The sequence below is a fragment of the Arachis hypogaea genome, chromosome 19 (assembly GCF_003086295.3).
Source record: "Arachis hypogaea cultivar Tifrunner chromosome 19, arahy.Tifrunner.gnm2.J5K5, whole genome shotgun sequence".
Taxonomy (NCBI): Eukaryota; Viridiplantae; Streptophyta; class Magnoliopsida; order Fabales; family Fabaceae; genus Arachis; species Arachis hypogaea.
The window spans coordinates 115,092,031-115,164,119 of record NC_092054.1 but is presented as its reverse complement, the minus strand read 5'-3'; the positions used below and the strand labels follow the sequence as shown (position 1 = coordinate 115,164,119).

At 33.5% G+C, this 72,089-nt stretch overlaps 2 protein-coding genes and 1 non-coding gene across 28 annotated transcripts; 1 reads left to right on the top strand and 2 right to left on the bottom strand.

Annotated features, from left to right (window-relative positions):
• Positions 1-18,885: 18,885 nt before the first annotated feature.
• On the bottom strand, positions 18,886-18,993 carry LOC112781915 (small nucleolar RNA R71). Its single transcript, XR_003192662.1, has one exon. It is a non-coding gene; the product is annotated as a small nucleolar RNA R71 (small nucleolar RNA).
• Positions 18,994-33,666: 14,673 nt separating this feature from the next.
• Positions 33,667-39,453, bottom strand: LOC112775412 (pyruvate kinase isozyme A, chloroplastic). Its single transcript, XM_025819005.3, has 6 exons — positions 38,736-39,453; positions 37,637-37,727; positions 37,323-37,516; positions 36,043-36,164; positions 34,971-35,449; positions 33,667-34,321 (listed from the first exon to the last, which is right to left on the bottom strand). Exons 1-6 carry the CDS (start codon positions 39,264-39,266, stop codon positions 34,020-34,022), a joined length of 1,719 nt encoding a protein of 572 aa, XP_025674790.1. The 5' UTR covers positions 39,267-39,453; the 3' UTR covers positions 33,667-34,019.
• Positions 39,454-41,236: 1,783 nt separating this feature from the next.
• On the top strand, positions 41,237-50,454 carry LOC112778638 (uncharacterized). Of its 26 annotated transcripts, none has more exons than XM_072228783.1 (13): positions 41,237-41,755; positions 42,015-42,063; positions 42,160-42,229; positions 42,530-42,578; positions 43,224-43,312; positions 43,394-43,441; positions 43,662-43,721; positions 43,975-44,318; positions 44,398-44,527; positions 47,576-48,172; positions 48,268-48,365; positions 49,710-49,865; positions 50,214-50,454. In XM_072228783.1, exons 4-8 carry the CDS (start codon positions 42,536-42,538, stop codon positions 44,074-44,076), a joined length of 342 nt encoding a protein of 113 aa, XP_072084884.1. In that variant the 5' UTR covers positions 41,237-41,755; positions 42,015-42,063; positions 42,160-42,229; positions 42,530-42,535; the 3' UTR covers positions 44,077-44,318; positions 44,398-44,527; positions 47,576-48,172; positions 48,268-48,365; positions 49,710-49,865; positions 50,214-50,454. The 26 variants fall into 26 exon arrangements, with proteins under 26 accessions (XP_072084884.1, XP_029151595.2, XP_072084882.1 ...); XM_029295762.2 differs by having other exon boundaries at positions 42,150-42,229; XM_072228785.1 differs by having other exon boundaries at positions 41,248-41,755; positions 44,405-44,527.
• The last annotated feature ends 21,635 nt before the right edge of the window (positions 50,455-72,089 follow it).

The window sequence follows — 72,089 nt, the reverse complement described above, 5'->3', positions numbered from 1 at the left end:
ATAAATCATAATGTTATTTTATTGTTGAGTTGGAGATTGTTGAGAATTCTGGATTAAACATTCTATCCTCTTTAACTAATCCTTTATGATTTTCTGGTATGAAGTGCTCTTAATTAAGATATTTATTGAGGCTATTGTTAATAAAATTTTTAAAAATTTTCTCTTAATAGATGCATTACAAGTACATTAAAAAATTCAATTATTTAGTTACAAACTAATATTGATTTTGATATTTTCGTATATAATAATTATATAATATTAATAGATCAAAACTTAAAAAGTAATTAATATTAATATTATTGTCTCAAATAATTCATCAATCATTTAATTTTATTATAATTAAAACCACTCATCCTAAAAAATTAATTTGAGAGTAAATTTTATAGATAAATGAATTGAAAAAAAAAATACACAAATATCCTAAAATAAAATTGGTTATATAACTATCTCGTCTGTATATATATATGTAAATCGAATCAATTGAATTCGATTTATACTTTTTCAATGTAAAATGAATCAATGGAATTCAAATTAACAGAAGCAGTACTAAATTAAAATAAATAGATTCTATCTAGTAAGAAAACGCGTCTGAACTTACGCAGACCAGAATAGATCGAAGTAAAAGAATTTGAATTACTATAGTAGTTCACATATATTATCTTTTATCTCTTAGTAGTTTACATACATTGAGGAATACTAGAAGGTAAGTAAATTTTTTTTTATCATTAATTAGCTAACAATATTTAAAAGTGTGAATTTAAAATATATTATTAAATTATTAGACTAAAAGAATTGGACTGATAGATAAAAGTATCGATTAAAAAAATAAAAAATAAATTATAAAATTACTTTTTAATCGTCTAATTTTGGAGATTGAGTTTAGAGTTTAAATTATAAAATTACCTCGAGAAACTGACGATGACAGTGAAATAAAACTTATAAATCATTGTCACTATCTGTTACAAACGAGTCTTACTTCACCCTATCGCAAACAACAAAAATCAAAATTGTATAAAATATTTTTTTTTACCCGGCCTGTTTCATTCTATGCAGTCTCGATTTCTAAAGTATAATATTCTGAAAATCAACAAAAATTATAGAAGGTCTAATAAAGACATTCAATGGATCCTTATCATTAAATTTTACTCCCTCTCACATTTTTTTTTAATTGTTCCTCTGTAGTGCACTAGACCTAAAAGACTATTTTTACTAACCATTCTGAATACCACTCTATTGAACACTCCATATTTTGATCCTATTTATATAGCACATACTCCTTAATAAATTGAATTAAATGAATTCGATTTAATCAAAATACATGTCTATACTAGTAAATCGAATCAATTAGATTCGATTCACCTTATTTTATGAAAGGCTATAAAAATTCGATTTACCATAGTTTATGCATTTATTTAAATCAAAACAGTTTAATTCAATTTAATATACGTAACGCTTATCTTTTGTAAATCGAATCTATTACTGATTTGCTATTACACTTACTAATTCGAATTATATAGATTCGATTTATATGGAATCAATATAAACCGAATTAAGTTATTTCGATTTACATAATTTTATAGCCAAAACAAGACATTCATGTAAACTTATTATATTTCATATAAAATTATAACCTATTCAATTTGTTTATGTGCTTTGTCCAACAACTAAGTTATGCATAATATAAAAATTAACACATATTTATAAATAAATATTTAATAACTAATTTTTGGTGTGTATTTTTTTATTAATAAATTTCATTATTACTTATCTAGATTTTAAAAATTAAATTAAAAAAATGTAACCTGTTTAATTACTAATCATCCTGACAAATTCTATACTAAAGAGGTTGAAGAAAACAAATGCATTAAATGAAAAATGAATGGATTTAAAAAGAGTTAATATTTAAAGAACTTTTTAAACTTGCAGTCGAGTTTTAAAGTGATCTATAAAATTAATAATTACTTAAATTTATCTTTAAAGTTACATTCCGAGACTCGTAATAATTCCTAAAACACTTTCTATTATCGAAAAGTTGAATTGGACTAATTTTTATCACACTGGCAAATATATATATATATATATAACATGGTAGAGGCAGAGTTTAAAGTCTCAACCTTTTCTATCGTTGTCTCTTGTTGGCCTCCATCTCGTTGCCACACTGCTTGCCGGTCCCTTTGTGTTACCACGTCATCTCGTTTTTTGTCTTCACTACTCGTTGGCATCATTGTTCGCCGTCCACGTTTTTCTCTTGTCTCCTCTCTGTCTTCTTTTGCCTATTTTTTTCTTCTCTGGCCTACTTCTCTTCCCTACATGCGGTGGCCAAGGTGAGTTTTTTTTTTTTAATTTTTATAGGTATTCAATCATTATTGTTTATTATTTTGGGTGATTGTTGCTGTTGATCCTATTTTAATGTAGTTGTGTTGGTATATAAAAATGGTAAGATGACAAAATTTATATTGTGTTATAATTTTAAGGCACGATTAAATCGCTTTTTTAGAGAGATATTTGTCTCCACACTTAGTTGTTATAGGGTTGATGACAATACTCTCTCAAAATACAATTAAACCAATGAATTTCTTAATTATCAATAATAAAAAATTCTCAACTCTCTTAAACTTTAAAAGAATGAGAAAATAAGGCTTGACAAACAATTTTCTTACTCTGTCTGTTTTGAGTAGTAGGGATATTTATATATATATATATATATATATATATATATATATATATATATATATATATATATATATATATATATATATATATATATATATGTTGCATGAAGTACCAGAAGTCACGTACTATGTTGAATGGTTATGACCTTTTGTTGTTGTGTGAATAGTCACAACCCTTTCTTTGTTGTTATGTGAATAGACACAAGGTATCATTTCACACACTAACCATCACATACATACATATATCACCGGTTAATAATTAACTAATTTAAAACCGGTTAAGATTTTTAACTACGCACTTAAATATTAATATTAATTATTAATAAAATTAATATTAATATATAAAATTTGTAAATATTCTTTAGCAATGGTTAATTTTTAGTTATTTTTTATTCCGTAATTGATGCTGTTTTTTTTAATTATTATTAAATTTTATGATTGTTACTGTTTAGGTTAATGATACTTGCTGATTAGATTGATTGATCTTTTCTGATTATTGCAGGTCTAATTTTTTGTGTGATCTTTTATGATTGTCATAACCCTAAAATAATAATCTTTGATCTTTTTTTTTATGATATTGTTGTTGTTGCTGATGATTGAATTTGGAAGAGTGAAAATAGAGAATGAAAAAGAAAAAAAAAAGAGTGAGGTAGAGAATCTACTAAAAATAATTTGGAATTTAGAGTTTTAAAAGGGGAAAGAAAAACGAAAACGGCTTCTAATGGTGCAAAAAAGTTTTTGAAGCTCAAATTGAGATTAAAGTTTTAACCTAACAATAGAGATCAAATTGAGTTAAAAATTTGTATGTGCCATGTAATATAGTCGCTGTTGTCCACTATGGTATCTCCTAACACATACTATCACTTATTTTACGAATATTTGCCGAAATATATCTCAGAAACCACCGTTATTAAGTTTAGAAATAAATTTAAGACAATTTTAAATTTAATAATAAATTAAAAACTCAATTACAAATTCAAAATCCCCTTTAAGATTTAACTTATTCTAAAATAAATTGAATGCGTAAAGTTGTGTAATTTTAAATACATGATGCTGCTTTTATATATAGGCTAAGCATCCATTTTTTTATAACAGAATAACTAACTTATGCTCTAAGTAACTGTACTACTTCTTCTAAATGTATTTTCTTGATTAGATACTTTATCACAGATGCTATAACAAGTTTCCTTAAAAATATAATTAAATCGAGCTAACTTATAAACTAGAATAACTGCTAGTTCTTAATTATTGTGTACAAAAGTAATATAGAAAAGGTTGGTTTATTAAAAATATGCGAATTTATTAAAAGACAGGCCTATGGACCTTGACCATTCAATTTGGAGAAGATCAATACAGTTTACTAATTCAAAGTCTAGATATGATTAATTATATAGCGAATTTATAAGTTCTTAACGCCTTCCACATGCCAAGATCGTTATTGGGTACAATAATTAAAATAGTAAATACAAAAATCGTGTACCCTTGAAAGCAACAATACTATTTTTGTTTTGGAAACCAAATTTTTTTTTTTAAACAATTTAAAGTATGATATTTTGGAGACCAAATTAACGCCCACATAATTTTTCATATACTAATAATTAATTAACCTGACTTTTTTTATTATTATTAGGGTTAAGTATGATTTTGGTTTCTAAAGTATAGATCGAAAATTTTTTTCGTTTTTAACTTTTTTGCCTACAAAATCATCTCTAAAGTTTAAAATCAAGTTTTAAAATTGTCTTTTTAACTTAAATATTAAAATTTTGGACTAAATTACCCTAACAAAAAAAATTATAAAATAAAAAAAAAAAGAGAAAGAGAGTGTTTTTACTCCTGCGAAAGAGAAAGGAAAGAAGAAGAAGGAGAAATGGAAGAAGAAAAAACTGTCTTCAGTCCACCTCTGCCTCCACTTCCACTGCCATCTCCGTACAATTTTGGTCCCTAAGGTAAGGATGATTTTAAAACCAAGTTAAATCTTAGGAACGATTTTGTATGTAAGAAAAGGTTAAAGACAAAAAAAATTTTTGGTCTATACCTTAAAAACCATAATCATACTTAATCCTTATTATTATTATTATAACGTGTGAAAAGAATAATATAATAGAAAAATTATATTAAAAAAATTATTCTAAAAGACTATTAAAGAGATTTAATAATTAGGAAAGATATTTAGTAATAAAATTATTAAAAAGAATTAAATTATATAATATTCAAAAGAAAAAATCAATTTTTTATAAAAAAAAGACATATTCTTAAATGATTTTTTATTGTTTTAAAATATTTTTATTTTTAATTCTCTATCATATTTAAATTTAGTCCTTACTTAGGTTCTATTAGTTATATTCTATTACATATTTTAAACTGCTATTAGAGTAATGTCAGGGCGCTTAGTTCTAGTTTTCAAATAGTTGTAAAAGGAGGAATGAAAATTGTGATTTTTAATATTTTTATTATTTATTTATTTATTTATCTTTTTGGTGATCTGCATTTAAATGTTTTTGGTAGCTTCTAATTAAATTTTTAATATTTTAAAACTACTTGATTTTTCTTAGTCATTAAATTTATATGAGTAAAAAAAATTTTTATATTGAGATCAAGAAGTAATATTGTGAACGTAATGTTAGATATCAGAATTAATAGGAATAAAACAGTGTAATTAAATTTGTAAAGGAGAAATGAATGAAATTGAATAAGAATTTAGATAATAATAGAAATAATACGATAAAATAATGAAATTATAATTTTTTAAAATGCATAGAGAAATTTATGATACTCTCTTATATATTATAAAAATTTATACAAAGAAACTACACATATAAGAGACTTTATTAATTTTTTCTCTAATTTTCATTCACTAATTTTATGCAAAATGTAACATACATTAACAAATACTTTAACTACCTATATACATTACAAATTTTTTAATAATTAGTGGAGGTTTTCTAGTGAGAGTTTTTAAAAATCTACGCAAAATATTTTATTTATGACAAATTATAAAATTCTCCTGCATAATTATTAAAAATTCTCCCACTATTGCACATAATAAAAATTCTCAAACACCCTCCAAACAAACCCTCAGAGCTAGTATCAGAAAACGTGCAACAGGTTAGCTTCGTGTGAGAGAGAAGATATCTCGTCGAAACCCTAAAGTTCGTAGTCGTCGTCGCCTCCATCGCCACTGCTATCACCACCACCATCACATCCATTCATCTCCTTGCCGCCACCGCCACCACATGCTTTGATAATCTCTTTTTCCGTTGTCTCCTCTGTCGACGCATCGTCTCCTTTGGTCGCGACATGATAACTTTTGGGATCTCTCTCTCTCTCTCTCTCTCTCTCTCTCTCTCTCTTCGTTTTTTGTGGAATCTTTTCGATTACTTCTCTGATTTTGGATTTGACTTTTGTTACTTTTGTGATTATTCAGTGAACTTGATGGTGACACAATTAATCTGGATATTTTTGCTTACTGATTTTGCGAAAATTTTTTTGTTTTTATCTAGCTATTCAAGGAATTAGTGATTTTCGACAATATTTAAATTTTTATTTCTATACATGTGCGTGACACTTTTTTTTTGATATGATATCTTTTATTTTATGCTAACGTATAATTTTTTGGATGTTGTCCTTGTTAACTCAGAAAAAATGTTCAATGATATCCTCCGAAAAGTTCAAGGTTCTTTTTTAGTTTTCCTTTCATTTTCTATGGATAGATTTTGTTTTCTCTGATTTATGCTATTGGAGATTTATTACTCTCTCCGTTTGATTTTGTAAATAACTAAATATGTTTTCATCTTTGTTAATTTAATTGTGTTGATGCAATTTCATTATGAAATGATAATATAGAGCTGATTGATTGCTTTTTTTTTTTTTGCTAAAAATCTATTAAAAACTTAATTCTCTTTTTTATTTAACTCTATATTCTTATTGTCGCTTGGTTCAAATTGTTGCAGAAGAAGGATAATTCCAAGAATTCATTGTATATAGAGAATTCGATGGAGGAATATGTCACCAACTTTGATGAAGTGACACAAAATTTTGATTGAGGTAGGGACTAAGAAAGTTTTGAAGCAAATGTTGCATAATGATATTTTTTTTACTTTATTAATGACCTATTGATTAATAGAAAAAAAGAATGAGATATTTTGTTACTCCCTTTAGATATTTTCTTTTGTCGCTCTATCCTTTATAAGAGAACTTGAATCGCTACCTCTATTAGCAAGGGAAGCAAGTAAAGTAAGTAAAGTGAGTAAGAACTAATTTATTGATTTTTTTTAGCTACTTGCAAATCATATTTGTATGTGTGTGTGGACATTCATTATTGATTCTCTAAAAAATGGTACTAATTATTAACTTATACGGTTGCATTGCATCTTTAATTTCTTGTAATCACTTCTTTTTAATTACTTCTCAGCCCATGGTCAAGTGATAGAGAAGAAATTAATCTCCATAGCTCGTGAGATGGAAAAGCTTTGTCCAGAGATTGCAAGTGTAGAGAAAAGACAATGTGCACCTGCCAATCCAGGTATATGCAAGAAGATGAGAATAGTTAAATAATAGTTAAATAATAATACAGAAGATGAGAATTTTCTATCCAATCTCTTGTTTTTAATTTTTGGTTCATTTCAGTCTCTCGCATGTAAGTGGTCTAATCCCTTATTTTTCACCTTCTTTTCATGTTGAGTAGTTAAATAATAGTACAAAAGATGAGAATTTTTTACTCTCTTTCATTTGTTTATTATTCTCTATAGACTAGTTGGTGTTGGAGAGACTTCATTTATAAATCTTGCAGCACCTTTCATCGACGATAATGCTCTAGTTTCTTAGGTTTTCATTTAACTTTTTTGTTAAATGCATTTTTGAATTTCGAATTTGAATTTTATTTTTTTTCTCAATGCTGTATGTAATAGAAAATATAAGTTTAATACTGATATGTATTAGAAAATAGCATGGCTTGCAATCTTTTACATGTGTATACCAACTGGATACACAATTGGTTATGTTTATGGAGGTTTGGTGAGTTTTATCTGGTGTTGTTCATAACACCATTAAATACTGGAACTAACACCTCTCTTCGTTGATTTTATCTTTGTTTGGTTGTGGTTGTAACAGGTTGGAAGTTATATTGGTTGGCGTTATGCTTTTTGAATAGAATCTGTATTGATGCTTGTATTTGCTATTGCTGGGTTTGTTATGAAGACTTTACAGTTGAAAGGTGAACACTCGACACTTATATCAGTTTCATGCAAAAATTGTTTTTGTTTTTTTTTTAATGTTGTTTATACAGGTTTTGTTCCTGCTTATTCAGAAAAGGTACTTGTTTTCCAAAGATAGATCAATTGGGTGATAAGATTTATGTTGTCAATATTCTAGGTATTTCTTCCTCCATTGATATCCTAATATCCTCTATGCTTCAACTGCTTACATAAGATTTGACTTATTTTACTGGTAAATTTGTCAGAAGCTCCCATGTCATATTCATGTTTTTAAAGTCTTATTCTTTTACTATGTCTCACTTTCATTACTTATTTTTTTTGTTAGGTTACATAGCATACAACTTTGTCCTTGATGCACAGTTTGAGATCCTTGTTGACAAAGTGAAATGGTGGCGGTGAACATGGAGCAATGAGAGGTAGTGGAGCTCAAGCTCAACATCATAATGTGGAGAAATTTAAGAGCAGAGAAGAACTTAAAGGAAGAACAAGAGAAGTCAAAGGTAGTGTGCCACAGAGGAGTGGTCAAAACAAGGAGAGTGCGGGACAAGTTACTATTGAGAAAGCAAGGGGGAGACAGAAGAAGAGAAGAGGGTGTTAGTGAAGGATAGAGGTTGCAGGAGGCTAGAGTTGGTGGTGGTGTTGCTGAAACTGAAGTTGCAAAAGCAAACAAGAACCAGGAACAAAGTTGTAATTTGTTCAATCAATAATAGTGATTTATAGCTTCCAGATCCATTTAGTTTCAATTTTAAATAGTTTGCAACCGTTCACTTTGCTGTAATTTTTTCTTATTTGAAATTTAATTTTTGTGAGAATTTTAAACTGCCACAAAAATGTTAAAAAATCGCCAAAATATCAATTCAAAGCTCCCACAAAACAGACAAAGAACTGCCACTAAATTTTATCGTGAGGGTTCTGTAAAACTGCCACAAATAAGTTCGTGGCTCCTCAAATTTTAGAGGTTTAAAAAACTCTCACAAACCTTTTTGTAGGAGTTTCAAACCGCTACAAACTAAAAAAAATGCCACAAATCCACTTAAATCTTGTAGTGATATTAGTTTTCTAGAAGTAGTAATATGTGAACAAACAAATCACTACTTGTTCAAGTTGTCATGATATCAAGTTGATCAACTTGATCTTGTCACATTGTCTTCTTGTACAACTTTATCAAAAAGTTGTATGACAAATTGATAAATATTAAGTTTAATATTATCATTATGTACAACTTGTTTCCAACACATAATTAGGTAATAACTTATTTTTTGATTAAGTCAAAGATTATGACTAAGTTAGTTTATCCAATTTTAATTTTGGTAAAAAATTACCACTAATTAAACTTTCATATGTTATGTATGAATATCATCTTTAAATTGATCAAGTCGTAATATTATATTTAAACTTTAGTTAAAGTTTTATAATATTTTTTAATTTTTTTTTCAAACTTCAACTTACTCCCCTTGTACTATTTGGTACTTCTAACTATTTTTATTAACTTCAAAATTTTGTTTTTCGTTTTCAGTGACACTCAATATGTACTTAATTTGATACATTATTAAGACTCAAGAATTTCTGAAAATGAGTCATGGTATTGGCATAGGGATTTACTTGTGAGAAGTATAATATAACCCTATAAAAATATTGAACAATCTCTCATTTAATTTGATTTGAAGGATCATGAGTTTTAGAGATTAGAGTTTTTTTTTAAAATTAAATGAAAAATAATCTAAAAATATATTTATTTTTTATTAAAAAAATTGGTCTTTATCTTTAAATATTACAGAAATTAATTATTTTAGTAATTTTAATACTAAATATTATTTTTATTAATTAAATCTCTCTAACATTTCTTTAAAGTATTTTTTCAATTATATAACTATTACGACTTATTCTTTCATTTGCATCAATTTACCAGCAGAAAAAAGAATAACAAAAATATAGTAAAATATTTTGAAGGAGTATATAGGGTAGATAATTTTCATGCATCAACTTTTTTTGGGACTTCTTGTTTTCAATTTTCTTTATCATTTAGGTCAAAGTTAGGCCAATTTACTAAAATAAATAAAATGACTTTTAATATTATCAGAATAATTATTTTACAAAACGGATATTAAAATGCATTTTTTCTATAAACTATGTAAACTGTGAAAGGGGACTCACGATTTACAAATGAACGTAAACCGTTACAGGGGTCTTGCGGATTACGTTGGAAGCCAAAATGCACATAATCTACGGTAGGGATGTTGCGGTTTGTGTGTGAGTTGAGAATGTGCATAAACCGCGATCCTTTTGGCTTCTACATCTCAATCTTCATCTTCTTGCTCTGCATCACCAATTCACCATGCATCACTAATTCTCAGGATATTATGCTTTTTCTTTTTTTTATATATATATTTTTTTGTTGATTTTTTCAGCGATCATTTTGATTATTTTGTTTTAATTTTATCAAAATATCAACTTTTTTGGGCTTGGATGTTGTGTTTATTTATTTATTTATTTTTTGTCAGGTTATGCCTTCACTATCTACTGGCTAATTTCATTGGCTAAATTTTCTGGTACTTGATCAAGGGAATCTCAATGATGTCCCTGATTCTTTCTTTAAGTTTAAAAACAATTTATTTTTATATAATATTAAATATGAAATAAATTATAATCTTAGAATAATTAATTGCATTTATATAGATTAACCATTCAAAAATAAGACTAGTAAGTTAATCTATTATTCACCATAACTCTTTTAATTCAGGTAGTACGTACTACTAAATAAAAAATCTAACAAATATACTTGTTCAATCCTAAATTTTAGAACTATAAATTTTAGAACTAAATTGACTATAAATTCAACAAATGTATTTCATGTTTGATATTATATAAAAATAGATTGTTAACTTAATAAAAAATTAAATATTCTAATGTTCAATATGATCATTCCTTATCCATCCTAATATTCTAATGGGAGTCATTTCGTCTGCGAATGGCACTGTTCTATTTTGTAGGCGTCTCATTTCGCAGGTGTCAGTGGGCAGATATAAAAACTGATTTTAATCTTCAATTAGCAGGCACCATGACTAAAATGATGTGCAATTCCATTTCATATTTAAAGAAAGAATCATTTTATCTTATTTATTTATATAAAAAAACAAAAACCACACTTTGGTCGTCGAGCGTCAGGGCTTTTCCCTGATGAGATGTCAGACATGGGTGAAGCACTGATGCTGGTGAAAACTATGCTAAAGTTGAAGGTCCAAGTTGAAAAAATGTTCAATTGGGAGAAAAAACACATATACACAGAAATCGCGAAACCCCTGTTGCGGTTTTTAGCCATTTTGCATATCAACATAAACCGCTGTATGGGTGTAGCGGTTTACGTTTATTTGTAGACTGTGGGTCCCTTATCGCGGTTTACATAGTTTAGGAAAAAAATGCATTTTGGTATCCGTTTTGTAAAACGTGTATTTTTTTTTTGAAAGTAGACAGCTCAACAACATAGTAGTAGAGCAACCAGAGTCACCCAAACTAAAAAACAAACAAACTTAACAAGAAATACAACAACACAAAATACAACAACACAAAATCCGTCCCCATGTCTTCTCCGGCATAGCCATCAACAACTAAAGGGATCCTCCCCGCTCTACTCGTTAGCACTATTCAAAGACATGTTGATAATTTCTTTAACTCCTTTGCTTGTGTGCTGAAAAATCCACCTATTCCTTTCCAGCCATAGGTTCCAGACAATCGCGCAAAAGCATCTCAACCAGTGATTACGCTCTTCCATCCTCCTCGGTTCTTCTGTCCGACTAAGAAAATGCTCTTTCATCGATTCCGGATAAGACCATCATCGGCCAAAGGCTGAAATCCAAGCACTCCACACCTGCCAAGAAAATACACATCCGAGAAACAAGTGATGTACATCTTCCACCTCGTTATTACAAAGAACACAAGTAACATTTTCCTGTCTGATGATTCCAAACCGGCTCAACCTGTCCTTTGTATTCACTCTTCCTATCAGAACAAACTAGACAAACAGCTCCACTCTAGGCGGAACCAGCCCCTTCCAAACAGTCCTGGTGAAGCTGTAGCTAGTTACCTCCTCTGGGATCAGTTCCTCATGCATCACCTGCACAAATGAGTTAGTTGTAAAAACACGTCGCCTATCATATTTCCACACCACTCTATCCTCTCTGCTATGAACTAATTTCACATGTCTCAAAACCTCATGCAATGCACTCAGGAGTTCCAACTCCCATTAGAAGAGCTCTCGCCTCCATTGAAAGTTCCAAATCTACTCAAACCCATCCCAAAACCCGCACTTCCCTATAACAGATCCACATTGGTTTGAAACAGAGAAAAGCCTCAGGAAAAATCCTTCAGAGATCTACCAAGCAACCATACATCTTTCCAAAATCGAGTCAGACGCCCATCACCAACCTCCATGGACAGGCCTGCAACCATCTTATCCCTTAAATGTTGATTCATGATTTGTAACTGGCAAATATCCTTCTATGGTCCTTCTCTAGTAGGCAGTTCTTGAGTCGACAGTAGCTCATAGGGATTTAGATTATGGCAAGAACATACGACCTTTTTCCACAGTGGGCACTCTTCCTTTGCAAATCGCCACCACCACTTAAACAACAGTGCTGTGTTACGAACCATAGCATCCCCAACTCCCAGCTCACCTAATTTCTTCGGCGCCTGCACCACTTCCCACCTTACTAATGCCATACCAGTCCTACCCTCTTCTGAACTCCACATGAATCTTCTCTGTAGCGAAATCAATTTTTCAGCAATAGCTTTCGGCATCTTGAACAAGCTCAAATAGTATACTGGCAGACTGTTCAACACTGATTTGATAAGCACCAACTTCCCAGCTTTGTTTAGCACCTTAGCTTTCCACAAGCTGAGTTTCTCCTCTACCTTTTCTATTATAGGCTTCCATGTCTTCACCAACATCAGATTAGCTCCTAGAGAGATTCCAAGGTATTTAACTAGAAGGGCATCCCCTTTACAATCCAGCAAGTTACACATACGCTCGACCCATTGCTCCTCACAATTAATTGGAATCAGGCTGGACTTATCAAAATTGATACTCAGGCCTGACATCAACTCGAAGCATCGCAGAAGCCTCTTGTAATTCTTAATAGTCTCCTCTTCTGGTGGGCAAAAGAGAATAGTGTCATCAGCAAACTGAAGGTGTGACAACGCTACACTATCTCTACCAACCAGCAAAGGAGATATATGACCATTCCTCACTGCCTCTCCAATCATTCGATGCAGCACATCCACAACCAGTACAAACAAGAACAGAGATAGTGGGTCACCTTGTCTCAAACCTCTTTCCATCTTGAAAGGCTTAGACGGCGAGCCGTTTATCAGCATCGACATAGACGCAGTAGCTACACACTCCATAACCCATGCTCTCTATTTATGCCCAGATCCCATCCTCTGCAGCACACTGTTCACAAAGCTCCACTTGACCCTGTCATATGCTTTTTGGAAGTCAAGCTTGATTAGGGCAGCCCCCTTTTTTCCTCAGTTTAAGCCAGTTAACTGTTTCACATGCAATAAGCGTCCCGTCATGGATTTTCCTTTCCTGTACAAACACACTCTGGGTCTCTCCTACTAATGCTGGCATCACTGATCTCATCCTCCTAACTAGCACCTTCGAAATAACCTTATACACACACCACACCATACTAATAGGTCGCAAGTCTTTAATCTCCTTCGCACCTATGAATTTAGGTGCCAACGTCACCCAAGTGATATTGGCATCCGCCGGTAGCTTGGCTGTCTGGAAAAACCCCATCACTGCAGTCGTGAATTCAGAACCAATCTCATCCCAACATTTCTTGATGAAGTTCATGTTGTATCCGTCACATCCTGGTGCCTTGGATGACTCACAGTCCCACACAGTCTCTCTGATCTCCTCGGCCGACAGCATTACTTCTAGAGCCATAGCATCCTCCTCACCTATTTGAACCACCAGACCATCTCTGAAACCCATAATAGGAGAGTCTTCCTGATGATATAAATCCTTATAAAACTCTCTGATAGCAACCTTTATTCTAGCCTGATTCTGAACCAGCCTGCCGTTGATAACCAGAGTATCAATCCTATTGTTCCGCCTTCTTACTGAAGCTATATTGTGGAAGTATCTTGTATTTTTGTCCATATCATTCACGTGCCGAGACCGCGACATCTGCTTCCAATGTACTTCTTTTCTCACATACCATCGCCCACAACACTTAACCGACGCCTTTCTTCTAGCCTCCAGTGTTCCATCATATACTCCATTGCTAACCATATCATCAGTCCTCTTGATCTCTTCCTCAAACTTTATAATCTTCTTATCTATCTCACCAAAATTTGCCTTATGCCATCTTCCTAGTGGACCTGTCAGCGCCTTCAATTTATCTGTAAACTGTAGCTCCCTCAAACCTCTCCATTCCTCCTTCACCATCCGTTTCTCTGGCACATCCAACTACTTCACCTCCATTGGGCTCCTATCATTCTAAAAGTGTTAACTGACCAAGCGTGCAATGGGACCCCAAAGCATTCCAGCCACACCCTTCGAGTTTCACTATGTTCCGACTTCTCCCATCGCCACACTCTATGGAACAACTGTAAGAGGCTATTCATGTTAAACGTGTAAGCGTCGTCAGCACGCCGAACACTGTCAAAAGTCAGAAGTGCTTTGTATGCGCCTGATGAGCGGATAATTTATACGCTTTTTGGCATTGTTTTTAGTATATTTTTAGTAGGATCTAGTTACTTTTAGGGATGTTTTCATTAGTTTTTATGTTAAATTCACATTTCTGGACTTTACTATGAGTTTGTGTGTTTTTTTTGTGATTTCAGGTATTTTCTGGCTGAAATTGAGGGACTTGAGCAGAAATCAGATTTAGAGGTTGAAGAAGGACTGCTGATGCTGTTGGATTCTTACCTCCTTGCACTCAAAGTGGATTTTCTGGAGCTACAGAACTCGAAATGGTGCGCTTCCAATTGCGTTGGAAAGTAGACATCCAGGGCTTTCCAGAAATATATAATAGTCTATACTTTGGTCAAGAATAGATGATGTAAACTGGCGTTCAACGCCAGCTTTCTGCCCAAATCTGGCGTCCAGCGCCAGAAAAGGAGCCAAAACCAGAGTTGAACGCCCAAATTGGCACAAAAGCTGGCGTTCAACTCCAAGAAGGACCTCTACACGTGAAATACTCAAGCTCAGCCCAAGCACACACCAAGTGGACCCCAGAAGTGGATTTATGCATCAATTACTTACTCATGTAAACCCTAGTAGCTAGTTTATTATAAATAGGACCTTTTACTATTGTATGGGACGTCTTTTTGACCATCTTTGGACGCCTGGTTCTTAGATCAAGAGGGGCTGGCCATTCGGCCAGGCCTGGACTTTCACTTATGTATTTTTAACGGTAGAGTTTCTACACTCCATAGATTAAGGTGTGGAGCTCTGCTGTTCCTCAAAGATTAATGCAAAGTACTACTGTTTTCTATTCAATTCATCTTGTTTCGCTTCTAAGATATTCATTCGTACTTCAATCTAAATGTGATGAACGTGACAATCATCATCATTCCCTATGAACGCGTGCCTGACAACCACTTTCGTTCTACCTTAGACTGAATGAGTATCTCTTAGATCTCCTAACCAGAATCTTCGTGGTGTAAGCTAGAATGATGGCGGCATTCAAGAGAATCTGGAAGGTCTAAACCTTGTCTGTGGTATTCTGAGTAGGATTCAATGAATGAATGACTGTGATGAGCTCCAAACTCGCGATTGCGGGGCGTTAGTGACAGACGCAAAAGGATAGTAAATCCTATTCCAGCATGATCGAGAACCAACAGATGAATAGCCGTGCCGTGACAGGGTGCGTTGACCATTTTCACTGAGAGGATAAGATGAAGCCATTGACAAGGGTGATGCCTCCAGACGATTAGCCGTGCCGTGACAAGGCATTGGATCATTTTCCCGAGAGGTGACCGAAAGTAGCCATTGACAGTGGTGATGTATCACATAAAGCCAGCCATGGAAAGGAGTAAGACTGACTGGATGAAGATAGCAGGAAAGCAGAGGTTCAGAGGAACGAAAGCATCTCCATTCACTTATCTGAAATTCTCACCGATGAATTACATAAGTATTTCTATCCCTATTTTATTATATTATTTTCGAAAATTCCATAACCATTTGATATCCGCCTGACTGAGATTTACAAGGTGACCATAGCTTGCTTCATACCAACAATCTCCGTGGGATTCGACCCTTACTCACGTAAGGTATTACTTGGACGACCCAGTGCACTTGCTGGTTAGTTATGCGAAGTTGTGAAGATATGTTTAGACCATGGTCCTGTGCATCCGTTTTTGGTGCCATTGCCAGGGAATCAATTTCGAACAAAAATTCACAACCTGAGTAGCAATTTCGCATACCAAGTTTTTGGCGCCGTTGCCAGGGATTGTTCGAGTTTTCGCAAACTTTTGGTCCGGTAACATCAGTGCCAAGTTTGATCCGGCAACAGCACCAAGTTTTTGGCACCGTTGCCGGGGATTGTTCGAGTTTGGACAACTGACGGTTCATCTTGTTGCTCAGATTGGGTAACTTTCTTTTCGTTTCCTTTTCAAAAATTTTTCAAAAATATTTCAAAAATTTCTCACCTGTTTTCGAAAAAAAAATATTTTCAAAAATATATTTTTATTCAAAATTTTTAAGAATGAATTCTAGTGTTTCATGAAGCATGTGAAGCCTGGCTGGCTGTAAAGCCATGTCTAAATTCGTTTGGACTGAGGCTTCCAACCATCAGCTGTTATATGACTGTAGGGTATGTCAGGCATGTCATGTCTGGTTTACATGCTGAAGCTTGGCTGGCCATTGGCCATGTCTAGTATTTTGGACCGGAGCTTTCATTGAAAGCTTGGCTGGCTAGTGAGCCATGTCTAATTCCTGGACTGAAGCTTTAGACTAAGAATGCAAGATTCCTGGAATTCATATTAAAAATTTTGGAATCCTTATTTTTCTTTTTTCAAAATAATTTTCGAAAAAAAAAATAATAATTCCAAAAAAATTTAGAAAATCATAAAAATCAAAAATATTTTTTGTGTTTCTTGTTTGAGTCTTGAGTCATGTCATAAGTTTGGTGTTAATTGCATGTGCATCTTGCATTTTTCGAAAACTCATGCATTCATAGTGTTCTTCATGATCTTCAAGTTGTTCTTGGTAAGTCTTCTTGTTTGATCTTGATGATTTTTTGTTTTGTGTCTTTTCATGTTTATCATATGCATCCTTGAATTCTTAGTATCTAAGCATTAAAGAATTCTAAGTTTGGTGTCTTGCATGTTTTCTTTGCATTAAAAATTTTTCAAAAATATGTTCTTGATGTTCATCATGATCTTCATAGTGTTCTTGGTGTTCATCTTGACATTCATATCATTCATGCATGCATTCATTGTTTTGATTCAAAATTTTCATGCATTGAGTCTTTTTGTTGTTTTTCTCTCTCATCATAAAAAAAATTCAAAAATAAAAAAATATCTTTCCCTTTTTCTCTCATCAAATTCGAAAATTTGGATTGACATTTTCAAAAATTTTTAAAATCAAGTTGTTTCTTATGAGTCAAATCAAATTTTCAATTTGAAAATCTTATCTTTTTCAAAATCTTTTTCAAAAATCAAATCTTTTTCAAATTTCTTAGTTATTTTCGAAAATTCTAAAAATATTTTTCAAAAATCTTTTTCTTATTTTTATATCAAATTTTCGAAAATAATAATAACAATTAATGTTTTTATTCAAAAATTTTAAGTTTGTTACTTGCTTGTTAAGAAAGATTCAAACTTTAAGTTCTAGAATCATATCTCATGATTTCTTGTGAATCAAGTCATTAATTGTGATTTAAAAAAAAAAATCAAACCTTTTTCAAAACCAATTTCAATCATATCTTTTCAAAAATATCTTCTTATCTTAGCTTTTTCAAAAATATGACTTCAAAATATCTTTTCTAACTTCCTAACTTCTTATCTTTTCAAAATTTGTTTCAACTAACTAACTAACTTTTTGTTTGTTTCTTAACTTTTTCAAAACTACCTAACTAACTCTCTCTCTCTCTAATTTTCGAAAATATCTCCCCCCTTTTTCAAAATTTCTTTTTTTATTTAATTATTTTAATCTTTGATTTTTAAAAAAAAAATTTCGAAAATTACTAACCTTTTTCAAAAAAACTATTTTCAAAAATCACTAACTCTTTTTCAAAAATTGTTTTCGAAAATCCTTTCCCTCTCCCATCTTATTCTATTTATTTATTCATCTACTAACATCTCATCTCACATCTCTACCCTCCTCACAGTTGTGTTTCTTCCATTACATTACATTCTTTGTCTTCTCTTTTCTTCTACTAACACAAGGACCTCTATACTGTGGTATAAAGGATCCATATTATTATTATTTTTTTCTGTGCCCTCTTCTTTGTCATATGAGCAGGAGTAAGGACAAGAATATTCTTGTTGAAGCAGATCCAGAACCTGAAAGGACTCTGAAGAGAAAACTAAGAGAAGCTAAATTACAACAATCCAGAGATAACCTTTCAGAAATTTTCGAACAGGAAGAGGAGATGGCAGTCGAAAATAATAATAATGCAAGGAGGATGCTTGGTGACTTTACTGCACCTAATTCCAATTTACATGGAAGAAGCATCTCCATTCCTGCCATTGGAGCAAACAACTTTGAGCTGAAACCTCAATTAGTTTCTCTGATGCAGCAGAACTGCAAGTTTCATGGACTTCCATCTGAAGATCCTTTTCAGTTCTTAACTGAATTCTTGCAGATATGTGATACTGTTAAGACTAATGGAGTAGATCCTGAAGTCTACAGGCTCATGCTTTTCCCTTTTGCTGTAAGAGACAGAGCTAAAGTATGGTTGGACTCTCAACCTAAGGATAGCCTGAACTCTTGGGATAAGCTGGTCAAGGCTTTCCTAGCCAAGTTCTTTCCTCCTCAAAAGCTGAGCAAGCTTAGAGTAGATGTTCAAACCTTCAGACAGAAAGAAGGTGAATCCCTCTATGAAGCTTGGGAGAGATACAAAGGACTGACCAAAAAGTGTCCTTCTGACATGCTTTCAGAATGGACCATCCTGGATATATTCTATGATGGTCTATCTGAGTTATCTAAGATGTCACTGGATACCTCTGCAGGTGGATCCATTCACCTGAAGAAAACGCCTGCAGAAGCTCAAGAACTCATTGACATGGTTGCAAATAACCAGTTCATGTACACCTCTAAAAGGAATCCTGTGAATAATGGGACGCATATGAAGAAGGGAGTTCTTGAGATTGATACTCTGAATGCCATATTGGCTCAGAATAAAATATTGACTCAGCAAGTCAATATGATTTCTCAGAGTCTGAATGGAATACAAGCTGCATCCAACAGTACTCAAGAGGCATCTTCTGAAGAAGAAGCTTATGATCCTGAGAACCCTGCAATAGCAGAGGTGAATTACTTAGGTGAACCTTATGGAAACACCTATAACTCATCATGGAGAAATCATCCAAATTTCTCATGGAAGGATCAAAAGCCTCAACAAGGCTTTAATAATGGTGGAAGAAACAGGTTTAACAATAATAAACCTTTTCCATCATCCACTCAGCAACAGACAGAGAACTCTGAACAAAATACTTCTAATTTAGCAAACTTAGTCTCTGATCTATCTAAGGCCACTGTAAGTTTCATGAATGAAACAAGGTCTTCCATTAGAAATCTGGAAGCACAAGTGGGCCAGCTGAGTAAGAGGATCACTGAAATCCCTCCTAGTACTCTCCCATGCAATACAGAAGAGAATCCAAAAGGAGAGTGCAAGGCCATTGACATAAGCACCATGGCCGAACCCAAAGAAGGAGAGGAGGACGTAAATCCCAAGGAGGAAGACCTCCTGGGACGTCCAGTGACCAATAAGGAGCTTCCCTCTGAGGAACCAAAGGACTCTGAGGCTCATCTAGAGACCATAGAGATTCCATTGAACCTCCTTATGCCCTTCATGAGCTCTGATGAGTATTCCTCTTCTGAAGAGAATGAGGATGTTACTGAAGAGCAAGCTGCCAAGTTCCTTGGTGCAATCATGAAGCTGAATGCCAAATTATTTGGTATTGATACTTGGGAAGTTGAACCTCCCTTGTTCATCAATGAACTAAGTGATCTGGATCAACTGACATTGCCTCAGAAGAGACAGGATCCTGGAAAGTTCATAATACCTTGTACCATAGGCACCATGATCTTTAAGGCTCTGTGTGATCTTGGTTCAGGAATAAACCTCATGCCCCTCTCTGTAATAGAGAAACTGGAAATCTATGGGGTGCAAGCTGCTAAAATCTCATTAGAGATGGCAGACAATTCAAGAAAACAGGCATATGGACAAGTAGAGGACGTGTTAGTAAAGGTTGAAGGCCTTTACATCCCTGATGATTTCATAGTCCTGGATACTGGAAAGGAAGAGGATGAATCCATAATCCTAGGAAGACCTTTCCTGACCACAGCAAGAGCTGTGATTGATGTTGACAGAGGTGAACTAGTCCTTCAATGGAATGAGGACTTCCTTGTGTTTAAAACTCAAGGATCTCCCTCTGCAACCATAAAGAGGAAGCATGAAAAGCTTCTCTCAAAGCAGAGTCAAACAAAGCTCCCACAGTCAAACTCTAAGTTTGGTGTTGGGAGGCCACAACCAAACTCTAAGTTTGGTGTTGAACTCCCATATCCAAACTCTAAGTTTGGTGTTAGGGAGTCTCAACAAAGCTCTACACATCTGTGAGGCTCCATGAGAGCCCACTGTCAAGCTATTGACATTAAAGAAGTGCTTGTTGGGAGGCAACCCAATTTTTATCTATCTAACTATATTTTTCTTAGTTATATGTCTTTATAGGTTCATGATCATGAGGAGTCACAAAATAAATATAAAAATTAAAAACGGAATAAAAAACAGCAGAAGAAAAATCACACCCTGGAGGAGCATCTGCCTGGCGTTCAACGCCAGAACAGAGCATGGTTCTGGCGCTGAACGCCCAAAATGGGCAGCATTCTGGCGCTGAACGCCCAGAACAAGCATGGTTCTGGCGTTCAACGCCAGAAATGGCAACAAATGGGCGTTGAACGCCCAAAATGGGCACCAACCTGGCGCTGAACGCCCAGAGTTGTGTGTAAAGGCATTTTACATGCCTAATTGGTGCAGGGATGCAAATCCTTGACACCCCAGGATCTGTAGACCCCACAGGATCCCCACCTACCTCCACTCACTTATTCTCACCACTCTCTTTCACACAACCCCATAAACACTCTTCCCCAAAACCCTTCACCAATCACCTCAATCTCTCTTCCCCATCACCTCTTCACCACTCATATCCATCCACTCTTCCCCATAAACCTACCTCATAAACTCCACTTACCTTCAAAATTCAAAACCAATTTCCCACCCAAACCCACCAATATGGCCGAAACCTTTCCCCCCCTCCCTTCCCTATATAAAGCCCTCCATTCTTCCTCAAATTCACACAACACACCCCTCTACACCCTTCTTGGCCGAAACACTTCCCACTCTCCCTCTCCTACATTTCTTCTTCTTCTTCATCTATTCTTTCTTCTCTTGCTCGAGGGCGAGCAAAATTCTAAGTTTGGTGTGGTAAAAGCATAAGCTTTTTGTTTTTCCATTACCATTGATGGCACCTAAGACCGGAAAATCCTCTAGAAAGGGGAAAGGGAAGACAAAAGCTTCCACATCCGAGTCATGGGAGATGGAAAGGTTCATCTCCAAAGCCCATCAAGACCACTTCTATGATGTTGTGGCCAAGAAGAAGGTGATCCCTGAGGTCCCTTTCAAACTCAAAAGAAATGAGTATTCGGAGATCCGACATGAAATTCAAAGAAGAGGTTGGGAAGTTCTAACAAATCCCATCCAACAAGTCGGCATCCTAATGGTTCAAGAGTTCTATGCCAATGCATGGATCACCAAGAACCATGATCAAAGTAAGAACCCGGATCCAAAGAACTATGTTACAATGGTTCGGGGGAAATACTTAGATTTTAGTCCGGAGAATGTGAGGTTGGCATTTAACTTGCCCATGATGCAAGAAGATGAACGCCCCTACACTAGAAGGGTCAACTTTAATCAAAGGTTGGACCAAGTCCTTATGGACATATGTGTAGAAGGAGCTCAATGGAAGATTGACTCCAAAGGCAAGCCAGTTCAACTAAGAAGATTGGACCTCAAGCCTGTAGCTAGAGGATGATTGGAGTTCATTCAATGCTCAATCATTCCCACTAGCAACCGGTCTGAAGTTACTATAGACCGGGCCATCATGATCCATAGCATCATGATTGGAGAAGAGGTGGAAGTTCATGAGATTATACCTCAAGAACTCTACAAGGTGGCTGACAAGTCCTCCACTATGGCAAGGTTAGCCTTTCCTCACCTCATTTGCCACCTATGCAATTCGGCTGGGATTGACATAGAGGGAGATATTCTCATTAAAGAGGACAAGCCCATCACTAAGAAAAAGATGGAGCAAGCAAGAGAGCCCACTCATGGAGCTCAAGAGGCGTATGAAGCTCATCACCATGAGATCCCGGAGATGCCTCAAATGCACTTTCCTCCACAAAACTATTGGGAGCAAATCAACACCTCCCTAGGAGAATTGAGTTCCAATATGGGACAACTAAGGGTGGAACATCAAGAGCACTCCATCATGCTCCATGAAATAAGAGAAGATCAACAAGCAATGATGGAGGAGCAACAAAGACAAGGAAGAGACATAGAAGAGCTTAAGGACATCATTGGTTCCTAAAGAAGGAAACGCCACCATCACTAAGGTGGATTCATTCCTTGTTCTTATTTCTTCTGTTTTTCGTTTTCTATGTTATGTGTTCATCTATGTTTGTGTCTTCATTACATGATCATTAGTAGTTAGTAACTTTGTCTTAAAGTTATGAATGTCCTATGAATCCATCACCTCTCTTAAATGAAAAATGTTTTAATTCAAAAGAACAAGAAGTACATGAGTTTCGAATTTATCCTTGAACTTAGTTTAATTATATTGATGTGGTGACAATGCTTCTTGTTTTCTGAATGTATGCTTGAACAGTGCATATGTCTTTTGAAGTTGTTGTTTAAGAATGTTAAATATGTTGGCTCTTGAAAGAATGATGACTAGGAAACATGTTATTTGATAATCTGAAAAATCATAAAAATGATTCTTGAAGCAAGAAAAAGCAGCAAAGAACAAAGCTTGCAGAAAAAAAAATAGGCGAAAAAAATAGAAAGAAAAAGAAAAAGCAAGCAGAAAAAGCCAAAAGCTCTTAAAACCAAAAGGCAAGGGCAAATAAAAAGGATCCCAAGGCTTTGAGCATCAGTGGATAGGAGGGCCTAAAGGAATAAAATCCTGGTCTAAGCGGCTAAACCAAGCTGTCCCTAACCATGTGCTTGTGGCGTGTAGGTGTCAAGTGAAAACTTGAGACTGAGCGGTTAAAGTCAAGGTCCAAAGCAAAAAAAGAGTGTGCTTAAGAACCCTGGACACCTCTAATTGGGGACTTTAGCAAAGCTGAGTCACAATCTGAAAAGGTTCACCCAATTATGTGTCTGTGGCATTTATATATCCGGTGGCAATACTGGAAAACAAAGTGCTTAGGGCCACGGCCAAGACTCATAAAGAAGCTATGTTCAAGAATCATCATACTGAACTAGGAAAGTCAATAACACTATCTGAACTCTGAGTTCCTATAGAAGCCAATCATTCTGAACCTCAATGGATAGAGTGAGATGCCAAAACTATTCAAGAGGCAAAAAGCTATAAGTCCCGCTCATTTGATTGGAGCTATGTTTCATTGATAGTTTGGAATTTATAGTATATTCTCTTCTTTTTATCCTATTTGATTTTCAGTTGCTTGGGGATAAGCAACAATTTAAGTTTGGTGTTGTGATGAGCGGATAATTTATACGCTTTTTGGCATTGTTTTTAGTATGTTTTTAGTAGGATCTAGTTACTTTTAGGGATGTTTTTATTAGTTTTTATGTTAAATTCACATTTCTGGAATTTACTATGAGTTTGTGTGTTTTTCTGTGATTTCAGGTATTTTCTGGCTGAAATTGAGGGACTTGAGCAGAAATCAGATTCAGAGGTTGAAGAAGGACTGCTGATGTTGTTGGATTCTGACCTCCTTGCACTCAAAGTGGATTTTCTGGAGCTACAGAACTTGAAATGGCGCGATTCCAATTGCTTTGGAAAGTAGACATTCAGAGCTTTCCAGCAATATATAATAGTCCATACTTTGGTCAAGAATAGATGACATAAACTGGCGTTCAACGCCAGCTTTCTGCCCAAATCTGGCGTCCAGCGCCAGAAAAGGAGCCAAAACCAGAGTTGAACGCCCAAACTGGCACAAAAGCTGGCGTTCAACTCCAAGAAGGACTTCTACACGTGCAACACTCAAGCTCAGCCCAAGCACACACCAAGTGGGCCCCGGAAGTGGATTTATGCATCAATTACTTACTCATGTAAACCCTAGTAGCTAGTTTATTATAAATATGACCTTTTACTATTGTATGGGACGTCTTTTTGACTATCTTTGGACGCCTGGTTCTTAGATCAAGAGGGGCTGGCCATTCGGCCAGGCCTGGACTTTCACTTATGTATTTTTAACGGTAGAGTTTCTACACTCCATAGATTAAGGTGTGGAGCTCTGCTGTTCCTCAAAGATTAATGCAAAGTACTACTGTTTTCTATTCAATTCATCTTGTTTCGCTTCTAAGATATTCATTCGTACTTCAATCTAAATGTGATGAACGTGACAATCATCATCATTCCCTATGAACGCGTGCCTGACAACCACTTCTGTTCTACCTTAGACTGAATGAGTATCTCTTAGATCTCCTAACCAGAATCTTCGTGGTGTAAGCTAGAATGATGGCGGCATTCAAGAGAATCCGGAAGGTCTAAACCTTGTCTGTGGCATTCCGAGTAGGATTCAATGAATGAATGACTGTGACGAGCTCCAAACTCGCGATTGCGGGGCGTTAGTGACAGACGCAAAAGGATAGTAAATCCTATTCCAGCATGATCGAGAACCGACAGATGAATAGCCGTGCCGTGACAGGGTGCGTTGACCATTTTCACTGAGAGGATAAGATGAAGCCATTGACAAGGGTGATGCCTCCAGACGATTAGCCGTGCCGTGACAGGGCATTGGATCATTTTCCTGAGAGATGACCGAAAGTAGCCATTGACAGTGGTGATGTATCACATAAAGCCAGCCATGGAAAGGAGTAAGACTGACTGGATGAAGATAGCAGGAAAGCAGAGGTTCAGAGGAACGAAAGCATCTCCATTCACTTATCTGAAATTCTCACCGATGAATTACATAAGTATTTCTATCCCTATTTTATTATATTATTTTCGAAAACTCCATAACCATTTGATATCCGCCTGACTGAGATTTACAAGGTGACCATAACTTGCTTCATACCAACAATCTCCGTGGGATTCGACCCTTACTCACGTAAGGTATTACTTGGACGACCCAGTGCACTTGCTGGTTAGTTATGCGAAGTTGTGAAGATATGTTTAGACCATGGTCCCGTGCATCCGTTTTTGGTGCCATTGCCAGGGAATCAATTTCGAACAACAATTCACAACCTGAGTAGCAATTTCGCATACCAGCGCCCATTTCCCGCACTTGAACAACATTAGGCACATTCTTCGTGATCATTTCCTTTAAAGAAGCAAATTTAATGGCTTTGGTCGTGCTCCCGACGAGGCTCCTCTGCAGCCATTTCAAATTCTCTGTTGCCACTACTACTTTCGCTTTCTTTGTCCATCCATTTCCATGCGAGTCTTTGTTGATTTCCTTCTTCTGTATCTCATTTCCAGGTGCCTCTGGATCATTCTGATCAACTTTCCTACGTGGCTTCCATGTTATAACTTGTCGCTTTTCTCCTTCCGCACGTCTATTACTTATTGTTGCTACTCCTGGCATTCTTCTGTATTTAGCATCTTCCACAAGCACTATCTTCCCTCTCAGTCTCTGGTGATTCATTTCCGTAATTGTCTTCAATGCCCCTCCTTTCGTTGTGTATTGCACGAAAGCAATCATGTATATATTTCCACTTTTTTGTTTCCGTGATAAATATATATCATTGATGCGTCCCGTCCAGCTGAACAAATGGAATAACTCTCTCTTGGATATGTCATGCGGCAGATTACTCACAAAAACAGAGAATGATTCATTCTCCAGCCGCCGATACTCTTCTCGATTCCAAACCCTTGGATCTTGTCATGTTTCCTACGCCTACCCCTCCCTGTGTTTCCCACCCCTTCTCTCTCTTTCTCATTCTCTCATTCATTTACTCACTTTTTCATTGTTGTTATATCTCTAATATTTAATTTCATTCTATTTCCGATAATATTAGAAGCTATTTTATTTATTTTGGTAAATTACCCCAAAGTTAGCTTTCACTATATTATTATTATTTTCATTTCTTTCAATTCTCTTCTTTATTAATAACAACGAACGTACCTCTTTTAACTATTGCGTACGAAGATCATATGTCATATTTTCCATGGAATAGGTCAAAGATCAATCAAAGTAAAACTAACATGAATGCTCAGTGAACTTCTATGGCGCTTTCATGACTTCATTAATTTTCACAAAAAGAAAAACTTTCATATTTTAATTATTTCATTTTTCTCATCACTAAAATAAAATCACACCCTTAATAACACCAAAATAAGCACTGATGTCACAATAGATTGAAATCTTTTGCTTCCCCTTGCAATCTATTGGTAGGTTGACCTTCTCCAATATATAGATAAATCACAAATTATTTTCTTTTGCACATCTTTTTAAACTTAAAAAAGGGCCTAATTTCCCATATAACGAGAAAAAATAATTCAAATAGAAAACATAAATATGTCTGACCTTAATTTTAAAATGAATAGAAAGAGAATCTGCATCGTTAAATAATTTATTAGATAATCAAAATTCTTAAAGACTATTTAAAATTTTGTAGAATTACTTGCAGCGTCTTATTTTTTAGCAAGACACTGTAAAAACAATTCTTATGAAAATTATTGAAGACAATTAAATCTGGTCGCTTTAAATTATATAAGCTTTATGAATTCTTTAATTACTATATATATATAGACTATTTGAAGTTTTTTTGATGCTATATATATAAATATATTGAATAAATTATATTAGAGTTGAAATTGAGTGGTCTATGTGAAACTTATAATACATATACCTCTTTCACACTCATAAATAATGGTTTGAAGTGTGAATAAATATAGATAGGTGACCCAATAATATTGGATCAGATAGACTCTAATACCATATTAAAATTGAAATTAAATGAACCTAATTCAACTACAAAAATTGGCTCAAAAATTTTATTCATGAAAAATGTAAAATTTATAATAAATTATAATGTTTCCTAATTTTATTTGAGAATGCACGTGAGAGCAAAAAATAAGCATTATGTAATAAAATAAAATACTGTTTTAGCTTCTTCTATTTGAGCAAAATTTTAATTTTGTTTTTAACATTTAAAGCATACTTTATTTTCCCAAACATTTTTATTTCTTCCTATTATATTACTGATTTTTTCCTTATTTATACTATTTTAATGTGATACAACCACCAATCATAATACAAAGTCATGTTCAAAATATATGCTGAAGAAAAAAGAGCCAATGAAAAAAGCATGGCCATGTAGAGAGTCGAAAATGTGGGTGACCACCCAACCCCACCCCACTCAAGCAACCAAAAAAAAAAAAAAAAAGAAAGAAAACATTGCACTATTTAAGAAGTTAGCCAAAATAGAGAGGTAATTGTCAGATATGGTTGTCTCTGTCCATATTCACCCAAAGTACCTCAATGGTTGGCCTACCACAGCACCACCGTTTAGTAGTTACCCATATACCTAGTCAAGTGTTAAGTGTATGTATATCTTCCTCACCTAAGTGAAACTATTTGCAATCTCATCTTTATATAATTTGATGTAATATGTGCCCACGTCAAATTGGACCCACCAACCCCTTTAATTTGCTCCATCAAATTCGGTTGAACGAGTAATTAGTTTATTCATCAGATTAAATAAATATTAAAAAATTAAATTTTATTTTATATATATAATAATTTATTGACTAACAAAAATTATTAAATAAAATTTTGATAGATGATAGATTAATCTTTAATTTACCGAATGATAAAATATCACGACAAAAAAATTGTTATTTGATTTGATTTAATTGGCTACCTTAGAGGTACTCTATATATAGAATTTTGTAATATAAAATAAGTTAAGATAGGGTAAGCATTGTTTGACCTTGTAAATTTCACTATTTGATACGGAAATAGCAGCTATAATCCAAGGATAATGTTTATTAAATTCAAACCCTACCCTCTATCTTATCAGTCTAAACATTATTGTGTATTATGTTAATTGTGATGCCTTCCTCCAGATATAATTTTTTGAATGATGAGTGGAGGGTTAAAATATATAATAGTTCTAAAACCAATCATTCCAATTATGCTGGCTCAATCTTCATTTATTAAACAATGTTTTGATCTCATCTTTTTTATTACATTATATATATGGCTTAGCTATGCTTGGCTTTTCCATATTCAATTAATCAAATGATAATTAAATAGTATGATTGATATTATTATTCTTTTAGGTGTAATGTATTTGTTGTGAAGATAAGTAACACACCACATTCAAATATGTGGACTATGATCATGATAATAAAATAGCCAAGAAGTTTGTATTTGTTTTTATCAATTGCAACAAAAGTTGGTGCCTCATCAATAATACTCTAAATTCTTTTCTAGGTTAATATATAAAAATAAAGTAAAAAAAAAAAAAAAATAGAGATGATGATTGATGAGGACATAAAGTGTATGATAAGGAAGGGCATACAAGGCATAATGGCTAAGACCCCATTACCCTTCGCCTAACCTATGACTCTATTCTATAGTCACTAAAACCAAAACCGTTCTTGTCTTTGTGTTTTATGGTTTTACCATTTCAAAAAGCTTAAAAAGGCTAAGGCTTCACATTAACGTTGTTACCTTTATTTGGTTTGGGCTCTATATAGATTATTGTGCTCAAATAATGGCACAACTGAAACTGTTCCATGATGATGTTAAACACACATGGGGTTGAAAGAGTCATGGATGATGATGAATCTATGTGCTACTCAATGTTTCCTCTTTACTTTTCTTTTCTTTTTTTAAGAATAAAAAAATCTCACATAATAATGGGGTCCCATTATTGATGATGCTATATTTATGGATTTCACAAAAATAAAATGTGTTACATCAAAAAATCAATATATATTTTCTTAGATGATTTTAGTAACCACCCGTTTGAATCAATAATGCAAGTAAGAGATTTTATTTTAACCTTAGCAAAAGGGAACATCTTTCTCACGTGTGATGATCAGAATTTTCAGTTTCTCTATGATTTTTAAGATATTTTTACTAACTGAAACGAAGTTGGGATTACCTTGAAGACTATATAGGAAGTTATGTCATTTGTCAGTGACCATAATAATTTATTTATTTATTTTGGGGGTAGAGTAAGGGTAGCTGGTGTTATATGGTTCTTTCAAGTTTTAAAGTCACCTTCATTCACAAATATATCATTTTCTCCCAACTTGCATTTTGTAAAGGTGGCTCCACTAAATTATGAAGTTTGGAGCCCATTCTTGATAATAGTATTTTGGGTTAACTATTAATTTGGTATTCGAAAAATTTAATTGTAATAAAATAATTTTTAAAAAATATTATCAATAAATAGTTCTTGAATAATTTAAAAATACAAAAAAATTAATAAATATTATATTTTTATAAATAATAAAAAATTTAATATTTAACAAATGACTTATCCATTAGATTTAAATTTTGTGACAATATTTAAATAAATATTTAAAAAATACACAAAAAATCCGAAGCAAAATTTAATCTTTAGTTTTTTTTCGAAAAAATGCGATCATTCAAAATATTTTTTTTAAAAGAATTCACTTGACAAAAATTTGTCAAATTTTAATAATGAAAAAATTTTATTTTTTTAATCATGATTATAAAAAATTTACATCAAAATTTAATTTCTAAAATTAGTTTTTAAAATATATATTTAATATCTAATTTTTTTTGTCTTTTTAAATTTTTTGGAGACTTATTTGTTCTTAACATCTTTTAGAATTTGTTTTGTTAGCGATACAAACTTTCGGATACTATTTTAATAGTCTATTCTAATATTTTTTTAGAATTGTGGACGATTAAAATGTTAATCTCAAATGTGACACCATTTAAAATACAGAGAGAACAAAATATAAAATCGAACTCTTTAATTTTATATTTTGATGATTTAAAAAAAATACAAAAAATTATAATATTAAAATATATTCCTGGTGTCACTTTTGGTATGAAAAAAAAATTAGCCGTTTGGAGCTTGATAGTTTGAGACCCAATCAATCTATACTGGCATTCTGTGCGGTAAGTTCAAAGCCAATTTTTTTTTTGGTATTAAGTTCAAAGCCACTTTACTCTCTGGTTTCAATTGATTGCACTACTTGGATGCTTCTTAGTCTCACACTAATACCCAATATTTTAGTTTGGACTTTGGATAATTGGAATGTGGTGAAATTTATGGTATTTTTTCCTCCTTTTTAGATAATAATATCTTTCAAATTTGTTTAAATACAAAAAAGGTAGTGTTATTTTATGTAGATATGCCTAGTGTTATATTTACAAAATGTAAACGAATAGAGTTATTATTGCTTCTTTTTAAAATGTATTATTACTCATTTTAGAATAGAAAAATATATATTTTTAAATAAACAAAATATCATTTTTATTCATAAAAGATAAAAGCAATGACAAACTTATAAAAAAGTATTAAATTCATATTGATCTTGGGAAAAAATTATGCGGTGCAAGTGCAATTAAACCATTGTTTTTATGACGGAGATCTAAAAAATGCATCATCAGTTAATCTTAAACTCGTGATCTTAAAGTCTCATGAGAACAATTAAACCATTGTTTTCAAGGCTCTTTTTGTTAGGATATAATTATATAATTATTCATATATCTTTTTCTATCAGTTTAACTTTTTTTAAAAAAAAAATAATTTTATAATATAGTATTAGAATAATTATAATAAAAAGAATTTAGGATTCAATTCTTAATAAACAAAAAAAAAATTTCAGCATAAAATAAATAAATAAAAAAATGTATGAAAAAAATTTACGCAAAAAAAAAAGAAATAATATATAAAAAAAATGTTAAAAATATAACTATTTATGTGTCTCTTTTTATCTGTTTAAAATTTTTAGAAAAGTGGTTTTATGAAACTCTTTTATATTATAATTTACTCATATATATATAATAAAAACTTATACTAATGTTAATTGGAGGTTATTTGGTTTATTTTTTTAATTAAAAATTGATTTTTTTTTACTATTAAAAAAAAGGCACCCTAATAATGTAGGGAGGAAGTAATTTTTTTTTTGCACTGCTTAAAGCATTTATGCAGGGTGGGGTGCAGAGTTAATTGAGCATAAGTAAAGTCAGAAAATTCAGAGAAATTGATGCTAGTATTTATGCAGCTAAATTAAATAATGTGACTTGTAAATATATGATGATGTATGTGAATGTGTGAATAGTATTAGGCACCTCATATATCATATCTCTTTGTTACTGTCTACTACATCACTGACAGATTTTAAACACGTACATGGTTGCATTATCATTTATCAATAATATATGGTAATATTCATCTTCATTTTTTTTAAGGTGGTGGATCTCTTTATATATTTTCTTTCTTTTTTCTTAGTCCATGTGGCTTTTCTTTTCTTTACTTTTTTCTTCTTTCATTTATTCTGTGCGTTATCTTTATGCTCTTTCAGGATTCAAGTTAAAGAGAAAAGAACAAGAAAGAAGGAACAAAAAGAGCAGCTGTGACACTATCAAAAATTTTAAATTTTAATTATAATTGTGAAAGTTTAATTAAAGAGTTACATATGGAGTTCTTGCATTGCTTTGCAGCAACATAAAATTAAAGAGTTAAAATAACTACTTTACCATAAGTCTTCTATCAATGTAGTAGTGCAAAAAGATTTTCCATAACCCTTTAATTTGTCACTTAAAGTTCATTTGTACTACAAATATTTATTTACTATCTCAGTCTTGCTTTTTGCATCTTCCTGGAAGGCAAACAAGGCAAGGAAGGTACCTGTTCAAAGGATCATAAAGGAAATTAAGAATATGATATGATCCAGTCAAAATTAAAGTTACTCACTGCAGGAATAATTAAGTTCATTTAGGAGTCTGTTGACATTGTTGAATGCTCAAACTTAAATCAGTTCATATATTTATATTATAGTACTCATTAATGTCACAGTTGGAAAAAATATATATATTATAGTAAATGGTTTAATGTTTTACCACTCCCAGTGTTTGCTTCTATGTGTCTTTTTTTCCTAAAAAAAAAAATGCAAATTCTGTGTATGAGATAACTTCCCCCGTATCTTATTCTTATTTTATTCTATTTTATTTTTTGACAGATGCCAAAAATCATGAAAATTCTTGCAAGATAATACAAACTTTCCATTAAATGTGAACAGCGGTTTGCATTAGTTGCCATATTAGGATGCCTTTTGAATGCAAGAAAGCTCAACATCATCTTGCTTCCGAATCTGATTTAAGATTTCCAGTTATGAATCTCACTGTTTTAAGAAGCAAGTTTTGAAACAAAAGTAATGGAAGAGTGATATATATATATATAGTTGGCTTAGACAAAACTTTAACTAATCTAACTCAAAAATCAATTTACTACAATAACTTTTTTTTTTCATTCTCAAAAATTGAATTTAAAACTTTGTTTTAAGAAGGAAAAAAAAGTGTTAAACCACTTAAATTTAACCAAATGCTAGTAGCTTGATCTGAATATAGAAATAGTATGCATAGTTGTAGTTTCACGGCAAATGTTAATGCACTTCGAAGAAAATAAGAACTGCACTGATCTTAAAAATTAACTTTGCTATTTTAAAGGTAAAGAAAAAAAAATAAATTTTATATCCTAAACTCTAGACTATAAATACTAAATTGTAAACTTAAATCCTAAATCTGAATTATTATCATTGATATGAAATATAATAAATAGAAAATTAAGATCTACTTAACTAACAATATGTATAACACTCCTTATTTAGTAAACTTATAGATGAGACATAGTTTCACTATTTCAATTCTACCAGCATAAGTTATTTCAAAACAAGCATTAGTACATCCACAATTCCACGTATGTATAAAATTCAAGCTCTTTATTAGTTATTTCATCCAAGAATAAATGCCATACCTTAGATGTATTTAAACGCAATTAAAAGAGGAATTTCTTTGGGAAAAGACTAAATAGCTTAGAGAAATACAGATACAAATATGAAATATTAGCTAATGCTTCAATCATTTGATGACATTGTGCCGTGCATTCTTCATGCTTTATCCCTCAAGTAACCAAATAAAAAGAAAATAAATAAATAAATAAATAAGTATACGTGAACAACAGAATATTCCTTTCCTAACACACTTTGTTTCCCTTCCTCAACCAACAATAGAATGCTTACATTCTTCAATCACAATTACCAAAATCCATTATTATGTGAAGCAACCAAAGAAATTGGCCATAACATATGATTGTATGATTCATGTGATTCATGAAAACAATGAGCATATCTGACAAGGCCCACAGTGACAACAGTGAAATATTTATTAATTATGCAATGCTACAGTGTAAGTATAACATTAGATACAATCATACAAAAGCTTCACGTTCCTTACAAGGGTAAAATATTGCTCTCTATATGCACTGCAATATAACTCAACTAAGCACAAAATCACAAAATTCTCCCAAGTTTAGTTGCACTCTTTTGAAACACTAATCCAACCTCATTATTAAAATGACAAAAAACACAGAATTGAATTTCACTGCATGTTGCTTCTGCTCCCATATCAGACCTCTATAGCAGCATCACAAGTTTTTGAATTCACGACAACATAGAAATATAAACAGGAAATGTTGAGAGAAGGGTTGTTTCGGAGTTCTTAAGGAACATTCATAACTTGTATTGACTGCAACATATCCGAGACAGCGATAACAAGGTCGCCTGATTTGATCAGATTTCTGGCCTTAAGCAACGAAAAGGTTTTATTGAGATTGCTCTCCATATCGTCGGAGAAGCTCAGCCGGAAAGGTATCAGGCCCCACTGGAGGTTCAGACGCCTTCGCACGGATGTCGTGGCAGTAAAAGCAAATATTGGGCAATCAGGACGGCAGCGTGATAACAAAGATGCCATGTGCCCAGTCTTCGTGTAAACAAAAAGAGCATCCACCTCTAAATTATTGGCTGCCAAAAAATAAAACCCAAATTAAGATTCTTAGTACGCAATCTAAGGCGAAAAGATCCTTACTAAATCAAATAATGTCAAGAACACAGCAAGGGCTGTAGAAGATAACAGTGATGAATTATCCAAAAGTGCTATCAGCATGAGTCACTTTAAGCATTAATATTCTTAAAGCCACAATATCATGGTTATAGGGTCATTGTCACCTTATCAAATATACCAATTGGATAGTACTGTCTCTGTTCTCAAATTTCAGCATAAATATGCTCAGGGTTTAAGGACATGATTAGAAAAGTCTATACATTACTGAAATCTAGTTGTATTAATAAATAACCATCAGTACTTCCTCTTCATTTCTAATTATCTATTTCTATCTATTCTTTGTCCTGCACTACTATCAGCTCTTGGGATATAACTAGAAGGAGAAAAAAGAAGTATGACTACATTTCCTTGTGAAAAAAAAAAATTGTGTGCAACTATTTGAAAATGGAGGCCATAATATGATACCCTACAGTATTTTTTCAACCTTAGACAGTATATGCTGATGCTACAGATCAATCAAATATGCAGTACTGACAAATCACACATAATGCAGGGACAAGATAATGAAAACTAACAAACAGCAAGAGTCAAGATTTGAAGATTACTTACCCATTTTCGCAGCAGAATTGCAGATCTCCTCAGATATTTTTTCCGCAAATGAATTCCCAACTGAGGGAAGTATCATAGCTTCATAGCGTTTCTCTTCCCTCCACCACTTTTCAATTCTCAAGCTAACACTCCTTAAAACAGTTAAAGCCTTCTCAGGATACTGGCCCATGGCCGACTCACCAGAAAGCATCAATGCATCAGCGCGTTGTCGGACTGCTTCAGAAACATCTGCTACTTCAGCTCTCGTAGGTGTAGGGTACTCAATCATGGATTCAAGTAGTTGAGAGGCAACAATGACAGGCTTATTCATCTGCCTGCAAAGTTGAACAATCCTCTGTTGGGCAGCCGGAACCTGTTCTAAGGGTATTTGGGCACCCAAGTCTCCTCGTGCCACCATAGCTCCATCAGATGCTTGAATGATCTCCTCCAAGTTCTTCAGCGAATCCGTACTTTCTATCTTTGCAATGACAGAAATATCGCTGCATTGATAAGGCCGAGTTTAGCACATTCCATGTTGTATGAAAGTCAAAAACTAAACAGTGGATGAGGCAATGAGGGCACATTGCACATGCACGCAGACATACACAATCTTCTACCTACTTGCTGGTGTAACTTCACAAAAATGTGATATCCTATTCTAACAGAAACAGTCTAAAAATCCTCTGTTTCTGTCCAAGCTTTGCATTAATTTTATACACCCGTAAATATATTCTCTCTCTCTTTTAGTTGAACAACTGTAATATTCAATTACATAGACAGAATAAATCCCCCACATGTTTGATATTAAAATATACAGATACACACTGCAAGCCTGCAAGCATGCAATTAAGTATTGGACGAGATCAATAGCTTTTTTTCATTTTTCTTTTTCTCAAACATTTTATGAAATGTAGTTCATAGCTATTCCTAAGACAAAGAGAAGTAAAGCACAAACAATAATAAAATCATTTTGTCACACAAAGACCAAAGGTAAAAAGAAACCCAAACAGGTAAATAAGTGATATCCTACTTGTCACTTGTATACGATAATAATATACATTTGTATCAGGTTTAAAATTTCCTCAATACATACCTATCACGAGATCGTGCAGCAATATAACTTTTAAGATGCTTAATAACTTCAGCAGACTTGACAAATGAAATAGCAATAAAATCAACGCCCTCAGCAATACCAAAATCAATGTCTAACCAATCCTGGACATTGAAAATCGTGAAGAATTAGAAAAATGAAAATTAATATAAATAGGTATGGAGACTTTCTGATCCAAGGAAATTTATCATGAAAAATCCAATAATCTGAAATTCAATATGAACAGTTAAAATCATAAAACCTAAAAAAGAAAAATATGATAATGGAAATGTAGAATTGTAGATCCCACCACACAATGCATCACATGGTTCAAAGTTACTATGACCTTAAGCACCACTTTCTAATTAACTTGAATAGATATGAACCTAACCACAGTGAAGATGTTTCCTTCAAGGCTTATATTATATGGGGAATAGTAGTGCCATGTAGCATTCACTAGTCAATTTGATCTTGTGGAGCAGTTGAATTTGATTAATTTTAAGGAAATAATCGATTTTGAAAACCCCCTATAGAAAAAGAAACTGACTTATCAATAAACTTATAATCATCACAACCAAATTGTAATATATTTTCAAATGCTCCAGAATAAATTTTTGCACTAAGGAAAAAAAATGGGAAGAAAAGTAGTGCAGGAATAAGAACTGGATGATTCATAACTTCATATATCAGTCAAGACAAGGGAACAAATTCTAGCTACTTAATGAAAATTAATGCTACTCACATATGCAAAAAGACAAGCATAACTATATTAAAGAATCACAGTGGTATCAACAAAAATTTCTTAGGAGAAGGTTATAACAAGATTACTTTAGCGCTCAAAGTATTTCATTCTTGTAAACTGCTGAAAATTATACATGTGGCAAGTAGCTCAGAAGATACCAATAAGAATGTTATCCAGGCAAGAGCTGAAGCGTTCAAGGAGTGGAATTGATGTCCATTTTATGGAACAGATCAAAGGAAAAGAACTATATCACTAACAAGATTAGAATTTGAACCCTTTTATAAATTAAAGAGTCAGCAAACAATTTGAAGACTTTTATTGTCTGGGTCAATTAGCCAAACAAACATCAAAATTTTGTATGGTCTTCCTAAAGTAATAGTTGCAAAACTTCGACAGGCCTATATCCACTTATTGCTTCCAACTGTGAATGTGAATAATATAAGTGTTCTTATTCCATGAACCATGTGTTTTTCCATCATTCCGATTAAAACCAAGCAAATAAGTAAAACAACCAATGTGAGAAGGCTAAAGAATTGAGAACCTTTGAAGAAATTGTTGGTAGCATGGCATTCCTTTCACGTACTAGACTGCCATTCCTCCAGAATGTCAAATTGGCTCTTGGCAGCAACAGCCCAGGATCTGTACAAAGGCACTTGACATCTGGGCCTATCTTTTCAATCACCTCAAACCTAACCATTCCTCCATCAACTACAAGTTCATCGCCCACTCTAACATCTGGTAGATCATATTTTAGAAGGAATGAACTAACAACTTCAGCAGCAGTTGACAAATAAAACCAGAAACACAATTCCTCAAAAGAAACTAAATGTATAGAGTTTATTCAGAAATATTAACCTTCAGCAAAACCATCGTAGTTCACATTGATGGTGTGTTCCGGAAGAGTTGAATTAAAGGCTCTTACACTGAAAGTCCATACCTCACCATCCTGCAAGAGAATATTCAAAGCACATGACAACAACTCATCATTTGAAGTAGATCCATAAACAACAAGGTTTATGAAACTGTTTAAGTTTGTATTAATCAAAGCTGCACAAATTACACACATTGTAATGTTGAGAAAAAAAGTATTAACCTGAAACTTTACAAGACAGACGAGTAATTTATATGGCATTACTTCTCTGACTAAGTAATTTATACACACATTGTAATGTTGATAAATTGTCTACATGACTAATATTCTTTCAACAAGAAGAACATGAGCCTCATGTAATCTCGCAACAAAAGATGTTTCTCTTGGATTTAACTTTGTATTTTGAATGAAGGTTATTTACCAGCAAGACCAACCCATTGTGGAAGTAAAATATGATAATTATTTAATAATACTGCAAAATAGCTCGAGAAAAGCTTCCAACAATTGTCCAGAAAAGCAGTCAAAGAGATTAAGGGTACTTTCTTTAAGACTAAGTTGATTAAAAAGTGATATCTTCAAACTAAAAAAACTAATAATTATAATAAAATAAATTCCAGAAGAACAATGATTTTTTGAAACAATTGACCTTTTAACATTCTATCAATTTTTGCACACAGGAATGCAAAGATAATCAGTATAATTTGCACCCATACTATGCAGAGTTTACATATAGAGGCAGAAAACATGCTCATATGAATCATTTTGAAACTCTTTCCAAAAAGATATCGCTTTCCAGATAAATTATTCATATCAACTTCCATTCAAAAGTTAAAAAAACATTTTTTTTTCCTTTTGAGGAAAGCGATCTTTCAGTATAGAAATCATTTTCTTTAGGATTTAAATTCCTTCCTAATACAAAGGGGGAGTTTCCTTTGGACATGGGGGAGTAAAATGTAACCCACAATTGTGATTAATCAAAAGAATAAAATAACATATAGGTAACAAAAAAATCATTCTTTTTGTTTTTTAAGTAAGAACTCGCTAACAGAAGTAGAACCATGCAAAAGATATAAAGATATATACCTCAGCTTTAGCAGAGGAAGCACCACCAAGATCACCCATGTGAATCTCGCTGCCTTCAGTGTCCATCATGATGGCGACGGCGAAGCCTTTCTCGTGGTTGAGCCTCCTGACGCGATCGATGACCCCCTTGTGCCACTCCCTCGTGCCGTGGCACATGTTGATCCTCGCCACGTTCATTCCCCCAACCGCCAGAGCCTCAAGCTCCGAGAAACCGCACGTCGCGGGCCCAATGGTGCACACTATCTTCGTCCTCCGCGTGCTTCGGAACCCGTTCTCCCGGAGCTCTGCCTCCGTCACGGCGTCCCCCTCGATCGAGCTCAGATCGGAGGTGCCGGATGAGGGGGACATTGCGACGCCATTGCTGTCGGAGACGATGACGGAGGGGTCGGAGGAGGCGCGGAGGGAGAATTGGAGGTGGGGAGAGCGGCGGGGGAGGAGGGAGAGGTGGGGAGTGGTGTGGAGAGGAGTTTGGCGAGTGGAAGAGAGTGGCGGTGGTAGCGGTGGGGCGAAGAGCTGGAGGGAGTGTGACATGGTGGCTGTGGCGGGGACGGTTACGGTTCCGGTAGAGAGAGAAGAGTATCTTTTTCTTGGGGGGCGGAGAGACCGAAGTAGAGTGTAGAGAGTAGAGTGTGGGAGTTATCGCCCTCCGAATCAAAATCGACGACACAATCACATGTGAGTTGTGATTTGTAACTTTGTTGTTTATCCAATACCTCAAATTCACTGTTTCTTTGGGTATTTTATCCATGTTACAAACTCCAGCAGTCCAGCTAGGGACTAATTACTGTGTTCCACGGTCAATATTCTCTTGTAAAAAGAATTTAATTTTAATAAACGATTTTTGTAAAATATGCATTAATAATATATTAATAAAAATAATTACTTTTTATTTTGATTAGGTAAATAATTATCGAAAAAAATATAATTAGAAAATTATGTAAAATCATTATTAATACTTTAAAATTAAATTCTTGTAAATATAGAAAAGTTAGAAAGATGATGTAATTTAGATCTTCTAAATTTTGAATTTTACTTTAGAGGGAGAAGTGTGATCTCTCACTATTTATTTTATAGGTGAGACAAGAGAAAATATGAAAGAGAAATCATTCAAGGGTGAGAGATCAAATTTTATTCTCTAAAGTAAAAATTCTAAAGTTAGAGGATCCAAATTCAAAGATGAACATCCGATTAACCATTCAAGGGTGAGAGATCAATTTTTACTCTCTAAAGTAAAAATTCAAAATTTAGAGGATCCAAATTCAAAGATGAACATCCGATTCTCCCTCCCCCTCTCTCTCTCTCTCTGACGTGACGCGAATCTCATTCCTCTGTCTCCGGCGCGGCGCGATTCTCCTTTAATTTCCTCTCTTAGGCGCTCTTTTTCCTTGTTTGATTCTGGGTTGTCGGAATTTTTGAAATTGGTGGCTTAGGAAAAACTACTCTTGCTAGAGATGTTTGTAGAGATGAACAAATTTGATGTAAGTATTGGATATAGAATCATTTGTATATTTTTAGTTGAATTACTTAAGCTTTTGGAAGAAACAATTTAGGTTCAAATTCAAAAAAATTTAGTGGTTATTTTTATTTTGGCAGTTTCTTTTAAGGAGAGAATCTTATTCTTGACTATGTTGTAGTCCCCAAATTTGGAGTAGCTAAGAGCAAGGATCTGAGCGTTCATTATGGGAAATGAAAGCTTAAATCCAAATTATATGATTTTTCGATGGATGCCATAATTTGATTGCAAAACCGAAACTCAGAAACCTTAAGCTTTTTTATTTAAATAAATTAATACGAGAATCAAATTACCTGATTCCCTTAAATGGATTTTGAAAACATAATTCTCCTAAATTATATAATATATAAATCGTCCTAACCTTTTGTGTTTTAAATAATATATGAATTATGTTACCGGAAGATTTATGCATGAAATGCATTGCTCAAAAACACATAGATCGTCCCAGATCTTTGTGTGTTACAAAATGTATATAAATTGTCCTAGACCACCATGAATTACGTCTTCTTATCCTAAAGCTCATTGTCCTAGCACGATTTATGTGTTACTGTGGTAAAGCACATTAGGGTGGAATGATTTACATTTAAAAACACAAAGCTCATGACCATGAAACGATTTATGTGCTAAAAGAGGCTATAAATAAACGAGAACAATGTATATTGAGCCATAGTTGAGTTGAGGGTTTTGGGGAGATGGTTGAGAGTGTATTTTTGCTAGTTCATCACCAAAAAAAATTGATGAAAACACATGTGAGGGTGTAATGTTCAGTAATAAAAAGAAGGTTAGAGTGTTCGTAAATCCTTCAACGAGTTTAGAGGATTTAATAAATATTATATTATAGAAGTAAATAAAATTTATACGAAAAAAACTAAATAAAAAAATAAAAAATTGTATACACAACATAAATATAGTACAATAAACAATAGAAAAAAATTTATATAAACAAAAAATAATAAAAATATATAAAAAAGAGACGGGACTTAGCAGCGGAGAATTGCCAGCGTTTTTCCAAAACGCCGCAAATCCACTTGATTACTGCGGTTCTTGTTGCGTAATCAGACTCCGCTCCAATTGATCGGATTTGGTGGCTGTTTACGGCCCAACCGCAGCCAATAACCTTGGAGAGGGGGCTTTGTTTCATTAAAATACCCCCAACCAAAATATTACGGCGCCATTAACCTTCACCCTTTTCGCGTGAACCCAGCAGAGCAAAGGCGCCAATCACTGGTCTCCTTCCCCCGCCGTCGTGACTCTTTCCTCCGTCAATTCCAGCCACCACGTCCGTGTCGTCGTTATTCCCCGTCACCGATCTCCTCCCTCCGCCGTGTAGCTCCCGCGCGCGAAGGTAAAGTAAAAGGGGTCGTCCAAGTCTTCTCCTTCCTCTGTGCACGTCCGTGACGTCGTCGGCGGTCGCCCCAACCATCCGTCCCGGTGTCGTCGTCGGCAGCCTTCCCCCTTGCCCTTGCCCTGTTGTGCGTTGCCGATCGCCCCATCTCCCCTCTCTCTGGTTCGTTCTTCTCCCTTGCCCCAATTTAATTTGAGTGGCTGTTGATAAATTAATTTTGCATCAATTTCATCTCTGTGTCTTCTGAATTTTGGTTCGAACAACGTTGATCGACTTACTTTGCCTAAATTTTCTTTCCCCAATTTAACATTCTGATTTAATTTTCCCCCAATTTTTGAACCCCTGAGTCTTGATTACTTAGTGTTTATTGTTTTTAGAATCATATAGAAATCCGAAGCAATCATAATGTTTAATGTAACAGCATGGTCTAAGCTTCTAAAAATTAGCTTTTGATGGAGCTGTGGTTCAAGGTAAAGCTTTTGATCTGCATTACATATTTTCGTTTTCTAAGATCAATCCTGTATTACATATCTAATATTCTCTTGATTTGTGTTAGCATTGATCAGACATGTTCTCAGCATTGACATTGATCCAGAATCTCTTGAAATAGCATCTCTTAATGCTGAGGAACTTGAGGTATTTTATGTCTCTGTCGAATATTATTCTAAATTATTACAAAGGTTTCACATTATCCAAGTCTCTTGTTTGAATTAAATAATAAGATTTGGTGTATTTTGAATATTGTACATCAAGGCAAAGTGTCTTGAATGAATAAAGCTTGGGATATTGTTGTAATAGAAAAAGATGAAATAAAAGTTGGTCAATTATATGCTATTATATGTTGTAGATGCAATAAATGAAATTTTTCAATAATTATTTAAAGGTTGGTTATTAATAATTGATACACCATTCTTTTTTATTTAATTAAAACTTCAGGTGGATATGGATTTTATTCAGTCTAATATCATGGACTTGAGGTGGAGAGGTAACTTTTCGTTCATTCCATCCCATTTTATGAGTTCATGTATTGAACAATAACCTTTATCATAGAAAATGTAAAAAAATTGGATTTGGATCTTAATGGATTTATAAGATTGAGTTCTATGTCGTAAGCCACCAGTTGATTTCAGGAAACACAAGTTTAGAAGTAAAATATGGAATCTTACATTTGTTGAATGGCGATATTTGGGGCCAAGTTGTTTTCTTTGTAGAAATTAGTCTATGTTTGAACTCTTGTGGTTTTGCAGCACTCCCTTATCACTTTTAATTATGTGGACTAAAAATGATTTTCGTCGTCAATTTTGACACTTCATTGGCATTTTGGAGCAACAACAGTCTGAATTGAAGGCTTGTTGCCTGGTGCAATTTGCTGCACTTCTCTCCTTTCTTTTCTGAAATTTTGTTCTTAGATGGATATAGAAAATTGATTTTTGTTATGTCTCCATAATCTCTAGTTGAGAGTGTAATAGTTCAAACAACATTGCTGAATTAGTTCTTAACTTCTTATTTATATGGGAACATAAAATTTTTAAGGGTATTCATTGTATAACTTGTAGGCATTATATGCTATTTGAAGTATTTCATTTAGTGTAACTAACAGGTTTATACGATTTCTTGGTCCATACTCTAGGCCAAATTGTTCATACAGTTATCATGAATCCTCCTTTTGGAACTCGGAAAAAGGGCGCAGATTTGGACTTTCTCAATGTTGCTTTGAAGGTATTTTACTCAATATAAACAAAAATATATAATTGATGAGTATTTTAATTTACCATGTTGCAAATATTACTACTTTGTCAGGTTGCTTCTCAAGCTGTTTATTCATTGCATAAGAGTTCCACAAGAGAGGTATATTTTCTGAATCTAAATACTAGTCTTGTTATTAGTAATTGAGTTCTACGAGCCTTGTCAGATGGATATTGAAGAAGTCTCTGATCTTCCCATTCCAAAAAGATGTCATTAGCATTTTTTTTCTGACCCTTTGCATTAACACATTTTATCCTCAATGATAGCTTCGTTTTTCCAACCTTCTATTGATACCATGGGTTCAATTTTTATCTAACCGCAGCATGTAAAACGAACAGCTTTAAGAGATTTCAACGCTAGCAATGTAGAAGTTCTATGTGAGGTGAGGGAGGTTACTATGTATTAGATGTTTAAGTCACATAATAATATTTGATTTTTTTTCTCTCCAAATCGACCTTATTTTTTGTGTAAATTGTTCTCTCTTAAAAAATATGGTGAACCAATATCAAGTACTTAGGTCACCTAAACAACCTGATTCTTTCATATATTTTCTTGTTCCAGTGATTCATGGAGTAGCCATAATTATGGACCTGCATCTTGTAAGCTGTAACTGATTTTCCCCCTTGCTTTGACAGCTTCGATATGATCTGTCGAAACTGTACAAATTTCATAAGAAGAAAGAGGTAGACATTGCTGTTGACCTCTGGCGTTTCGTACCAGGAAAGCATCAAAGCTAAAAGGCATTTGGCACAGAGAAGTGCGATTAAAGGAGAAACTTTGTTTGTTTTTTTCCCCTCAGTTTAAAATGCTCTTGCACATTAAGTAATGATTCCTTTATAGTTGTGCATATATGTGAATTCAATAGTTGAGGAAGGATCCTCTTGTCATGAAATCAAATAACTTTATGAATCTATAAGTGGCCACAGTTCCTCCCAACTCCAACGTGTACTATGAAGTTGAGCTGGTTTCCTTTGTAAAGGTGAGAGAGAATTGTCTTATGTTCCTAATGTTTTATGGTTCTGACAATATTAAAAATAACACTAATTTAATAAAAATAGAATGCAGAAAAAGGAATCGTGGGATCTGAATACACCAGAGAAGATAGAGGCAGCTGGAAAGAAGAAGGAAGAAGGGAATGCATTGTTCAAGGTTGGCAAATATGAAAGAGCATCAAAAAGATATGAAAAGGTATTGTACTCCCTGCAAAAATCTTAGTGAAATTTGTTGTGATGTGAGGAAATTCAGAATCACATGAATATTTTTTTTTGGGTTTTAATATATAGTTCTCTGTATCCTTCACTGTAGAGTGCAGTACAGTTGCAAGATAAGAATCAACATGTTCTTTTTTAACTTTTTGTCTAGTTAATTACTTGCTTGCAAAAATATCTCATGCAATTGGCTGATGCTCATCTGTTAACAATGATTTTCTACTTAAAAATTCTTTGTGCTATTTCACTTCTCAAATTGATTAACCTTACACTTTGTTAATCATGATATTGTTTATTTAGTGTTTTCCTATGTTAATATTTAAAATTTAATAAATATGATGTAAAAAAAATAGGTTATAGTAAAGAAAAATGGCATAAACTATTGTAGTTGGTCAGTTTTTTTTTAAGCTCATGCATGAAATTGCGGTGGTTCAAAACCGTCACAATTTTTTTAAAAGAACCACACAAAATTTCGGCGATTGTAAAACCGCTGCAGATTTTTTAAATCAACTAACCAAAATAGCGGCGGTTTTTAAAACCGCCGCAAAATCATCAACCTGATTTCCTGCGATTGTGCTAGCGATTTCTCAAAACCGCCGCAAAATCAAATCTCCACCCCTAACAAGCGACGCTTGTGGAACCGCTGGAATTTTGTTTGCGGCCGATAAAAACCGCCGCAAATCCCTAAAAAAGCCGCCTCTATTCGGCGTGTCTCTTGCAGTGAATAAATAAAATTTATACAAATAAAACTAAATAAAAAAAAATTGTATACACAACATAAATATAGTACAATAAACAATAGAAAAAAATTTATATAAAAAAAATAATAAAAATATATAAAAATTAATAAAGATAAGAATTTATACAACAATATTTGTCATATGAAAAAAAAGATACAATAAAAATAAATAAAAAAAAATCATATGAACAAAATCAAATAAAAACAAAAAAAGATTTCATAAAAAGTATACATATAAAAAATAGTATAGTAAATGATAAAAAAAATCATATAAACTAGAAAGTAGTATGTACTCTAAAAATATAAGATCAGAACACTAAAAAATATAAAAAATATTTATTATATAAATAAAAAATAATAAAAAAACATAAAAATAAAAATATGAAAGAGAATACTAAAAGTAATAAAAAAAAGTGAATATTTATATTTTTTTATTATTTTTAGTATTCTCTTTCATATTTTAATTTTTATATTTTTTATTTATATGATAAACATTTTTTATATTATTTTTTTAGAATTCTGATCTTATATTTTTAGAGTCACTACAAGAAAATGAAACATTTGTAACAAAAAATTTGTATCAAATTTAAAATTGTTACAAAAAAAATAGTATTTTGTAATAATAATATGTGATTGTTACAAAAGAATAATGTTTTGTAACAACATTACAAGTTGTTGCAAAACATGATAATATTTTGTAACAACCTGTTTTATTTTGTTACAAATTATGTTAGTTTTTGTAACGAGATGGTGTTTTGTTACAAGATATTATAATATTTTGTAACAAAAAAAACAAGTTGCAAAAATTCAAAATATTTTGTAACAAATTTTTTTTTGTTTCAAAAACTCCAATTGTTTTGTAACAAAACAACTTTTTGTTTCAAAAACTCCAATTATTTTGTAACAAAAAATTAATTTGTCACAAAATTTAATATTGTTTATAACAAGTTAATTATTTGTCACAAAATATAAATATATTTTATAACAAATTTCTTTTTTCAAAATGTTAAACACTTTTAAGAGTAAAAAAAAGTGTGTATATATTTTTTTCAAAATAATTTTATTTTGTAACATTGTGCGTTTTTGAAAATCTAAATATAAATAAATTGTGATTTTATCTTATTAAGTTTAAACTTTATAATTTTAGAAATTATTTTATTAGAAATAATTAAATAGATTCGAAGATAATTTCATTATAAATCAATTAAGATTCTTAAGTAATTTTATTATAATTGAATATTTTGCGTAATTTTAATAATTGAAAAATAAGAAAGAATTGTATAGCTTAATTTAAGTAACTTTTATCATGAAAAAGTTATGACTTATTATTAATTTAAACTTCTTATTTTATAAACTAATCTATTAAGAGTAATTAAATTAGTTTTATTAATATTTGGAGTTAAATTAATTAATATTTTTGTGCAAATTTTATAATTGGTTATTTGAATTTAAAATTCAATAATAGAAGTATTATACAATTTAATTTAAGAAATTTGTATTATGATTGAATTACGGTTTGTTTTATTAAATTGAGTTCTTAGAGATTAATTTGTTAGAAATGTTTAGATTGATTTTTCTAAATACTTTAAGTTTAAGATAATTAATAGTTATGCACAATTTCTATTTTAATTAGTTATTTTATATAAATTAAAATTAAAGTTGTGATAGAAAAATAATAAAAGGTCATATAATTAAATTTAAAAATAATTGATATTTTGGGTTTTAACCATATTTTATAAAATGTGATTAGTATGTTCATTGTAAGATCTAGAATTTTTGAAAAAATATTATTATGAGTTAAGTTCAAATTATTTATTCATTAAAGATTTTATTTTTATAAATTATTTTACTAAAAATAATTAAATTAAGTTTTGATAATTGAATTAAAAATTTTACTTAATCTCATAATTATTGAATAATTTGCTATATTTAAATTATACAATTTAACGGTTGTAAAAGAATAAGAATTTTATATGATTTAATTTAAATAATTAAGATTTTAGAATTTAATATTTTAATTTTTATAAACAGAAAATAAATTATATTATCTCTAATTTTAAATTAGAATACTTGATCAAAAGCTAATTAGCAATCGATAATTAAATAATATTTTTCTAATATAATTTTAAGAAATTAAATAAGATTTTAAATTAATACTCTATACCCTCATGTTATTAAAATTATTAAACTTTAATTAACCCAAATATTCTCAAATTTAACTCTAAACCTAATTTTATCCTAATTATACCATTCCTAAAAACTAACCTAATCTAAACACAACACACACAGCCGCCCTTCACCCCAAAGTCCCTCACCCATCGAAGAAAGAAAGAAAAGAGGGAGAAATCAGAAGCAGGGGAGAAAGGAGAGGGAAAGAGGAGAGTCTAAGGGAGAAGGGAGATCGGGCAGAGAGGAGGGGACGTGCTGCGTGCTGCTGCCGTGCCACCATCGTCGGAGAGAGAGAGAGAGCGTCGATTGAGGGAGAGGGAGCGAGCCGCGTGAAGGAGCTGAGGAAGAAGACGTCGCCATCGAGCCGCCGTCCATGGAGGTTCACGATTAGAAGGAAGGCGCACCGTTTTGCCCAGAGCCGCTGCGGGAAGGACCGCCGTTTCGCGCCGCCATTGTGACTCTTGTCGCCGCCGGATCTGTTGCCATCGCCACCAGCTTCCACCACGGTCGAGGTTGTCGCAAATGGGAGAGGATGAAGCTGCCCATGTCGCCGCCGTGAGGAGCCGCAAGTCCTGTCGCCGTCATCATTGCAAATGGTGTCGCCGTTGTGGTCGAACCCAGCTGCCATCGTCACAAGCTCCGTCGCCACTGTTGGAGGTGGGTTGCCGAGCCTATGTCGCCGGAAAGCGGCGCTGCCATAGCTGAGGCCCGTTGCCGGTAAGGGTTTTTTTTAGTTTGGTCTCTGTTCTTGTAGGTTGGTCACTGTTCTTGTGCGATCTGAAAAGATTATTGTCGCTGTGTGGTTGTTACAGTTGCTGTCACTGAGCTTCTGGCTGCCAGGAACGGTGCTGTTGCTGTAGGAGATTGTCGTCAGAGCTGCTGCTCCACTTCTGTCATTCTTCCTTTCATAGTAAGTTGCCGGTGCTCTGAAACTCGTATTGTAATTATTCTAGTTATCTGCAGTTAAGGATTCTGATATATAGATGTGTAAAGTTAATTTTATGGGGTTGCATGTCAAAAATTAAGGTTGTTGCTGAACCATCAGAGTTTTCTTTTAATTGCGACATCGAGGTAGGGGGTTTAATTTAAACAATTTTAATTTAAGAATGCCTACAAGATTTATTGAATAACTACAAATAGATTTAATAGATGTGAGTAATTGATTGATTATGTGAATGTTGAATTGTGGCTGAAATTGCGATTGGAATGGTTGAGATTGTGATTTGAAATTGTTGATTTAGTGTTTAATTGATTATGTGGATTGTGAATTGTTTGACAAATAATTGTTGTGAATTCTGAATTTGATGGATTGTATTGGTTGATTACTATTGAACAGGTTATTAAATATATTGTAATGGTGATGGAATTGATTGGTGATTGCTTTGAGATTTGATTTTGAGAGGTACTAAAGGGGTTGAATTTTGAAACACTAAACTACTTGTTGAAAATCTGAGTTTTGAAATGAAACGGCAACTTTGAAAGTGAACCAGCAACTTAATAGAGATTGGAATGATATGAGATTAAGAGCTAAGCAAACTACAACAAGTATAGTTATTAATATTCAATTTTGAAGGTTTCGTATTAACTGGAGACTTAATTATGACTTCTTAAAGTTGAATTATAAAATCTGATTTTCTGCTTTACTTTTAAATGAAGTCAGAAACTTTGAAAAGCTATAACTAATTCCGTAGTGATTGGAATTGCTTGAGACCAAGTCTGGGTTAAAATGGAATAAGTGGAGCTGGACTGGAAAATTTTAGGTCTTTTCGTTAAATACACAATTTATGGCAAATTTTTAAAGTTGAGTAATCAAATCTGTCCTACAGCAGAAGAGTTCAAACAGGGCAACAACTTGTTTATCTTGTTGCGGTTCCTCCGAGCTGAGTTTTGGAGCGAGACCAATTTTATTTTGAAATTTGATTAACTTGGTTTATTGCTCTAAAATTTCAGAATTTTAGGAGTTAAGGATTGGGAGTTGTGTATTTTTGAAAATTGTTGATCAAAGCTAGAAAGAATCAATTTTCAGCAAAATATGCATCAACTTCCAATGCTTGCAACTCTTAAAATTGAACAGCGATTGAGTTGCAACCAAGGCACACTTGTTACCAGATAAGTTAGAAATCTCCAAACTAAATTTAGGCCTAATTGAGGTTATGTAGTAAATGTTGTACAAGTTCAAAGATACTAAGCTCGTTGGTTTCTAAACAAATTGATGTAACATTATTAACCTTTTCCTTTTATTGTTGCATGGAAGTTAAAAGAAATAGATGTGCTAAAAAAAAAACTTGAAGAGAAACAAACACGGAAAGAGGAAGAATTAGCTCAAATGAAAGCTCAATTGGAAGCTTAACAAGCCGTTGTGAACTCTTTCATAGTGCGCTTTGACAATGAAAGAAACTAGACCCTAAAGGTACTCCTAAAATTGCTTATGGTTTTAATACATTTTCCTAGATGATTCCTATATTATTAGTATAGTTTAATTTGTATATGGATCTATTTATGACATTTTACTTGTGTCATGGTTGAGAAATGACAAATGTCCTATTATTTGGTTTGATAAATTTGGTTGTGTATTGGCTAAGAAATAAGTTGTGAATTGGTTGTTTTTGTTGGAACCGTAGACGGTGGAAATATCCAAGTTTTAGAGGAGATTCTGCCAAAATTTTTCTAAACATTTTGGATAAAACTTAATGGAAAAAATAATAATTAGTGTTATATCTTGTTTCTAATATTTTGTTTCGATTTTTCTTATTTACAGGAGTGCTGAAATGGTGACCACATGCTACCTTGAGGGCTCAAAAGTATTTTGATTCATAAAGACACTAATATATGTTAGAACTTTTAATTTTTGGTTGAACTTATGCAAGACATATAACTTGTAGAACTAATCAATGTACTCATTAAGGTTATTTTGTTTTAAAACAATTTTAGCTAAATGAGGCATGTTTGAATTATGTATGTTTTTTCATATTATATAAATGTAGACTTGCTTATTAAAATAGTTAATATATTAGTTAATTTAAAAAATAATTTAATAAATTATGCATGCAATTTGTATTTAAAAAAATTGTTACAAAATAATTATTTTGCTTTTGTAACTAAAGAAAAAAAAAACGTTACAAAATCAAGTTACATTTTGTAACAAAATTTTATGATAGGAAAAAATAGATTGTCACTAAAAATACTTTGAAGATCAAAATTTGTTACCACTTTTGTAACGACTTCTGATTTTTTGTATCAGGAAAATTTGTTACAAAATATCACTTTGAATTGTAACAGTTCCATTTTTTGTTACAAAAACTTTTTGTAACGGGACATACTGCAACAACCTCTTTTTTGTTACAAAATCCTTTTGTTTCAAAATTTTGATTTTTTGTAACAAATTTTTTTTGTTACAAATATTGCTTTTTCTTGTAGTGAGTACATACTACTTCCTAGTTCATCTGAATTTTTTTATCATTTACTATACTATTTTTTATATGTATATTTTTTATGAAATCTTTTTTTATTTTTATTTGATTTTGTTCATATGATTTTTTATTTATTTTTATTATATTTTTTTATTCATATGACAAATATTGTTGTATAAATTCTTATTTTTATTAATTTTATGATATTTTTATTATTTTTTGTTTAGATAAATTTTTTTCTATCTTTTATTGTACTATATTTATGTTGTGTATAAAATTTTTTATTTTTTTATTTGGTTTTGTTCATATAAATTTTATTTATTTTTTGTTGTAATTTTATTTACTTCTGTAATATACTATTTAGTAAATCCTCTAAACTCGTTGAAGGATTTACGAACATTCCGACCTTCTTTTACTATTGAACATTACATCCTCACTTGTGTTTTTATCAATTTTTCTTCTCAGCCATCTTCCCAAAACCTTCAACTCAACTATAGCTCGATATACATCGTTCTCGTTTATTTATAACCTCTTCTAGCACATAAATCGTTTCATGGTCATGAGCTTTGTGTTTTTGAATGTAAATCGTTCTAGCCTAATGTGATTTACCATAGTAACACATAAATCGTACTAAGGTGTTGAGGGGTGGCTAATTGCATGTAAATCGTGCTAGGACAATGAGCTTTAGGATAAGAAAACGTAATTCATGGTGGCCTAGGACGATTTATATATATTTTGTAACACACAAAGACTTGGGACGATTTATATGTTTTTGAGCAATGATTTCATGCATAAATTGTTACAGAATAACATCATTTATATATTATTTAAAACACAAAATCTTAGAGCGATTTATATATTATATAATTTAGGGAAATCACGTTTTTAAAATCCATTTAGGAGAATCAAGTAATTTGATTTTTCTATTAATTTATTTAAATAAAAAAATCGAAACCTTATTGTTCTTGATGATGTCTGGTCTCTATTTTTTATTTTTGCTTCTACTCAGTCACATACTTCGTTTTAGATCTCTGTAATTTTTATTTCTGCATGTTTGATTTTCTATATAGTTAGGATTTAATTATAGCATTAGATTTAGCTTTGCTTTACGTCTTGTATTTGGTTATAGTTGTTTCATTTTTATCTTTGCTCTTGATTCTTACTTTCTTTTTAAAAATCGTGCATTATGGTGAGAAGAAGAAGAATTAGAAGTTTCTAAAGCTTGTTTTTACTTTGTAAATTTAATTGGATTTTGGTTACTGAATATGTTTGTAGCTTGAATATTTGACCGAATTAGTTGCTACCTTTAATTTTAAATTTCTGATTTTTCCATATTGATTTGATTTGATTCTTTTTTCTTCAATTTCAATCACATATTTAAGATTAAAGGTTGTGTTTATCCCGCTATTCTAGCTCTGGAGAATAAGAAAATTACTAGTAGGGTATCATCTTCATTTTCTTATTGTTATTGTTATTGTTGATCCTTTGTTTTTACTTAATTTCTCATTTCTAAGCTTGTTTTAGTTCATCAGTGGTAATTTTTCCCATGCTGTTGTTGAATAAATCCAAATTTATTTGAGCAATTTGCCCGTAGCTCTTAGAAATTAGAAAAACTTGTTTCTTGCATGAATTAAATATAACACCCTAATTTTTAGGATTTTATGATCGTACCAAAAATTTAGGTATTATTTACCTCTAAACCTTTTTATTATATATTATTTTTATTTAATATTAAGCCTTCGTAAATATGAATCGAAGTTTTAACCAAGAAAATGAAGAGTCGGTACTTTAAACTATTTAAGCACAAATAGTGTTAAAACTAAAATAATAAATGACGAGGGAAAAATAAAATTTAACAACTCAACTCGTAAATATAATCTTTTATGCTCCTGTAGCTTTGTAGTAACCCTTCGCACCTGTAGCCGAAAGGGGGGGGGGTGGAAATAGGGGGTAAGAACTGGAAAGTTCTTAGTAGGGTTGGAGGTAGATAGTTAAATCCGTATTATCACAGTTCAGACATTCGCAGCCTGACACAGGGACCCAGAACAATAACCAATTATAGAAGTTCAAATTAACAAGCAATGAAAATTACAAACACACTCAAACAATCACAAACAATTCACAACACTGAACCAAATACAAAATATGCAAACAAGGATGATGCAGCATGCCTAGTCCTATCACAGGTAATGAGCTCATTTGTCGGTTTTGACCCGAACCCAACGCAATTCAACTCGCAAGTCGGATAAGACATTCTAGCGACATAATCTCTGCAAGTTTCTACTTCTTACAGGCACTGATTCTCCAGCTGAAGTATGTCGAACATGACCTCGCAAGTACTTGCAGACACTGATTCTCCAGCTGAAGCATGTGATCTTTTCTCCTGGAAGTTATTCCATATTTACGGGCGTCCTTGCACAATCATTCACATACAAAACCCACGGCTTAACATTTTCACTTCGGCACCATAACTATTTACTTTTCGTCACCCTCTCGTGACCTTTCAATCATTCTCATAATCACACGTGCCAATTTATCTTTTTCTTTTTAAACCAAAATCACCTCTTTGTGACATTCTTCAAAATTTTTAAAACAATTTCACTTAAACCAATTCTTCTTTCAAAAGACAAAGGAAAATCATTTATTAGTTAAACCCTTCAGCAAGGCCTCTAGACTTTAGCGGAGCGACAACCAATCTCATTTTCTTAAGTTCATTAGAAATCTTTAACAATCATTGTTTGCTTAAATTGAATTTAATCAAATAAAGTTTCTAAATCAAATTAAACCAAATCATACAAATTAAAAGTTCCGAACCAATTTCAAATCCAAAACCAATCCCAATTTCATCCTTAAAACTAATTTTTTTTCCAAGACATCACAAAATGAAATCATTCAATCAAAATTCAATTACTTTTAAAGTTTACTACAACTCTTCTAAATAAAATTCTTAAGTCAAATTCAAAACATAAGCCCTTTTCATATTTAAATCAATATTAAAATATAATATTTTTTTTTAAATAATTTAATAATTCTTTTAAAAAAATAATCGAATTCAAAAAGTCGGACGTACTATGAAATCTCACACGGCCTTCTCTCTCTTTTTCCTTTCTTTTGGTTCCGTGGTTCTACATAGAGAATGAGAGATTATGATGGTGATTAGGGAATAAGGGAATATGTATCATTGGTGTTATATATATAAAGTAAACGTGTCATTGGTTTTATGTATATATACATGCATAACGTTCCATTTTCTTTTTTTTTTTCCCTTAGTCACTTTTACCATGTAATAATAATAATAATAATAATAATAATAATAATAATAATAATAATAATAATAAATCGGAAACAAATAATATGAGTAATTTTTTTTCTTTGTCCAAATTATTTTAGAGTTAAATATATATGAGTTATTAATATAGATGATATTAGTAATATAACGATAAAAGATATATGGTGAAGTATTAGCAAAGCTAAGTTTATCGAAGAGTACCAATATTTATTCATATTGGCCGATATCTAGCTCGATAATAAATTATTAACTAAACTTTATTTTTAAATTAAAAATATCAATTACTCAAATTAAAAATATATATAATTTTTATTATTTATAAATTACTAAAATTATAGTATTAATTATGTAAAATACTTTATCATAATAAAAATATATATAAGAATATGAATTTAATTAAACTTAAATAGTTATAAAATAAATTTAATTATTTTTAATAAAATAATTTAAAAATAAAGAACTCCAGTTAACAAAATAAGTTATAACTTATTTATATTTAAATTTTAAAAATGTGGGTCATTACATTTTACTCACCTTACAAAAATTTTCGTCCTTGAAAATTGATACAATAAAATAAATTCGAAATCTACGAAAAAAACTAGATTCACGAGAACAATACAAGCAATGTCAAGGATGAATACTAAAAAAGATTCGAGTGAACATATAGGAATAGATAGAAAAAGAATAAAAACAAAACTCTTTTCAAAGAAGATTCCAAAATAAGAACTTCCGAAGAAAAGTATTAGAAATGGTTTATCGTATCGAAACAAGTTCGAAATTTTTATCGAGGGATTATATCATTCATGTAGAAGAAGACAAAGTCAAGGGTTGTAATATGAGCAGCAAGCGCATAAGTGTTGTAGAATGCGAAGCAGAAGGATCAATCGCATAATTAGCTTGCTATGAATCATAACTTTTAAGGTTTCAAATCGCTTAAGAATTAAGGATTATATGTTGAATCAGAACAAATTCAAGGTCAGATAGATTGAAAGGTACAGAATTTATGAAAAAGTGTACAAATAATGATAAAGATGGATAATCAAATGTAGTTTCGAAAAGAATTAAAACAAGGGATAGAAGAGATGAAAAATAAATGAATAAACAGTACGCCTATCACATGGCATGGTAAAAGTATATGTTTCGATGCAAACTAATCAAAAAAGAACATCTAACATTTTCAAAGACTTAAGAATAATTGTTATGCAAACACAAGTTCAAAGCCAAATCAAAGAACACATGGTTCATAAAGACTCTTTGAAAATAAGGCTCAATGTCAACACTGTTTGAAAGTGATCAAGTGCGAAAATGGAATAAATGCAATGAGATCACATTTAAAGATTTGCATAAGCAATCCCGGTTCAGATAGAGGCAAACGACAGAAAACAGGCACATCGCCTAGCCTAGAAGCACAAGTGGGTAGGTTTGATGCAGAATATGCTCGGAAAAAATTGATATCAATGTTTGTTCGCGAAGAGCTTCCTTTTCGATTCGTAGAAAGTCAAGGTTTTAAAGAATATTCGGCGACCTTGCAACCAGGATTCAATACTCTTTCACGTTTTACGTTGGCACGTGACATCTTGGTGCTCCATGAAACAAAGAAGGTTCAACTTCAAAAATACTTTTCCAAATACAGAGGAAGAGTTTGTCTTACAACTGATAACTGGAGTTCGTGTTAGAATATGGCATATATGTGTTTGACTGCTCATTTCATCGATGTGGATTGGAAGTTGCAAAAGAAAATACTAAATTTTTGCCAAGTCACCAGCCACACGAGAGAGATTATGGCTCAAAATGTTGAAGCTTGCTTGAATAGCTGGAAGTTGAATAAGATCTTGAGTTTGACAGTTGATAATGCATCGTCTAACGATGTAGGAGTTATGTATTTACAAAGAAGACTAAATTCTTGGAAGAGTTCAATTTTGAATGGAGAGTATCTCCATATGCGGTGTTGTGCGCATATTTTAAACCTGATTGTGAAGGATGGATTGAAAGAGATTGATGATTTGGTCGCCAAAATTCGAGATGCTGTGAAGTATGTCAGATCTTCAAATTCAAGATTAACTAGTTCAAGGCATGTATTGCACAAGAGAATATTCCACATAAGACTCTTGTTTGCCTAGATGTTGAAATGCGATGGAACTCTACATACTTAATGTTAGTAGCAGCCTTAAAGCATCAGAAGGCATTTGAACTATTAGAGATGTAAGACAAAAAAATTGTTGAAGAATTAAACAAGGGAAGAGGGGTACCTTCAATTCAATATTGAGATTATGCTAAGTCCATCTTACCGTTTTTAGAGATGTTTTACGATGCTACACTTTGCATCTCTGGATTCTCTTATGTCACTAGTAACCTATACATGAAAGAAGTATTTGCTCTTGGAAGGAGGATTCAACAATATCGTGATGATGATGATTTGAGCATAAGTCTTATGGCAAGTAAGATGAAAGCAAAATACAACAAGTATTGGGGAAATGCAAAAACTATTAACATGTTGTTAATTGCCGTAGTTTTGGATCCCTGCCATAAGTTGGATTATGTTGAGTGGTGCCTAGTTAATTCTTTTGGTGCGGAAGTGGACAGTGAATTGAAGACAAAGTTGTCTTCTTGTCTTCATTCACTTTATAATTTCTATCAAGGTTTAGATGAAGGAAACCAAGATGATACCCTCTCCCAACCGAGTGAAAGTGATAAAGCCAAAGACATTTATGATATGGGGTTATATCGTCGATCAACCGGTCGCAAATCCAATCTTAAATCTGAGCTTGATTGTTATTTGAATGAAGACTGTGAGCTAGATGATAAGCCTTTGGATATTCTAGGATAGTGGAAGGCTAACTCGAATCGGTTTTCCGTCCTAGCAAATATGGTGCGGGAAATATTGGCTATACCAGTTTCAACAGTAGCTTTCGAGTCTGCTTTTAGTATGGGGGAAAGAATCATCGATCAATATCGTAGCTCATTGACTCATAAAATGGTAGAAACCCTTGTATGTACCGAAGATTGGCTTAAAGGAGACTTTTTCTCTTCTCTTGCACCTGAGAATTTCGAAGAGCTTGAAAAGGTCGAGCAAGGTAAATTAAATAAAATTAATTATGTAGATTCAAATGATGAATAAAATTAATTAAATTATTTCGTTAGTCTTTATAATTTTTTAAATTTATAATTATAGTTTTTTTTTTGTGCAGATTTGATTTTATCAGAGGAGATTACTTGTTCAGTGGGTCCAGGTTCAATTGCGCTTGAAGATGACTAGAAAGTCTTGATTGTTTATGTTTTCTTTAGTTATGTTCTAAATACTTAGGTGGTAAAGATATTAGACTTGCTTTTCCATATATGATTAGACTTGCTTATGTTTATGTTTATATTGGTTTGTTTGAGGCACAACTTATAGCAGTTGCAATGTCATTTTTGGATAGGAATATTGGTGTCAACAATTATAGCAGTTGGAATGTCATTTTTTAGCCTCAATGGAAGGGATTGCTGTGATTAACTCCACAGACTTTGATTGCTGTGAGTGGAACAAAGAAATGAAGGCTGTAGTGATAACCACTCCCGGTGGCCCTGAAGTGCTGCAGCTCCAAGAAGTGGAGGACCCTCATATCGGAGACGAGGAAGTTCTAATTAGAGTTGAATCCACTGCACTTAACAGAGCTGATACCATACAGAGGACGGGTTCCTACTCTCCACCCAAAGGTGTCAGCCCTTACCCTGGACTTGAGTGTTCCGGAACCATCGAATCCATCGGCAAAAATGTTTCCAGGTGAAAAGTCGGTGACCAGGTGATAAAATTTTATTCTTTTTGGTGGTTTGAGAAATGGGTTTGTGATAAAAAGGCCCATCTTTAATTTCGGGTGTCTTCAAATTTTTAAGCTTTGTGTGTATGTGCCTAGAAGACTGAGGCTCATGATTGATTGGATTTTTGCTTCTTTATCTTTGTTTTCTTTTTGGGAAGAAAGTTTGAATTAAATTCGATTGAAAAACATTACTTGTGAAGTGCACGATCGAAGTAGAAGAGAGGAAAGCGTGGAGAAGAGAAGAAAGCGAGGAGTGAGGTGCAGTGGCGTGCGATTGAAGAAGAGGAAAGTGAACCGCTTTGCTGAAAAGAGAAGAAATTGCGATCGAAAAAGACCGGAGCAGTGGCACGATGAAGAAGTTGGGTGTGTTTTGTTTTCCAGGTGTGTTGTCTTATCTCCGTATTCGTATCCTTTTATTTCTGTATCCGTATTCCTCTACCATATCTCTATAGAGTGGCTGAAAGTGGTGTACAAATAGCATTTTTGAATTTTCAATTGACGTGAACTTTATAAATTTTGAGTATATATTCAAATAGATTCTTAAAAAAATTTGATCAGACACTTTCTTCATAATTAAATTTTATTATATTCGAGAGAATTTTTTATTTAGATAAAATAAATATAATATTTATGAATATAGACACGATAAAAAAATTACATTTTTCGTCTTTTTATATATTTTATTGGCACTACAAATGAGATTTTTATTAACTGTATATTGTTGTAGTTCCAACAAGATACATGTAAAATTTTTAAATACATATCTCGATTGCTCATGAAATAGATTGTAACTTCTTTTTAAACGTATCTCATTGGCAGTGCAAACAAGATAGTGAGACATATGTACTAATTTTTAATGAGATAAATTTATATTTTGTAGTATGATTTGGATTGATTTAGAAAGTAAAAATAATATAATTTATTCTGATAGAATCAAATCAATTTAATTTTTATTTATAAATTTAGTTTTATCTAAATAAATCGATTTGGAACAAATCAGAACATAAAATATATATTTTTTACGATTTAGATTAAATTGGTTTATAAGTAATTCAAATTTAAAATTTTATAATTTAAAAATTTTCAATTATTAAATTTAAAAAAAATAAATTAAAATTATTTACATTTTTATATTTTATTGTTTATCCACTAACAGCAAAAAATTCAAAAGTTTTAAATTTTTTGGAATTTGTATGAGATATAATTTAAAGTTGATAGTTATTTTAAAAAATTGAAACATTTATTTTCGACGGATATATGCACTATTCTATTTCCTAGTTTTGTGGACGATGGAATAATAATTTTTTAAATAAATAAAATAAATATTTTATTTACGAAAATATGTAATTTGTAGTGTTTTTATTAATTTGCATTCTATGACTTATAAATAACATTGATAAGACAGGATATGATGTGGTCGTATGATGTTAGCACACGTGATGTGTAACATTCTTATCTCATTTACAGTGTAAACGAGATACACAGAATGCTATTTTGTCTACACTGTAAACGAGATAAGTAATAAGCACACCTATATATAGAACTCGTTTACAGCGCCATTTGACTTTACTTTTTATCCATTTCTTCTACTTTTCTCCCACTTCTAATCTTTTCTAATCACATTAATGATGTACTCAGAGATTATGGCGTGAGTGCAGATATACGGAATGAGGACATCAACTGTCTGAACAATGTGGCATATCACTGGGGTAATCGACTTTCAGGTTAGTATTGTTATTTTCATGTTTAAGTTAAATAAGCATATATTTATAGTCATTGTTGAGATACTTTTATAGATGTAGTATATGTTAGGTGGTAGAATGTGTTGTTAGTAAGTGTTAATTGATAGGTATGGTTTAAGGTTTAGTTAAATTATTTTATTAAGTAAATATTTATCGCATTTCATTATTTATTTATTTGATTTTTATATTTTTTATTTTAATTTTGATAACTTGATAGATATCCTTTTTTAGTCTATGTTAATGGATATATGTGATTTTAGTTATTAGTTAAATTAATGTATTAAGAAATTGTTATTCTATTTTGTTTTTATTTAATTTGATTTTTATATTTTTAATTTTAATGTTGATAGCTTTGTATATAACCTTTCTTACCTGTTATTCAATATTTTAATATTTTAATAGGATTTACTTACAATTGATATGTTTTTTCAAATGGTCAACTTTTAAAAATTAATTATTTTGTTTTCAACTGAGTTATGAAATGTACTTGTTTAGTACATTTTTATTGTGATATTTAAATATTTATTTTTGAAATAGATTTTTTATTCCAGTTTTTTATTTTTTAACAGAGGCCTCGCCCACTTCTCCTTAAGCGAGTGAGTCATATGATTGCACCACTGGACACCATTGTCCCTTACTTGAGCGAGGCTGGGTTTGGCAACACGATGCCACTCAGAGGCTTTGTGTTTGACAACTCCCTAATCACGGTATTCGTGAAGTGCTAGCGTCTGAAAACCCACACTTTTCACCTACCATAGGGTGAGTGCACTATTACCTAGGATGTTGCATACCACCTCAGGCTACGCGCGCATGGAGAGTCAGTGGGTGGGTGCTTCCATGATTTTCAGACATGGTATGGGCACTTGTCTTGGGATTGGGTGGACTCGCTACTTGGTGCTAGGCCTCCTCATGGTCAACAGCAGGCTACGCAGAGGAAGGAGTCTTTCTCCATCAAACTGATATGGCTTCGAGACCGAGTCCGACATATGCCCAATACCTTTGATCCAGCTACCCTATGACAGTACACGAGGTGTTACATACTGTTACTGATTGGAGATTACTTGATGACTGACAAGTCAAACAATCAGGTCCATCTCTGGTGGCTACCACTATTAGATGACTTCCAGAGGTACCGCGGTTTGTCTTGGGGGTCTGCTATGCTTGAATGGACCTACCACTCCCTATGCGCTGCAGCACATCAGAACACCACAGAGGCATAGACATTGTCGGATGCACTTCGCTTATATTTTCTTGGATATACCATATATTTTCTTAGTGGTGTCCACTTGAAAGACAAGTTTATACATATCCCATGGTTGCGAGGTAACTAGTAGTACTCATGGTTTTCTTTTTCATTTATCTAATTGAAGATCCTCTTGCATAAATTGATATACTGTTATTCTTGCATATGTCCACAAGTTAATAGGTATGGCCCAGCAGAGTAGGGACTAGCACGAATAGAGAGTCCTCCGATGGCCGCTGGCGTTGGATCGGTTACAGTTACATGAGGTACATAAAACTGTTTTAGTTAGTTACAACTAAATGAATAACATATCCGGTGTAAGTAACTATTGTTGATGATTACATTACATGTTATGTTGTAGTTCCTGTGGACGCTGTACGACGACCTTGCACTATAGGCCCTGTGCCCGAATTGGCTGAAGGAGGAGGTAGAGTGGAGGACATGGATATCTGTTGTTACCCTCGTCTATTTTAACATTATTGAGTTTCACCACGTTGACTGACTGAAATGTCAGTTCGGTGGTGAGCAGCCAGTGCTTGGGGCCCCGGTTAATGTCGACAAATTCCTGACCACCATAGGATGGAGCGAGGACGTCTAGTGGCCAACTCGACATGAGCAATGGTATGATGACTGGAGGGTTCAATTTGAGGAGGGCCATCAGATCTCTATTCAGCAGTTCGTAAATTACCGATCGACGCAGGAGTACTGGACTAGTTCTGGCAGGCTTGCCACGTTAGACATCTGTCAGACCAGTAGGTGCTTGATGACCCCAGATTGATGGATTTATCGGCTGATGTCTAGCCTACTGCCAGCTACCTTAGGGATGTTCTTCACCTTCCTTGAGATGTCCCTAATAGTCATCGGCGTTCCAGGGAGGTTCGAGCAGACACCTACAGACCGACCTGGAGAGAGCGGGGTGCTAGGGAGGGCGGAGGAGCTGCAAGGCCCCGGAGGGCGAGGGTCAGGTGCAGGGTGTAACACCCTACCACACAGAGCTTGATTATTAAGTCGTAAATCAAAGGTGGTGAGGTATTACGACCTCGAAAAACAAAATATATACATAGTATTTGAAGAAATATATGTTAACTAGGAGTCCATGAAAAGAATACTCAAAACAAGTCCGTATCACCCGCGAAGCGATGAGAATAAAAGCACAAAATCGAGAAAAGAAAACAAAAGAGATACAAAATTATATATATAAATTCAAAAGATAAATGCATAAGTAGTACTAGTCTCGACCTACAAAGAAAAGGCCGGCTAGACAAATATATACAATCCCAAAAGAGTGGAAGATCTGCAAAGTGAATAATTGAATTTAATGAAGTATGGACAATGTTGTATGAGATATAAATAAGGGTGATGATGGTATTGATAAATTGTGATTGAAAGATCCATCTGGCATATGCATTACATTATTTGAGACACGAGTTTTTCTAGGTAGATGCAGTGGCTTGCCACCACTTACTCTAAATTAAGACTCGATACTCTGTTGACCCTCCACAAGATGTGACCAGGCACTTTAACTCCCCGTATTTTCCCAATGAGATGATAAATTAATGATTATATATATATATATATATATATATATATATATATTCATTAACTCTTGGGGATGCGCGCTGATGAGCGGATATTTTATACGCTTTTTGACATCATTTTCATATAGTTTTTAGTAGTTTTTATTTAGTTTTTATTAAGTTTTTATAGGTTTTAGTATTAAATTCACATTTTTGGATTCTACTATGAATTTTTGTATTTTTGGGCAATTTCAGGTATTTTTTGGATGAAATTTAGGAACTGGAGTAGAAGTCTGATTCAGAGACAGAGAAAGCACTGCAGATGCTGTCTAGATTTGACCTGCTTGCATTCAGAAGGACTTTTCTGGAGCTACAGAAGTTCAAATGGAGCGTTCTCAACGGCTATGGAAAGATGACTTCCAGAGCTTTCCAGCAATACATAATAATTCATATTTGCTTCGGATTAGAAGGCCCAAAAGTGGCATCCAACGCCAGCTTCCTACCCCCTTCCAGGCGTCCAGTGCCTAAAGAATAGAGGCCACCATCCAAAGGCCCAGAAAGGACCCCCTAGCTGGCATTCCACACTCAAGGAGCCTCATAGCATGTGGATCTCATTAAAGCTCAGTCCAAACACTCACCAAGTGGGCCACAGAAGTGAATTTTAGCACTAAATAGACTATTTTACCCTTACTAGTCATCTGTTTAGTATTTAAGGGGTCTTATTCATGTAATTTGAACACTCATGAGACTTTTAGAACCTTTTACACCTCTTGCTGAGGGAGGTCTGCCATATTCACATTTTTCCATTGTTTTCACATTCAGTATGAGTTTCTAAACCTCCTAGGTTGAGGGGAGGAGCCCTGCTGAGTCCTATGAATTAATAAAAGTACTACTATTTCTCTTCGATCCGTGTTTGATTAATTCTAAGATGTGTATTCGTTCTTCATCAACATGAATGCGTTGAACTGGCATAAGGTTATCACATTCTACATGGCTTCGGAGTGCGTCTTTCATCGGACAATGATGAACCACCAGCTTGAATATACGTCTCTCAGATGGCTAATCCACGACTTCATTGGGGACTTCTCAAGACATCAGTTCAGCCGATTTCTGGGGAGATTAGGGTCTCTGTGGTAGAGGCTGGAATCCAAGATACAACATTCTCTTATCCGGAAGATCCGACCTTGTCTGTGGCATTTTGAGTAGGATTATGAAGGAGAACGGACTGTACGCGCTTCACCCTCAAGTAGAGATGGATCTGCACTAAACCTGGGGTTCAGATCCGGAGGAGTATTGGCAGCTTCTCAAACCAGTGTCAATCACATACAGCCTGCCAGTGAAAAAATCACTTAGAAGTAAAGAGAGCAATAATACCGGAGTTAATTAAGAAAGGCAAAGCAACTCCAATCATTAACCCTATTCCTATCAGTATTTTCTACCTCTTTTGCTTTATTCCATTCAAAAATTCATAATCAAATAGCATTTAAACATAAACCTTTTGATCTGTCTGACTAAGACCAGCAAAATAACCATACCTTGCTTCAAGCCACAATCCTCGTGGGATCGACCCTGACTCGCTCAGGTATTACTTGGACGACCCAGTGCATTTACAGGTACATGTGTATAAAAGTGTGGGGATTCGTGCTACTACGCGCACGCAAGGACTGTCTAGGGTTCGCTACCAGACATGTTGGGTTTGGCTGTACAATCGACAGATGAGACTTATCAGCCATAGAGTACACATGCATCATATTCACTTCAAAATGTTGTGGCTTATACCTCACGACAGTTGAGACTGCACGAAGTAAACTATGTAACTCACGACCTGGAACTTGCTGCAGTTGTATTTGCGTTGAAAGTGTGGAGACACTACCTGTATGGGGTTAAATTTCGAGTCTTCTCTGATCATAAGAGCTTGAAATACCTCTTCGATCAGAAGGAGCTTAATATGAGTCAGAGAAGATGGATGGAATTTTTGAAGATTATGATTTTGAACTGAGTTATCATATAGAAAAAGCTAATGTGGTGGTGGATGCACTAAGCCAGAAGTCTTTAAATGTTGCTTCAATGATGATTAGAGAGGAGAAGTTGTTGAGAGATTTTGAAAACCTTAACTTAGGTGTTAGAAAGGTAGCTGAGAATATGTGCCTGAGCCAATTGCATATCTCCAGTGATTTCAGGACTGAGATTCAGAAGGCTCAATAGAATGATCAGAAGTTGCAAAAAATGTTGCAAGAAACAAAACAGAGGAAACAAAGAGAGGTTACTCGAGACAGAGAATGAGTTTAGAGGTGCAAAGGAAGAATTTGTGTGCCGAATATAGGAAACTTAAGGCGAGATGTGCTAACAGAGGCTCACAGGAGTGGATTCTCAATTCATCCTAGGGCTACCAAGATGTATCATGACCTGAAGACAATGTTTTGGTGGCCAGGAATAAAAAATGACATAGCGGTGCATGTATCTAAATGTTTGACTTGCCAGAAGATGAAGATTGAACATCAGAAGCCGTCTGGAATACTACAACCCTTAGAGATTCCACAGTGGAAGTTGGAAGGTATCACTATGGATTTTGTGTCTGGTTTGCCGAGAACTAGAGCGGGATTTGATGCGATATGGGTAATTATTGATCGGTTGACTAAGTCTGCTCATTTCTTGCATGTTAGTATGAGCTGTACCTTGGAGGAGTTGGCGTGTTTGTACATTAAGGAGATTGTAAGATTACATGGTGTGCCTACGGCCATAGTTTCTGACAGAGATCCTCGTTTCACTTCTAGGTTTTAGGAAGCTTTCCAAAAAGCGTTCGGAACTTAATTATGTCTAAGCACTGCGTACCATCCTCAAACCGATGGTCAATTAGAAAGGACAATATAGACTCTGGAAGATACGCTGAGAGCTTGTATGCTGGACCAACCAGCAAGTTGGGATCGATACATGCCGCTACTGGAGTTTGGATACAACAATAGTTACCATGCGAGTATCGAAATGGCTCCGTATGAAGCTCTTTACGGAAGGAAGTGTCAATATCCATTATGTTGGTATGAGGCCAAAAAATCGAGTTTGTTGGGTCCAGAGTTGGTGGCAGGGACAACAGAACAGATTAAGAAGATCCAATCTAAAATTCTTATAGCTCAAAGTCATCAGAAAAGCTATGCTGACTAGAGGCAAAAACCTTTAGAGTTTGAAAAGGGCGACCATGTATTTCTGAGGGTTACTCTGACTACAGGTATCGAAAGAGTGATAAAGACAAAGAAACTGAATCTCCGTTATATCGGTCGATTTCAAATTCTGAAGAAAATTGGGCCAATGGTGTATCAGATAGCTCTACCACTACATCTTTTGAACCTGCACGACATATTTCACATTTCGTAGCTTTGAAAGTATACTTCTAATGCAAGCCATGTCTTAGAACCTAAATTAGTCCAATTAAAAGAAGATTTGATGTTTCAAGTGATTTTGGTAAGGATTTACAATGTTAACATTAAAAAACTCCGAGGAAAAGAAGTTCAGTTAGTAAAGGTTGCTTGGAGTCGAGCCGAAATAGAGGAGCACGCCTGGGAACTTAAATTGGAGATAAGGAAGGACTACCCATAGTTATTCTCAGGTAATTGAATTTTGAGGACAAAATTTCTAATTAGGTAGGTAGGATGTAATATGAATTGTTGATGTTTAATGTTGAAATTTGTGAAAATTATGAATGAAATTCGTTGTTTAGATTGAAGAATTTAGGTGTTGATATCTTTGTGGAGTCATTGAAAAGTATATGATAATAGTTAGGAGTAGTTGGTATTGATTTGGTTGTGGCATGGTTGGTTTTGGATTGAGAATTTTGGAAAACTAGAGGATTTGAACTTTTAGTAAAAACTGATTTTTTGTTACCAACTTTAGTGAGTCATAACTTGGCTTCCGGACCCCTAAATCTTGTGAAACTTGTGTTGAATAAAAATTTGATACGTGAAGTTTATAACGTTCGAAGAATGGATTGAAAATTATTTTTAACAAAAAAGTTATGCGCGTTTGAAGTTTGGCGTGAAAATATCATTTTCTAAACATAACAGCTTTTTGGCAAATTTTGCATGCATGCGTACGTACGTGAGAAGGTCATGCGTACGCGGGAATATGGCACTGTGTAGTACTCTCGCGTACGTGACAGTATTTTGCATATGCAACCTTGTCATTTTTACATCATGTGTACGCGACCTTGTCATTTTAATATCATGTGTACGCAGCAGCTATCATGCATACACGAAAATCCTTTTCTGTCTAACACACTCGTGTACACATGGGTGGTTCGCATACGCGGCCTTGGCTTTTTTCAAATTCTCGCATACGCGGCAGGTGGCTCGCGTATGCATGACCCCTGTTTTGCTTAAAATTCCAATTTTTGAGTTTTCAACCACTCCTCTACCTTTCCTAACCTCTGTAACCCCTGTTTAAGGTCTGAGAGCTAATTTTTAGACTTCAGAAGGAGAGAAAACCTATTGAGGGAGTTAGTTTGATATTGTGGAAGATTTGCGAAGTGAATAATTGAATTTAATGAAGTATGGACAATGTTGTATGAGATATAAATAAGAGCGATGATGGTATTGATGAATTGTGATTGAAAGATCCATCTGGCATATGCATTACATTATCTGAGATATGAGTTTTCCTGGGTAGATGCAGTGGCTTGCCACCACTTGCTCCAGCTTGAGACTCGATACTCTAGTAACCCTCTATTGCAAGATGTGACCGAGCACTTTAACTCCCTAGATTGCCCTAATGAGATGATAAATGAATGATTATATATATGCATGGACTCTTGGGGATGCGCGCACGCAGGGACTATCCAGGGTTCGCTACCACACATGTCGAGTTTGGCTGTATAACCGACAGATGAGACTCATTGGCCATAGGATAGACATGCATCATATGCACTTGTATGTTTTGTTTGAGTTTGCAATTGTTTGCGCTTGCCTATTTGCTTAAATGTAATTAGTTGCTACTTGACCTAATTGTTGTATCTGTTTCCATGTTTGTGTTTTCCTTGTTTGTCCTATTTGGGTTTGTTTTCTGAGAGATCCCTCAGGCGGGTGGAGGAGACATTGAGGGTTGTACCACTTGGTGATTTCGAGGTTTGCAGAGAATGGAAAATGAAGAGTTAGACTAGAATCCTTACATATAGTCACCGTATTTCTGGTTTAGTGTGAATTCTGGGATTTGATATGGGTTATTGGAGTTTTGGAATGCCTCTGGCTTCCCGGAACCTTATGTATTATCTGTATGGGCACCTTTACCATACTAACAACCTCTGGTTCTCATTCCACACATATTCTGTTATTTTTCAGATGCAGGATGTGAGGCACCTCGTTGAGCATGCTGGAGACTCTTTAGAATCGAAGATATACTTTTGGGAATTTTGTATTTTGTATATGTATATTGATGCGTGAGCATCTTTTCTTTATTTTCTTATTATTTTAGATATGAATTTATTAAGTTTTATTGAGATTTTAGTGTTTGAATCTTGTTTGGATGCTACTTTGAGGCGCATTGTGGTTTTATTTGTTTCAGGAAAAATTTGGGCGAGTTTGGTAGAGTTCGCGCAGAAGAAAAAGTGAAGCTACCAAGCTGGCGCCAAACATCGAGCCTAGCGTTTGGTACCAGGCATCTCGTGATGCATGCAAGGCCTCTGACTAGTTGGCACTAAACGCTTCGAGCTGGCGTTTAGTGCCAGGAGCTTTGTAATTCGTGCAACAACCACACGCTAGTGGTGTTAAACGCCGAGCTTGGCATTTAGCTCTAGAAAGACCGCAATGCCCACAACCCTCTCTGCTTCTACTAAACGCCGAACTTGGCATTTAACGCCAGCACCGCGTACATGGATTTTAAGGAAGGCTTCATCCGTTGAGATCTTGTTAATAATTAGTTTTTTTTTTTGTTTTCTTTTGGTTATTATTATTACCAAAAACAATCTTTTAGGGTTTAGATGTTATTTTATTTTATTTATTTTATTTTATTTCCAAATCAATTAGGTTAGATATAAAAAGGAAAAGATTTAGCCCTCTGGGCTTCCTTTCCCCTCTTCTACCTCATTCCGCACCAAACACACTTTTGAAACCCTAGTGTTCTCTCTGAGTTATGAGCAACTAAACCTCCATTGTTAGGATTAGGAGCTCTATTTATTCTATGGATTAATACTTTTGTCACTCTATTTTAATTATTGTATTATTTAAATTCAATGATTACTGTCGTTCTTCATCTTATAAATTTGAGTGTATTGAAAGATTACCCTTGTTCTACATGAATTCTTTTTTATTCTTGAAAAAGTTAACTCACCTGAACAACAGCTTGAAAGTAAATTCCTCCTAAATCACTAATTGCCTGGACTTAACAGGATATGTGATATATAATCCTCTTATATTTGGGTAATTAGGGTTTTTGTAGCTAATAAACTAGAATTGGACTCAAACCTTTAATCTACATTAAGTGATCAAGGAATTGACGATTGATTAGGCTAGAGGAGACTAAATCACTAAGGAATTAGGGTTTAGTCAATTACAATTTTTTATGAATTGAATCTTGCATAATTAAATAAATATCTCTGAAACTTTAACTGTTCTCTCACATAGCTTCCACACCAAATTTACTACTTGCTTTCTAAATTCCTGATTTATTGTTTAATGCAATTTGAACTCCAAAACACTATTTTTTGCTTGTCTGACTAAGTGAATCATTCCACCATTGTTGCTTGGTCCATCAATCCTCGTGAGATCAACCCTCACTCACCTGAGGTATTGTTTGGTACGACCCGTTGCACTTGTCGGTTCAGTTGTGGTATTCCAAATTTTGCACAAGTTTTTGGCGCCGTTGTCGGAGATTGACTGTGATTGACAACTATCCGTTATTTGATTTTTTAGATTAGACGATTTTACTTTAATTTTGTTTAATTCTTTTCTTGGAATTTTTGAAAATTCGCTTTATTTTATTTAAAAAAAAATTTTCTTGATTTTTGAAATTAAGTTTGGTGTCCCCCTAGTTTCTTTATTTTATTTTCTCCATTTATTTTTCTTTTATAATTTTCAAAATTATTAGCTTATTTTTCTTTAATTAATTTTTGAATTTGTTGGCCTATTTCTTTAATTTACTTTCAAAAATTTTATGTTGTTTATTTGATTTATTTTATTTTATTTCCTTTACTTAGGTTACCTCACTGGGAATTCTCTTCACTCTGACGTAGAGATTCCCACTTTTTCTTATTTTCTGTTTGTTTATGAGTTGGAACAGGAACAAAAAACCTTTTCTTGACTTTGACCTGAGATTGAGAGAACTCTGAGAAGGCGTTTATAGCAGGCTAGAGCTTACAAAGCCGATGAAAATCTCAAGGATAACTTTGAGAAGGAAACTGAAGGAGCTACTATGGATCCAAATAACAACAACAATGTTGTTAATCCTCATTTTCTAAATGCTCCTAATGTGCATGAACAACCTAGAAGGACACTTGGCTCATACACTACTCCTAATCCCAACTTCTATGGGAATAGCATTGTTGTACCTCCTGTTAGGGCCAATAACTTTGAGTTAAAGCCTCAACTCATCTCTTTGGTGCAACAAAATTGCCAATTTTGTGGATTTCCACAGGAAGACCTAAACTTGTTTATCTCAAATTTTCTGCAAATCTGTAATACAGTGAAGACCAATAGAGTCCATCCTGATGTTTATAAGCTGCTTCTCTTTCTGTTTGTTGTACGTGACAGAGCCAAGTAGTGGCTTGATACACAGTCCAAGGAGAGCTTGGACACTTGGGACAAGTTGGTTAATAGATTTCTTACCAAGTTCTTTCTACCTCAGAAGCTGACTAAATTGATGACTGATGTTCAGACTATTAGGAAGAGAGAGGGTGAATCTCTCTATGAAGCTTGGGAGATATACAAGTTGATGCTTAGGAAATATCCTCCTGACATATTTTCGGACTGGATTCAGTTACAAATTTTCTATGATGGGGTTACTGAGATCACCAAAATGTCTCTAGATAATTTTGTAGGCGGATCCCTGAAGAAGCTATGGAGTTGGTTGAGATGGTTGCCAACAACCAATGTCTATATTCTTCTTAGAGGACCTCTGTGAGAAAAAGAGTCATGGAATTGGATGCCTTGGATGCAATTCTTGCTCAGAACAAAGCTATGTCTCAACAAATTAATGCTATTACTCAACACTTGAGTGGAATGCAAGTCTCAACTATCAATACTCAAGATACATCCTATGATATGAGTGGTGGCTTCCCTCAAGGTGAAAGTTATGATTATGGCCAATTTTCCCTTGAATAGGTCAACTATATGGGCAATTCCTCTAGATCCCCCAATAATGATCATTTCTCTAAGACTTATAATCCAGGGTGAAGGAATCATCCTAACTTTGGGTGGAGAAATCAATCTCAGAGAAAACGGAATTTTGGCAACAATTCTCAAGAAAATTTCAATCAGAACAATTTCAACAACCACCAGTTCCATCCCTCTCAACCACAACAAGCACCTTTTTAGCCTCAGAACTCATAGTTTTATGAAGAAAATGAGAACTTCACTAAAAAACTTGGAGATTCAAGTAGGTCAATTGAGCAAGCAAGTATCTGAGTAGCCTCCTAATACTCTTTCTAGTGACACAGTGCCTAATCCAAGGGAAGAATGCAAGGCCATACATCTAAAAAGTGGTAAAGTAACAGGTTCAGAAGCAAAATTTAGTGAGGAGCCGGTTGAAAAAGAAGCTCTGGTGGAGGTATAGAATAAAGAGGAGCACCCCCGCTCTAGACACCCAGACAACCCCTTTCTGGTTAATCTTGAGAAACATTCAGCGTTGTCTAAAGCACGTAAGTACAAGCCTAAGATGCCATATCCTCAGAAGATTCAAAAGGCCTCCAAAGACAAGCAATTTTTTAGATTTTTAGAGGTCTTCAAGAAGTTTCAAATCAACATTCCTTTTGTAGAGGCCCTTGAGCAAATGCCTTTTTATTCCAAGTTTATGAAGGAATTGTCGACTAACAAGAGAATTTGGAAAGAAAGTGAGACAGTGGTGCTTACTAAGGAATGCAGTGCAACTATTCAACAGGATCTCCCTGAGAAAATACAAGATCCGGGAAGCTTTTTTATTCTTTGCACCATTGGAGATATCACTATTCAAAGAGCCTTATGTGATTTTGGAGCTAGCATCAACCTCATATCACTTTCTTTGATGAGAAAGCTCCAAATTAATGAGGTAAAATTCACTCGTATTTCTCTTCAACTTGCTGACCATTCAATTAAATTTTCTCATGGAGTTTTTGAGAATTTATTTGTGAAAGTATGACCATTTATTTTTCTACTAATTTTGACATACTGGATATGGAAGAGGACAAAAATGCTTCTATTATTCTTGGGAGACCATTTTTAGATACAGGGAGAGCCTTTATTGATGTTCAAAAAGGTGAATTGACTCTAAGGGTAATGAAGAGGAAGTTGTCCTTAATGTGCTTGAGGTTTTGCAATACCCTAGTAATTCTGAGGGGTGTATGAGACTTGATCATCTTGAGCCACTAATTCAAGAGGTTTTTGAAGCTGAAGAGCTTGATGAGGTTTTGGAACCTCCTTTAGAGGATGATTTAATTGAGATTATTATATTATTCACCATCTC

Excerpts from the sequence above, each read along its gene's own strand:
- LOC112775412 (XM_025819005.3), bottom strand. The coding sequence starts at position 39,266 with ATGTCACACTCCCTCCAGCTCTTCGCCCCACCGCTACCACCGCCACTC. Across the intron at positions 36,165-37,322 it reads TACCAACAATTTCTTCAAAG|GATTGGTTAGACATTGATTT; the intron begins GTTCTCAATTCT and ends TTCAATGTCCAG. Across the intron at positions 35,450-36,042 it reads GCTGCACGATCTCGTGATAG|CGATATTTCTGTCATTGCAA; the intron begins GTATGTATTGAG and ends TTATCAATGCAG.
- LOC112778638 (XM_072228781.1), top strand. The coding sequence starts at position 42,536 with ATGGATTTTATTCAGTCTAATATCATGGACTTGAGGTGGAGAG. Across the intron at positions 43,313-43,393 it reads TTCTCAATGTTGCTTTGAAG|GTTGCTTCTCAAGCTGTTTA; the intron begins GTATTTTACTCA and ends CTACTTTGTCAG. Across the intron at positions 43,442-43,661 it reads ATAAGAGTTCCACAAGAGAG|CATGTAAAACGAACAGCTTT; the intron begins GTATATTTTCTG and ends ATCTAACCGCAG.